This window comes from Lactuca virosa, chromosome 8 (genome assembly GCF_052849685.1).
Source record: "Lactuca virosa cultivar CGN04683 chromosome 8, Lactuca_virosa_CGN04683_v6, whole genome shotgun sequence".
Taxonomy (NCBI): Eukaryota; Viridiplantae; Streptophyta; class Magnoliopsida; order Asterales; family Asteraceae; genus Lactuca; species Lactuca virosa.
The window spans coordinates 50,618,836-50,690,924 of NC_136433.1; the positions used below are offsets into that span (position 1 = coordinate 50,618,836).

Genomic DNA, 72,089 nt, shown 5'->3' on the forward strand with positions numbered 1-72,089 from the left:
TATGACTCATCTCTTGATTGAACTATTTTTCAATAAAATCTGATTCCTCTTCTTAGTCATACAATTGTACTAAGATGTTTTTCGAGGATCAATTGTGACATAAATCCACAATGACTAAGATTATCATAAAACATGATACTAAAGTATTCTCCCTTCTTCTCAGATTAGAGAATCTTTTATCTTTCTGCCTAATAGATTTTTGTTATTCATTCTGCTACTCTTTGAATCTTTTCAAAGTATCAGAATTATGCTTAATCTTATAAACACAACCATATTTACTAAAACATCAGTAAATCATGACAAATATAGTTACTATCCTTTGTGGTGGATATGAATAGTCATGTCAATATGTACTATATCCAGTAGTCATTCACTTGACTCACATAAACATGTGATCAATGAATTATTCATAATTTTCCAATAACTGAGATTCTCATGCATCACACAATTCGAATTGCATGACTCCAAGTTTATGTCCAATTTGAAACTTGGTGATAAGAATTCTTTTCACTTGGTTAATTATGACAATACCACAAGCAATATCATAAGAATCAAATCCACAATTAGTATTTCTAATATTATAAATGTAACCAACACTTTCAAAAATGCCATTGCAAGGAAATATAAAATAAGACAACCAGATAAACCAAAATTTCACTTTTATTGAAAATAAACGAAAAACTGGAACTTGTCCTTACAATGCATAAAATGAAAACTATCTTTTTAGACATATCCGAAGTGTAATAGCAATCTATTAAATAATCCCAAATCCTTAGTAGTAGCTCCAAATTCTGATATTCGAACCATGTGACCAAAGTCCATTTCTCATGATCAGATTTAGCTCACCTTGCTCAAGCTTCCTTCTTTCTCTTAGTTCCTTTAATACTATCAAAATGTGATCATCACATCATGTATTATGAGACTACGAATAGGAACCTGTAAAACAATGGAGTCAGATAATGGATGTACCTGAAGTAGAGTCATACGACTTAACTTTACTATCTCTAAGATCTTTCAGGTATTTTGGGCAGCTTTGTTTCCAATGTCCGTTCAATTGGTAGTAAAATAAATGGACTATTTGGGGTCAACACATGGAATGATCCCATAACTAGCCATTTCTCTTTACCATATGATTAAACAGTTTTATCTTGGACAACCCCTTTCCATTGGGAAGAGAAATCTTTTATGGACCATCATTGTCACCATTGTTAATGTCCATGGAAACCTTGGAATTAGACCCAATAAGCATCTCTGCTTTAGATATGCTCTTAAGCATTTCTGCTTTAACAACAATCAACATTTAGGTCAGATCAATTAGGTTCACGTCGATATTTCTCATATAAAAAATCTTAATGAACTGATCATATAACTTTGGACGCGAAAGAAGAACCAAATAAATGGCTTGTTCCCTTGGGAAAACGACACCCATTCTATCCAACTTGTCAATGTACGATTTCATGCGCACACACATAATTTCCATCTTGATGTCTACATGCCAATAGGGATTGAGTAGTCTCATATATTTCAACTTGAGGAAAATATGATGTTGGGAGAGTCACAGGAGGAGGAGGTGGAAGAGTTGAAGAGAGATGATGTCCAATTCCATCATTTCCTAGGGAAGGGAAAACAATTTCACATTGACTTGAAATTGGAAGACCATATCCAGAAGATTGAGGAAAACCTTTTCTATAAGAATGAGGAATACCATTTCTATCTTCATAAGACATCTAAAACTAGGAGAAAAGAGAATTCAAGTTATTTGATTTTAATCCTTAATTATTAACCCATACATTTAAATTAAGGCTATCATCTATATTTTCGATCCGAACTTTAAAGAGAGATGTCGTAATCAAATTCGAATCTATTTTAGGTAGGTAAGGCTTTTACCAATTCCAATCTTATGAAATTCCTAGATCTTTTGAGATTCATTGATTCTTATCAATGACATGTTTAATCTCAGATTATGATCTCACTTTTGTGACTGGGATGACGAGGATCACAAACGAGATGTGAATAACCATGCAAACCCGCTTGACAACCTTGATGTCATTTATCATCTCACATTGATGTGCAGATAAACCACACATACTCCATCAACAATGATAATTTTCAAGAGGTCCATCATATCTCTTTATAGTCTCTATTAGTGTGTCGGTTAACCACACCCGCTCCACTAACGACATATAAAGCATGATGTGTGTTTTCATGGATTAGCATACTTTTTCACATTTTCCTAAAGTAACTAGAGTTGGATTTTATAAATGAGTTCTAGTACTTAAATAACATTATACTTTTAACGAATTTAATGTCCTATCAGATCCGTTATGCTAACGACCCTCCACCAAACAAGGAAGCGGTGGGTGAGAGTGGACACCCATTCGACTACCATTTTATAGGTAGTTTCTTTATACCCCTTTAGAGTCTGACTTCGTTAATGAGGCATACTAGCGATCTGATTGACTTGTCTTATACATATATTATATTAATATTTTAATTATATATAGTATAAAGCGTATTTTAAAACTTTTCTAAAATACTAGGTTTAAGTTTAAATTTTCGAAATTAATATAAAATTAATTTAACTTAAAAATAAACCAATTTTGATTTAATCTTTATCTTTTAATTAAACAAATAATTAATTTTAATTAAATCAATATGGATCAAATAATTATTTACAATTAAACAATTAATAATTCAAATTTAATCATAATCCAAAACCCCCTAATTTTAAAAAATAGGGTTTGGGTTTATCAGGTTTTCATTATTCTATTTTAAGGCTTTTAAAACAACAATTAAGGAAACTAGATAAACCCTAAAAGGGTTCCCTAATTTTTGAAAATGGGCTAAGGAGGCTAGGGTTTCTAAAACCCTGGCAAATTTCGAAAATTCTAAGGGTGGAGGCTAGGGTTTCAAGAACCCTAGTAATTTTCGAAAAATGCCTCCATTAGGGTTTAGTTTCTCTAAACCCTAATTTTAATCTTATTCAACTTTGTGCAAGATCAATGAGAACAATGGCTATGATACCACTGATGGGTTTTATATGTTACAAAATTTATTTCGTAGCGGAAAAACATAAACCCTAAGTCCACATGCACCCTAAAGGATCTGTGTTCTCGCTATGATTTGCAAATAACTATTGAATATCAAGAACCTTAGAACTACATTACTATTTTCAAAAATCACTAAAGTGCTATTAGAAAATATATGCCTTAGTTTATTATTAGTTTATTACAAATAAACTAGTAATCCTTCCTTTATTGGTCTTTAGAAAGCAAGCATCATAAGTCTTGTGCCTCTAATGGCTCACACCCAAACCCTAGAAAGTTAGAGGCTAAAGAGGAGAGAGGATAGGGAATAAGAATTTTCGGTTCTCACTCTTGTAGAAGGGTTGGACAGAATTATGAACCCTTAGGAGGGTTTAGGGTGACTAAGGGAACTAGGATAAGGCAGATTTCCTTAGATAAGTCTTATCCTCTTTCCTTGCTCCGTAAGGACTCCTAGGCTTCCTATTGCCCAAGAAAACCCCTAAAGACCACCTAGAATTCGTCCCCCTCCTAGGGAGGTTCTAGAACTGGTCAATGTTCAACTCTTGAACATTGTCACCTTTAGTCATTCCACTTTTAATTAATCCAACTAATCCTATATTTAATTCCAATTAATTTATGACTAATTATTAATTATATAATACTATTTCTAATTAATATATCATTCTCATAATATATTAATAAATCATTTATTTTGATTTCTAATTAATTTACTAACTGTATAATAAATTAATAAACCAGTCTCTCTTTCCAAAAAACATTCCAGTCAATTACTATGTTTGAGGGCAACCCAAAAGGACTTTGCTAATAATTCAAAATTATACTAATTTAGTTATAGGTTTAGACACGTAATCTAACACCCACGACGTGGCCAAGGGTCATCCATATCGTGGTGGGGGTTGACCGTTGACATTTAACTTTTGACCAGTTTGACTTTGAGTCAAACTTAAAGGAATTGGCTTACTGATTAAGGTTCCACCTTTGTTTGGTGCTAGTCAGTTCGCGAGAGTGATCAGTACAGGGAGTGAGCGTGTTGCTGTGTTTCTTTAGATCTTTGATTCAAGTGAGTTTCCTTATTATATTATGTGTTACAATGTATATCCTTGTGTGTCAGGATATAGAAGTATTGGTATGCTGGTTAGAGTACCAGTAGGTTGGTGATCGTCTAGTGGAGTGCCCTAAGGGTTGTATGTAGTCACATATGATAGCATGAGAACTCTTGATCTAGGATTTCTTGCATGTTCTTTGTTTGGTTATGGTTCTAGAGTGGGATCACCTATTCGAATGTATTTCTCACCCCTGGTTACATATAGCTATTCATTCCTTGGAGATCTCCCGGTAGTGACGTAGTGTACTATATAAGTCCTGGTATGCAGTAGTGAGTTGTTAGACAGGTAGACTAGTGTAGATAATTGCATGTGTTTACATGTTTACTTGATTGCTTGTTTGTTACATATGTCTACATATTGAGTGGTGGGTTGAGGCGATCCTACTTTGTGGTGTCGGCCAAGATACTTGGGCGGGCCAGCGGTGTGTTGTAGGCCAGGTGTGGATCAGTTGTATGTTGAGAGAGAGTGGTCCAAGTGTACTATAGGTCTTGAAAGGCAGGCCAGTCAGACTGTAGGGTCAGGAACAGTCCTAGCATGTTGTAGGCCTTGCGAAGCGGGCCAAACAGATTGAAGGATCATATATGCATGCATTGTATGTATATTGTGGTGTGTGGTATGTTAGGGAAACTCGCTAAGTTTTGGCTTACAGTTGTGGATTTCATGTTTTTCAGGTACCACCGGTGATCGTGGGAAGGCGAAGGCGTGGCTGTACACACTCATCAGCAGCTATGGAGATTTTACATTATTTATATTACTCTGATTTTCAAACAACTATAACTTCGAACAAATGGGTTTTCATAACATGAGTTTTATGTAAATGATGATTTTACCTTATTTAAAAATGAAAAACTTGCTTTTGAAAATGGGACGTTTCATGGACTTTGATCACCAAACTTACATCCAAATCATATCATTAAAATAATTCAATGATTAAAATCAAAATCAAATTCAAATGCATCCATGGTTGAATTCATGTAACTAGGATTTCAAAATCACCATAAAAAGTTCACAACTCAATGTCTGACCATAGAGACGAATATGAATGATTATATTAGTGTTATGTAGCTTAGAATTCAACGCTAAGCATGAACTAGTCATGAAGTTTATAAATGGATTCATATTTGATAATGAATTTATAATATTAGAAGCTTAATATATATACTAAGAATTGATGAATCAGCTACCTTACAAGCTTCAACCGATGGATTTACTATAATTCATCATTAAAACATCAATCTCTATTTCCGATCTTCATTTTCCCTCCTCCAATTCAAATTGCACATCTCTCAAATCTCTCAAAACATATGAAATGAAATGAGGAATAAGATTTAGGGTTTTAGATATAACTTTTTTTTTATAGTTGACATAATTAAGCTCTCAACTTTCGAATTTTAGACTTGGCTCCGATACAACCCCAATTGACATTTTTAACTTAGTAACTCTCATTTAAACACTAGAAAGTTATACATTTTCAATTTAGGTCTAAAAGCTAATTAGATTGGCTAAGTTAAAAATCATATATTAACTTTTATGATTGAAAAGTCAAACTACCAATGTCAAAGATTTTGGGTTATATTATCTCTTAGAGTAAATTACATGAATGGTACCTATGGTTTGAGGTAATTTGCACGTTTGGTCCCTAAAAAGATCTTAGTCCCTATCTTACCTAAAAAGACTATTTTGCCTAAAAAGACTATTTTGTTTTTGTTGCGCTCTTAGTCCCTATCTTACCTAAAAAGACTATTTTGCCTAAAAAGACTATTTTGTTTTTGTTGCGCTCTTAGTCCCTATCTTACCTAAAAAGACTATTTTGCCCTTGATTTTTTAATTTATTTAAATAAACACACGCCCAATCTCACTTCCATCTCATCTTACCTTACCTACCCCACCTTATTTAAATAAATTAAAAAATCAAGGGCAAAATAGTCTTTTTAGGTAAGACGATGACCAAGCGTGCAGTAAAAACAAACTGTAGGGACCTTCCGAGTTAAAAAAATAATTTAGGGACCAAACGTGCAAATTACCCCAAACCATATGGACCGTTCGTGTAATTTACTCTATCTCTTAAAAAATAACTAAAATTTTAATTTAATTATTCTATATTAACTAAATATGAGTTTTTAAATCTATTGTTTTTATTTAAATTAATTTTAAAAGTTATTCATATTACAAAGAATTCCATTTAAGAATTAAAAAAATTTATGTTAAATTACGGATGTAACAATATAAATGCCGACTATTATTATTAGGCAGAGACAAAAGATTTAATTGATCAAATTCATTAAATTTTGGCAATGTGCAAATGCCATAAAAATGCAAGAAGATATTGAAAGAAAAAACTATTTATAGAGCCATTAACAACATACAACTATACAAGCCCTTTTCAAAAATTTGATGATATATTCAAAGTAATGATAAAATAGGAAATTAATGTAATTTGTATAATCTTTTATCAAATATCCTTTTTAATAAATAAAAATCTTTTTGTCACATGTCACGTTCTTATTTATTTTGTCACATGTAAATTTGTGGTTATTTTAAATTAATTTTTATTACACATGTCATTTTATGGGTCTTTCATTTTATTAAATTTTTGATAGTGTTTAAATTCAATAATAAATTCATATCAATTTCATTAATAAACTTTCTTTCTAATTTCAAAATTACTAAATTAAATATTCATTAAATTTCTTTATTTATTTATTTAAATTACTTGTTTAAATTTAAAAGAGAAAAAAAAAACACTTTAATTTTTATAATTCAATATTTTCTCATTTTTCTTATAAATTCATACTTCTCAAATGCTTACAATTTTGTATTTAGTTTTTTTCTTTTAAATAAAGTCATGTAATACATGAGTCTCACACCTAATATTATAACAAATGATTAAAGATAAGATAAGATATTACGTATAAACAACAAATATGCTTTAAATATACAAACATGTTTTTTTTTTTTTTTTTTATTTTTATTGTTTTACTTATATAGATAGTTTTTACCAAACACCTTAGAAAATAACTTAACTATCAATTAATAAACTAAGTCAAACAGATTTATCATTTTATCATTTTTTTTTTGACAACTCAATACGAAGACCCTAACTTTGAACAAGTACAACAGCAACTGAACTATTTTCGATCTTCATACGACGGAAAAGGGCAAGAGTAGTGTGGATACGCCGCGCAATTAAGTACGCCCGTGCTCCAAAATAGACAACATACTAATAACAGCTTAGAGCGTCTTGTCGGGGAAGAGTTAAGAGGAAATTGATTTGGTTTGAAAGCAAGGGCTAGGGCTTTTCATAGTAGTCGGATGTCGAAGAACTACAACCATACTAAACCCTGCTTTTCTTGAATCTTGATGTCAGCGAGAATTACGAGGTGAGCGGCAAAAAGTTCGCATTTTTTTTCTTCCCCTTCTTCTCCAGTCTCTCCTTCACACATAACTGTAAATGTATGTATGCATGGTTGAAAAATTAAACATTTCTGTTGTTAATCGTTAGAGTTGATCGGTTTTACCAGAAATCGACACTGATTCTCTGTTGTTTTGGTGAAATTGTGTCAAGTTTTTTACCCAATTCAAGAAATTTCGGTTACATTCTTGAAAATTTCTGTTCTCGCTACTTAACTTTGTGAATCGCAAGGTACCCTTTACGAATACATGTCTGATCACGCTAACCCTCTTTATGGGATTTCTGGAAACTCAATTCTTGCTATTTAAATCCAGGTTGGGTCAGAATTTGGGACTTGTCACGTGTTGATATTAGAAAGGAAAACTTATCATTCAACTGTAGTGTCTCAAATGGAACCTATAGCTATCAGTTCAACAGACAGCGAGTCTAGTGATTGGGATCTAGATCTGTATAAAGCAATTAATGCATCACAATTAGAGGATTCAGCTTCTTCATTGCCCAGTTCTAGGGGTGATCGTTTTCTTTCATTGCCATCTTCATCCGGGATAAATAATACAGGTAAAGAAAATACATCATCTTGATTAGGAGACCTATATACAGTTATTTAGCTTATTAAGTCTTTATCTATATTCTAGGTCTGCAAGGATCAACTCAACCTAAAAGAAAACCTGTTCTGAATGGACACTCATCTCATTCTAATCATGATATGGAGGATGACCAGCTTCAGATTCTATCCAGTGTTGGGGGTGATATACTGATATATCTCTTTAACATCATCTTGATTTCTTAAACCACTTCCATTTTTTGGTGCAAGATTTGATAAACAGTTATTTGTAACAGATTCCAAAAGAACACTTCCACCATCCTTTCAGCATTCTTCATCAAGTTCCAGGCAAAGTGTTCCTGGAAGAGGTGTAAGCAGCAGTCAAACTCATGAAACATATGGAAAGACTTATCCACATCAATGGCCAAATCATGTAAAGGCTCACATGGAAGAAACTTTCAATAGGGCTAGTAATGATATGATGAAAGACAACCATGTGAGTAGGGTTCTACCTTCATACATGAATCCTATCTCTGTTCCAACTTCACAATATGGAGGTCAATCTGATCTTTATCGCCCTGGTGTGGTTGATGAACAAGCAGCTGTTGATGAAAGGCTTATATATCAATTAGCATTACAGGTATGCGTTTCTCATTTTATCAATATATAATACAAGTCATTATCTTACACCATATCCATCTTTGATTGTAAGCAGATTTTGTGATACCTAGGCAATCAATGTAGAGTCAATATATTGCTTAAAACTGAAAAAGATATGTTTTCTTTTATTTTTTATTTCAGGATCTTAATCAAAAATTGCCTGAAGCAAATTTACCTGAAGGTCTTCTGTCTGTCTCTCTTTTAAGGCACCAGGTTTTCTACTCACTCGATCACAAAAAAAAAAAAAATTCTTTACTTTATTGTGTGTGTATATATATTTAGTTATTTATGGCTCTATATATGTTTTGATTATCTGCTTCTAGAAAATTGCATTGGCATGGATGATTCAAAAGGAAAAGAGTGTGGCTTGTTCTGGTGGAATTTTAGCTGATGATCAGGTCTTACTATTTGCTTCCTGCTTTGTTGTTGTTGTTGATTGATTGATTAAAAATTTAGAATCACACATTGACATACTTTTTTTTGTATCTTTCTCCATAGGGTCTTGGTAAGACCATTTCGATGATTGCACTCATACAGAATCAGAAATCTTTATCAAAACCAAAATCAGATGAATCTTTAAAAGCTGAAGCTTTGAATTTAGATGATGATGATGGAAAAGATACAGTAGTTGTTGATGAAGAGAATCATGAAGTAAAGTTAATAACCGAAGCCAGTACCTCAACACAAAAATTTCACAACCGAAAACCTGCAGCAGGATCACTGGTTGTGTGTCCTGCAAGTGTTCTAAGACAGTGGGCCCGTGAACTTGATGAAAAAGTTCCAGATGAAGCTAAGCTTGATGTTCTAATCTACCATGGTGGAAATAGAACCAAAGATCCTGTTGAACTAGCAAAGTATGATGTGGTTCTTACTACATATGCCATTGTAGCAAAAGAAGTCCCAGCTAAAGTGACTGATGAAGAAGATGATGATGATCAAAGAACCGGGGACAGATTTGGGATATCTTCATCTTTTGCTAATAGGAAAAGAAAAGGGGTTAATGGTGGTAAGAAAAAGAAGGGTAGAAAAGGAATTGATGGTTCTATTATTGATTGTAGTGGAACTCTTGCTAAAGTGAATTGGTTTAGAGTGATATTGGATGAAGCTCAAACCATAAAGAATGCTAGAACACAAATGTCTAAATCTTGTTGTGGACTTAGGGCTAAAAAAAGATGGTGTTTATCAGGGACACCTATACAGAACTCCATTGATGAAATTTTTAGTTATTTTAGGTTTCTGAAATGTGATCCGTATGCAAATTATAAATCTTTTTGCAATCAGATTAAGGTCCCAATATCCAGAAGCTCTGAAACAGGTTATAGGAAACTTCGAGCTGTTTTCAAGGCAATAATGCTTCGTCGAACAAAAGGTAAAGTTTTTTTGAATTTTGGTTATCTTTTATTATCATTAATTCTTATTTATAAGTGTCTGAATACATTAAGTCATGTTTTTTTGGCTTGACTCAGGCACTTTGATCGATGGTCAACCTATTATCAACTTACCTCCGAAAACAATAAACTTGAAAACAGTTGACTTTTCAACTGAAGAACGAGCTTTCTATCAAAAACTTGAAGCAGAATCACGTTCAAGATTCAAGGTATTTTTGCTTTTTCTCTTAACATCTAAAAAATTGAGTTAAACAAATCCATTTCAAATCTTTTTTTTTTTTTTTTTTTTTTTTTTTTCAGGCATATGCAGCTGCAGGAACTGTAAATCAAAATTACGCAAATATCCTTCTGATGCTTCTACGCCTTCGACAAGCATGCGATCACCCCTTACTTGTGAAAGGATTCAGCTCAGAATCTGTTAGCAGAGTCTCCACAAGAATGGCAAAAAATCTCCCAAAAGACATGCAATCCAATTTGTTAAATCTCCTAGAAACCCTAACCATATGTCACTTATGTAAAGTAAGTTAAAGTTAACTACCCTTATCATTATCATTCTTCCAAAAGTAGAATACCATTTTCCCATTCTTGACATTTTTACCCTACAGGATCCACCTGAGGATGCTGTGGTTACCCTGTGTGGACACGTGTTTTGTTATCAATGTGTGTCAGAATACTTAACAGGAGATGACAACACGTGTCCAGCTCCAAAATGCAAAAGCCAAATTGGTGCAGATGTTGTTTTTAATAAAGCTACTTTAAGGAATTCAGTCCATGATGATGATGATAATCATGGTGCGAGTTCATCAAGAATTGATGCGAAATCGATTGTTTTACAACAAGATTATAGTTCTTCAAAAATCAGAGCTGTTTTGGAGATTATCCAGTCATTTACAGGAGCATCTTCTAGTTCTAGTTCTAATGTTGGTGAAGGACCAATTAAAGCTATTATTTTTTCACAATGGACACGAATGTTGGACCTTGTTGAAATGTCACTTAATCAGTATTGTATAGTGCACAGAAGACTTGATGGATCAATGTCTTTGGCTTCTAGAGATAAGGCTGTTAAAGAATTCAACACTGATCCTGAGGTTCACTTTTTCACATCCTTCTTCATACTTTATGGTTTATACTTGGAGTAAATTACAGTTTTGGTCCCTGAGTTTAGTTTATTTTTGCACTTTTTGTCTTAATTTGAGGTTTTTGGAACATTTTTGGTCCCTGAGTATAGCTGATTTTTGCAATTTCGGTCCTTATTTGAGGTTTTTGTAATGTTTTTGGTGCACACTCTAAGTAAATTGACTTTTTTTGGTCCCTTAGTATAGCTGATTTTGTCAGAGATTTGGTCCCAAAAATGTTAGAGATCCTCAAGTAAGAACCAAAATTGTAAGAGAACCTTTTTGGACCAAAATTGCAAAAATCACCTTTTCTCAGGGCCTAAAACGTTATAAAAAAATCACATAAGGATCAAATCTGCCTAGAAAAAACTTTTTTGGACCAAAATTCAGCTATACTGAAGGACGAAAAACCTCAAATAAGGAACAAAATTGCAAGAGAACTTGTTTGGACCAAATTTAGAAAAATCATCGGGGACCAAAAATGTTACATAAACCTCACATAAGGAGTAAAGTTGCAAGAGAAGTATTTTGGAGGAAAATTGCAAAAATCATCTATACTTAGGGACCAAAAGTATAATGTAGTGTTATATTTATTAAATTGAGAAATGTTGCATTTGCATGCAGGTGATTATTATGTTGATGTCACTGAAAGCAGGGAATCTTGGTTTAAACATGGTGGCAGCATCACATGTTATTCTTTTGGATCTTTGGTGGAATCCAACTACTGAAGATCAAGCCGTTGACCGAGCTCATAGGATCGGTCAAACCCGTCCTGTGACAGTTTCAAGACTCACTATTAAAGATACGGTCGAGGACAGAATTCTTGCTCTTCAGGTTCGTTTCCATGGAATCAACCATTCCATTCCATCGACTCTGTGTGTGTGTGTGAGTTGAATTGAATTGATGAAAATTTGGTGAATGTAGGAGGAGAAGAGGAAAATGGTGGCTTTGGCTTTTGGTGAAGATCAAAGTGGAAGTTCGGGCCCTCGTTTGACTGCAGAAGATCTGAGATATTTGTTCATGGGGGCCAATCGTTGAGATTTTTTGTTTAGATTTAAGTGGTGGAAACTTATTTATGTAAATAGTAGTAGTAGTAGTAGTAGTAGTAGTAATTGGTATTGATGTAGAGAAGGAAAGGTTATATGTTTCTATACCTAAGTTTGAATGTGCTTTTATTCGGATGGTTAACTTTATCTTTCGGATTTATTGATGAGGCACATTGGGCGGTTAATTTGGTCCAATTTTGGTTACAAAAATATAAAGTTATATAGTTGTAAAACGTAAATATATAATTGAAATACATAAACATATCATCCAAGTTGTTTCTAACCTAATATAACTTTTGTAAAACCTAAATATATCATTGAAACAACATAGGGAAATTCCAATAATTGTATATCTTGCATAATTTGTATTTCCTTCTTGAATGTTGGTAATAAAGTTTTAGCCAGTTTCTTCAATGTTGATATTAGTATATGACAAAACTTTCGCTGATTTTTTTTCCTTCTGTCTTCCAAAATCTCGGGTTCCAATTCGGTTAACCCTTCTTCAAGTTCCACATAGTTACACCTTCTTTTAATATCCTGTCACTAAAACAAAGACAACGTTTTAAAGTTACGATAGTAGTTTGGACCCATAGTACATTCCTAGCCATTATGGCTAAGAATTTATATCGACTAACTTATGTTCTTTCTTGCCACTATTTTAATGATGAATTTCAGACTTGATATTAAACAATCCGATAATTAGTATTATGAACCAATCACAAATTATTTAGAATGGATAATTAAAAAAAAACGAATGGATGAATAATATTTATGATTAAATATACAAACGTTTTCACAAACAACCAACAATTAATATAGATGATTAAATGTTGATATGTCACATATAAATCCAATTATATTATTATTTTTACCAAGTTTCGTCAAGGAGTAGAAGGCGAAAATAATAAATCCAGTTATATTATTATTGGTATCAAGTTTCGTCCAAAAATCAGATTGATCATTCGCAACCATATCTAATTATAAAAAAAGAGCAGAAGCAGACTGTCAAGATCGTAGAAGACTGCATGGATCGGACTACTGTCCTTAAAGGGTTTTTACTTCGCTTCTAGGCTCAGAAACCAAACCTGATATTTAATGTAGATTTATCGGAACGCAAAGCGAAAAACTAGGTAGAAATCGCAAAGAGAGAGAGAGAGAGAGAGAGAGTTTCGTTCATCCCTTAATCCACTAAAGCCTTTGTAGGCCTATAAACCCACTAAATATTTCTTCCTCCACCTATATGGGATAATAAAAACTTACTTATTCCATTAAAATTTCCAACAATTAAAATATCAAAGCTTATGAATTATTTGATAGTTATATTAAAATATCATTGTCACTAAGATAAAAACAACATTCCAAAGTTCCTCCCAAAAAACGATTAGGGTGCGTTTGGTTGTGGAAAATTTTCCAGTTTTCTAGAAAAATTTTCCAAGAAAAACGGAAATTTTGAAAACGCGTTTGGTTCGTTCAGTTTTCCAAAATTTTCCAAGAAAATGAAAATTTTCAGTTTTCCAAATTGTATGTAAATTAGAAAAATGATTTTTACAGTTTTCCAAATTTCTAAGATGGAAAATGAAAACTCCACCGGTTTCAACCAAACGTGTTTTCTAAAATTTTCATTGAAATTTGAAAGCGAAAACTCAACTCTATTTTCTGAAAACATTTTCTTAGAAAATGAAAACAGTTTTCCATAACCAAACACACCCTTAAATTCTTGAAAGTTTTGATTGAGAAACTTTAGTAGCCATGACGTGCCGATACTCATTAAATTCTCTTGAAAGTAGACAGCATATAATAAAACTCTACATATCCAATACAATCTTATAGTGAAACATTAATCAATCGTCCAGGAAAGATACATAGTAATTGAAAATGACATTACTGTAATTGTACATAACAACCTATATAAACATAACAACTTCCATTTGATAAAATACCAAGTAAACATTAACCATATCCATCTGATTGATTCCATTTTGTATGCGGCCCAAGTCCAACGAGAAAAAGAGTAAGGGTTGTTGCACTTTCGGTTTTAGTTATTTGGAACCGGTTTACCGATGACCGAATAAAAGCAAAATGTATAACCGATAGTAGGACCAGTGTATCTTGGTTAGTGATCTTATAAAACAGTTATTGATGAATTTTGGAAATAAATTTTTCAAAATTTGTTCGAGTTGATAACAAATACATTTTATATTTTAAAAGGGTAACCAGCTCATGAAAAAACTAATGTTTTCAGTATGTTTACATGTTATCTAAAGTTGAACAAGTTATATTTTTTAATTTTACACTTTTGGGCTATATTTTAAAATTTCTTACAAATTTATCTGAAAATTAAATTTTATTAAAAATTCATCCCTAATTTAATTTAATTTACAAAATTGGTTTTTCTACAATTGTTTTAATAATTTTTACAACTTTTTTTCTTAGTTATTTATTGGTTTTTTAAATACAACGTCTTAAATTTGGGTTATAGCATTTTAAACTTTTTCTACACTTCCATATGATTTTCATACAACTTCTTCTCAACCAAGTATCTTATAAAGATTTTAAACTTTTTAAATATTTTTAAGTTTACATTAAACTTTTTTTATTACTTTCATGAAATCCTTTCCTTTTTTTTACAACTTTTTTTAAAATGATTTATAAAATTTTATACTTTTTATAAGATTTAAAAAAAATTGTAAAAAAAATTAAAAATATAATACAAGCTTAAAATGTTGTATTAAAAATGTAATTTTTTATAAACTTTTAATTAAAACGTAAAAAAGTTGTATTTTTCAAAAATATTTTTGTTTAAATGCAGGTGTATTAAATTTGTACGAAAAGGTAGAAAAAATTAAAAACTTATAACCCAAGTTTAAGATATTATATTAAAAAATATGAAATAAGTAGGAATATGTGGATTAATTATAAATGTCTTAAAAAAGAAAAAGAAAAAAAAAAGCAAAAAGTAAAAACTAAGTATACAATAATACAAAATTGTGATATGTGATTTTTTTGTATTTGTATTTATTAATTATTTGTATTGATAGATAATATGATTTAAATGATTTTTTTTTAATTAATTAGCAAAGATTGGGCCTACCATTCACCTTGATGCAGTCAATTCTCACATCACTCCGTCTTTTGGGACTTCATAGTTGAATCCCCATTGTAAATCCCTCTCCTACCATTCAACTTGCTAGGGGTTGCTTTTTCTTTTTAATATATTCTTCTCGTTCGCCCGTTCAAAACAAAATCTACAGTTGAAAATCGTTGTTATTAATTTAATCTTTAATTAAATCAGATAAAAACTTACCAAATATTAAAAGCAAACCTTAACCATACGCTAGAAAAAGTTGAACCGCAACTATTCGAAGTTTACTGAATTATGAACACCATTCAATTAATAAACTCCACCAAGTTGTCTATATTAGTCTACTTCCGTAGATGCCAAAACAATGGTCAACATTTTATTTAAATGGACATTATTCAATTTGCATTGGCAAAAAAAAAAAAAAAAAAAAAAATCAAAAAATAAACAATGAACTACGGTTTGGACTATCCGCACGATGCTGTGGAAGCCCCAGTATGTTTAAAAATGCAACTCGACACTATATCTACCACGGAGACGATTAAACCATATAAAGTGGAGCACAAAAATATCAAAATAAGTTTTGGATATAAAAAATTATGTACGGAGGAGTCAAACGAAAATAAGACTTGAAAGTGTATCCTAAAGAAATTAATAAATGACTATTAAAAAATTATGTAAGGGGCCAAAATATAACTTTAAAATATAGTAAGAGATCAAATATTTAAAATTATGAAAGGTGAAAACAGTTAAATAAAACTTAATTGAGGGGAAAAAAATAAAAATATGAAAATCTTCGACCAGAATCTAAATGATTATTTTCAGAAAAACTATTGTTTTACATTTTATACCACATGCTTGACAATATATAACATGATTTGGTTTTAATAAATTTGGATTTGGAAATAGAAAGACCAAATGAATAGTGAAACCACCTCACAAACCATATTTGGTATTTAATATACATAAGTATTTTGTCACTTCGTGCATTGCGGCGGAGAACTCAATTACAATGTAAATCATGAAAACATAAAATAAGGTTTTGAACCAAACAATTATTTGTGGAGAAGTCACACAAAATAAAGTTTGAAAGTGAATATTGAACATATTGATTAACGTTTAAATAACAAAGTAATATTAGTAAAAATAAAAACTATAAAAACAATTATGTAAATGACTAAAAACGTAACTCTAAAATATAACATAAGTTAAATAACTTAAGTTTAAAATTATGAAGCTTATTTAATCAAAATTATTTTAGGTTAGAAAATGTAAATATGAGAATCTTTGATTATCATAATCAAATTTGCTATTTTGAGAGAAAAAGCTTACTTCAGAACTGATATTATATTCTATAAAACTTGTACTTTGATATTGAGTTGGTCTGTTTTTTATCTGGCATTGGTTTAAAAGCATATGAACAGCCTACGAAAAGTAAACTCCCTCACAAACCACATTATTTGCAAATTAATATATATTAAATATGATTTGGTCTATTCTTATTTTTTTCTTATGCAGTATTCATTTTAGCTTTTTATATTTTTGTTTTCTGTGTTGCTTTTTGTTATTAATAAAATGAATTTGCTTAAAAAGAAAAAAAGTAGTAGATAATACAATTTGGTACGTATAATAAATATTTGATTAAGGGATTTCCCTAACGTTTTCGTTACAATGACGTTACAAAACCACTATCAACACACGGCACTCCAATTTCACACCTACCATGTACCCTTCCTCACGCCGTCTAATACACCGTTACGCGTTTTCAACACACTGCTAAACAAATCGTTAATTCCGTTAGTCAACACATTTACAACGTCGGAGAATTTCGCCGCAGCGTTTCCCATCTCTTTAACGTCATTCTCCAATTGATCACGGTGTTTCTCGCCGCCGTCGGAGACGACTTCGTCGAGGACATCGCATACAGCTACCACTTGCTTTGCTGTATCTTCAAGATCCAACAACCATCCTTTTCTCTCTGCTCCATCGGAGACTTGCTTTGGCTTTATCAGCTCGTAGATTTGTGTCTGCACGCCGTTGACCAATTCCGCCCATAGGAACTCTGCCGGAACTCGGACTTCAACCGCATCGGACTCTCCGTACAGAACGGAAACCAAAACGCCGGCTATAAAGACGGTTAAGACTCCAAGTCCGTGTAACGTTCGCCGGATCAGATCTTTTGCGCTACTTGTCTTCCCAAGCGGCAAGCTGTTAATGGCGAAAGTCAGTTCTTCTATCAAGGTCTTCGCGCGTTGGCCTTTCTCCTTTGAAATTTCTTGTGTGTGGCTAACGGATCTGATCAGAGCATCCTTCGCCTTTTTCAGTTTTTCAGGGGACGGGATCTGACCCGATGAGTTTATCATCCTAAGACCGAGATTCATCAGAAGTCGTCGCTCAGTTAATTGCTGAATCGCTGATGAAATCAAATTACACAGATCCAGTACCTTTAGACTGTAATCCATATACAAAGCTTGATAATAATCCGATTCAGATCTCAAATTCGAAATCTGATCTTGCGCTTCGAAATGAACAATCGACAGAAATGAAACGGCCTTCGACATCCAAGATAAGCTGATAATGGATGAATCAGAGGCCGGGGATAGTGTTTTCAGATGGAAAATTACCTTTTCATCGAAGGATCGAGCAGCTAGTTGGTAGCTTTTGTGGTTAGTCGAGGATTTCTTGGTGAATGATTTAAAATGGGAAGTTAAATGAGTTTTCTCGACGAGAAACATGGCTGACAGATAGGAAACGATCGGATAGAGTCGCCGGAGACGAGAAGTTTTATTCACCGGAATTTAGCAGCCTGTTTTTGATTTTCGGGTTTTTAATGTGAATTCAATTTCGATCTCAATATATATAATTCAGAAGGGACGTGTGAATAAATATACGGCAAAGAATCTTCTAGGAAAACCCTGAATTGCCCTCCCACTGACCATTTGATGTATATTAGAAGTCGTAGGGACCACCGGGTATACGTACATTTGACGGGGAGAAATCAAATATATTTTTTTTTATTAATATTATAAAAGCCCTAAATTTTTAACGTCTAATTCGAAAAAATCCTAATATTTTTTTTATTATTGCTCTGGACACAACTTTCTCGCAGAATTATCACTCTAGCCCACTTAACAAGTTTCATGGTTAATTTTTTTGCAAAATCAGTCCTAAAAAGTTCAAATTTGGTCCCTGATGTTTGCAAAAAATTACACCACATGGTTTTTTAAATTTATTTTTCGTTTTTTGTAAACTTTATTTATTTTCGGTTTTATTATAAATATATATACAATTTTTATTTTTTTTATATACTTTATTTATTTTCATTTTTTAACTTTATTTTTCAACAATTTGTTTGTTTGTTTGTTTGCTTTTTTTTACCTTTTGTTTTCTATTTTAGTTATTTATGGTTTTTCTAATGTTTTTATTTATTTTGATTCAAGTAAACGAACTTGAATTTAATTTAAATTACTATAACAAGTTTTTTTTTTTTTTATAGAGATCGACTATTATTATATTTTTTGTTCTTTCTTTTAGTCTATTATCAAATTGAAAAATATTATCTTGAATTTAAACTATTGATATCATATATAGAAATATGATTTAATTTGCAAGTTATACATCACATTGAAACACTAATTCTCAATAAACAAGCTAATTTTTTTTAATTTTCATTTTTTCGTAACATAAATATAATAACACTAAAGAAAAAAAGAATAAAAAGAAAATAAGTTGGACCGAAATTACAAATATAAACATAACTATTTTATTTACTTGAAAAAAATAAAAAAAATTACAAAAACTATAAATTATCAAAATTGTAATATACTCTAATATATTAATACATTTTATATTTTTCGAAAAAGGTCAATAAAAAAGTTAAAAATACAAAAAAAACAAATAATTGGAAAACAAATAAGAAAAAAAAATAAATAAAAAAGATGAAAAAAATTAAAAATATAATACGAAAAGAAAAATGAAAAAAAAAAGAAAAGAAAGAAAGAAAAACTCTAATATACTCTATATATACACTAAAAAAATAGAAAACAAAAGGTAAAAAAAAAAATCAAACTGTTGAAAAGTTAAAAAAAAAAGAAAATAAATAAAGTATATATAAAAAAAGAAAATAAAAAATGTATATATATTTATAAAAAAAACCCGAAAATAAATAAAGTATACAAAAAACGAAAAATAAAGTTAGAAAATCATATGGTGTAATTTTTTGCAAACATCAGGGACCAAATTTGAACATTTTAGGACTGATTTTGCAAAAAAGTTAACCAAGTTAACCATGAAACTTGTTAAGTGGGCTAGAGTGATAATTATGCGAGAAAGTTGTGGCCAGAACAATAATAAAAAAAATATCAAGGCTTTTTCCAATTACGCGTTAAAAATTTAGGGCTTTTATAATATTAGTCTTTTTTTTTATTGAAAAGTGTCAAAATTAAAACTAAAAATAAAAGAAAGAAATAATAATTAAGGATATTTAATTTTTCTGGGATTCTAGAATTCAAAACTATTTTAACTTTTATAACCAGAACCCCTAGCCTTCATCTTTTAAGATTTGAGTTTCTCTCCTATATTCCTTTCTCTTTTGGATGATTTTTTATATTATTTGGATGAAGTTTAAAGATCAAGAAGGTTCTTTAGGTTGCAAGGAATGATATTTCAAATTTGGATTCATCAAAGACACTACATTTTTGAACTATTGTAAGTATAAAGTTCCAATCTTGCTATCTAGTTCTTTAGATCTTGTCATTTGGGGTTTTTGATACATTTGGTCCATTTTATGGGTGATCTTGGAGTTGAGTGAACTCCAACATCTTTTGATCAGTTTGGAATGTTTATTGGACCTCATGGACTAGGAAAGTTGTGATCTTTTGCCTTCCATTTTTGTTATGCAAGTTATCTTGGTCCATTAGGCCATTTTGGTGTATTAAAGTTTAGATATTGGAAGCTTGAGACTTGGTGGATCTGAAGGTTGGAGACTTGGACTTAGTGGATTAAGTTAAGAAAAATGTATTTTAAAATCCCTTTGAGACTTAAAGTCCACATCTTGATGGTTTGGACCTTCCTAACGGATAAAGTTAGAAACTTATCCATTAAGACCTTGGAAAGGATTAGATCTGAGTTTTGGAGCTCCTAGAATCAGAAGAGAACGGATTAAGCTCGTTTGAGCTGTTCAGACCAGTCCCCACAACGTGGCGACTGGGGAATCATCGACTGTTTTGGCATTTTGTGCCCACGACGTGGCCAAGGAAGGCCACGTCGTGAAGGGCTACTATTGGCAATTTTGACCTTAGCCTTGACCGTTGACTTTTTGACTAGTTTGATACATTTGGTCAAACTAGGGTAGAATTGAGTATCGACAAAGGATTGTTTTCGGTTTGGCTTTAGGAAGCTTGGGTTGGTTGTTTTGTTGCTGAGATAATTGTTAAGCTTTTGATGAGTAGTTCAGGTGAGTTCTTCCTTGCTATACTCGAGGGTCGAAGGCGCCAATGTCGGCCCTCTGGACTTTGTATGTATCTTGGTATATAGAATACGATATATTGTAGTGATTGGATAGTCGGTAGATCTGTAGGATTACCTGTTTTGCTGGTTATTATTGTTATTCGATCATGTGTATATGTCGACATATTGTAAAGGGTTGGGTTAAGGCGGTCCTGCTTAGTACTGAAGGCCAAGATACTCGGGGCGGTACGGATAGACTGTAGGCCTTACGAGGTGGTCTAGTCAGGTCGTATGCCTGCAGAGTCGTCCAAATAGACCGTAGGCCTTGTGAGGTGGTCCAGTTAGGTTGTAGGCTCGCAGAGCGGTCTAGACATATTGTAGGCCTTGTAAGGTGGTCCAGGAAGGCTGAAGGCTCGTATATGCATGTTGTTATCTGTTTGGTTGTGTGTTGTATATTGGGGGAAACTCACTAAGTGTCACACCCCCAAACCGAAACGGCGGAAACGTTCGGGGTGGATGACGTCATGTATAGTATCACAACAATTGTCTCATAGCAATCATAGTAAACACAACCAAACATTGAATAGATATATGAAAAAGGTTTACATCTGTTTAATTCTTGTTTGTATACATCAAAAGTATGAGGAAAATATAAAGATGTGACTCTACTTTGCTTCGTCTTCTCAAAACTCCAGGTGGTACCTGTCTATTGATTTCCTGAGAATACAAGCAGTTTTGAAAGAGTATCAGCATAAAGTTGGTGAGTTCATAAGCATGTTTTTGTAATAAAAACCTATCATTGAATATGAAAAATGTTTGTATGCTTCCCAAGAAAATCAAATATTTTCTAACATATATGTTTCACTACTGTATTCCGAAGTAGTGTATAACGTATCAGTTTGTATGCCTGGTTACTACCAATATGTATATCATATTCTGTTTGGAAAACCCTGGCTATCACCAGTATGTATAGTAGTTTCTTTACTTAAAATAAAACTAATGAATAATGAAATCCCGTAAACAAAAGTTAATTAATACTGTTGTGGGTCGTATAACCATGCTTTATATGACTGATGACCTCTACGACGTTCTTCAGGCGTCGTACGGTATGATATTTGTCACCCCAGGCATGCCTTCCTAACTGTATCTAGCAGTTTAGGTGTGGGATTGTCAGTCCCGAATAGATCTATTCACAAATCTCACGCTCTCCCTCTAGGAGACTCTGGTTACACTAAACGTTGAGGGTTTAACCGGTACCAGAAGGGTACAAATGAAGAGTTGTCTCACAATCCTGTATTAACTAGTTTACATGCGGTTCTGTATTGTTCTCTTGTATCTGAATCCGTTGTATACTATATAAGGTAATAATTATACTTAAATAATTATTAAATGTTGTACCCTTGAAATATGTATATCATAAACTAAATTTGTCGTAGTTTATATGTTTTCCTGTGTATGCAATCTGAATCAGTAAAAGCTATGTACTGAATTCCCCAAACTATACCTATTATAGTTTGCTTGAAATGTTATGTAATTGATTTGTATCTCGTTCTGGATATTATGCAATTAAATTTCGAAAAAGTGTCCCTTATGCTCAACACAGTACAAAAGGGATAAAGTATGGAAATATTTTATAAAACGTGGAAATAATTTGACTGTATCAATTCCATAAATTTAAAACTTGTGAAAATCATTTGTGTTTGGCTTGTATTCCCCCCTGAAAACATTAAAAATCATAAAAGCGTAGGGGTATGAACTCACTGTTGTTGTGTGGAAACGTCGACTGGAAACGAAGATCCTCGGTTTGTTGTACGTGGCACCTAACGGAATCCTAAGATCAATAAATACATATATGTATCTAAATTAGCGATTTCGTTAGATAAAGTGTTAGAAAAACACTTGCTTTCGGTTAAGGAATGTTACCGGGACTTGATCGAATCGAGGAAAGTGGGTTTTCGGCCAAGAAGCACCACTTAAGAAGTGTGTACGGCCGTGAACGGAGTTTATGGTCACAAGGAGAGTTTACGGTCGACAGGCTGTTAACGGCCGTGAACAAGGGTTTACGGTCTTTGAAGATTGGCCGTAAACATGTTTATGGCCTTTGAAGATTGGCCGTAAACTCAAGAACAAGGGCGTTTGTTTTCGCGTAAAACGTGCTCCAGATGCTTCCAATCGACCCCAAGTGATGATTTTGGGTGTTTTTCGGAAGAAAATGGGCGTTTTAGGAGTTTACGGTCAGAGGTTCTAGAGAGAGAATGAGAGAGTTTTCGGTCAAAAGTGTTCAAATGAGGGTGGGGGTCTGATATTTATAGGGATTTTGTGGTCGGTGGGTGGGGTCCACCCGACGCTGGCCGCAAACGAGTTTACGGCCGTAAACAGGTTTACGGCCGTGAACTCCAGTCAGGCCATGAACATGTTGTTTTTCGAGAATAATTTGAGTTTCGCGCGGTTTTGGTTTTGACTCGCATATATAAATTTAATTATATAAAACCAGATGATTTCCTAGATCAAAAGTTCGACGGAAGGTTAATAAAACCCAAATTTTATTAACGGAAATCAAATAACAGAAACGGAAAAAGTTTCGGGTTGTCACACTAAGCTTTGGCTTACAGTTTGATTTCATGGTTTCAGGTACATCATATGACCGGGGCAATGCGAATGCGTGATTGTGCACATCATCCTTGGATATTTTATTGATAAATGATTTTGGGATACTCTGATTTATGAATATGGTGATTTGGAAACAATGTTTTGCACGACTTTTAGGTTATTAAATTGTTTTGAAAATGAAAATTTTTATCATGATTTTTGGAATGTTACAACAAGATAGTACTCAAATTTGTATTTCATTCCTCGGAGTACAAATGACGAATCTGGGGCATAACCATTATACACCTTGTTGAATATTGGTGAATTATTGAGAATATTAACATCATTAAGGTACTGTTTTGCAGAAGAACCAGGTGGAACAGAACTGGACATGACTGGACAAAACAAATAATTTGTATAGCGTTTGGTAAGACTGAACATAATAGAACAAGTTGTCTGAAACTGTTTGGTAACAATAGAACTGGACAAAACAAGATGTAAAAATGACCATACTACCTTTTTGCAAAAAATTATTCATAATAGCTCTATTTAACATACATAACTTCAAAATATACATTTTTATTAAAAAATATTTAAAATTCTCACATTAAAACAAGTTCTAATAACAAATAATCAAAATTGTTTCAAAATTAACAAAGTTCTAAACCAAAATGTTTTCCAAAATCCTTAATTTTAAATAAAAAAATAACAAACTTCAATTATCATCTTCCAATATAATCTTCGCAAAAAATAGTTTGGTAGCTGCGTCCAAACTATTCCACATCGGTGACAAATTCAGGTTTTTTGTAAACTTCAAACAAACTCGCATGATTTCTGAAGAAGACAACTCCATGGTCTTCAACTCTTCACGTATGATTTTTAACTCTATGAGGTCATTAGTAGAGGACGTAATAGCCCTAGTCATTTTCTGGATTTCCTCGGATACAGTAGCTAACCCTATTTGAATTACATGTGTTACTTCTTCACATGCCGCTTTTTTTTTTAATTTCGCGCCGAGTCTTTGGGATTTGGATTGAAGGAAGTTGCGGTGTTTTGAGGATTAGAGTTAGACGACGGAAACCTTTCTCCTTCTTCGTTATAAATATTTTGATTTTCTATCACATCAGCTGCCGATTCAGCCATACCACTTATAGCTCGATCTTTACCAAAAACATTTACTAGTCATTCGTATGCAGGGAATGGTTTATTCGCGACATTGTTTTTGTTTGGATTTTTCTAGTAAAACAAACAAAGTTACAACTAAAACCATATATATATATATATATATATATATATATATATATATATATATATATATATATATATATATATATATATATAATCACTAACCTTTAGATATTCCTCTAATATCTCAAGAGAATCAACTACTACACATTTGCGAGCATCATCCCAACCAAACCCACTTGTATTTTGCATATCATATGCACCAGGAAATTTATCCTTTAAACGTTTGATTTTGTTTTGGACATGCTTTGTTGTTATATTAATACCCACGACTTTTCCCGCAACTTGATAACGACTTGATCATAGGTTCCTGGCCAAAAGCTTCCATTATCATCTCTACCGCCGATGACAACAATGTCTTGAAGGATGGTAATCAACGCATCCTCTTCTTCTTGAGTCCATTGACGCTTATCTGCCATGATTTGTTACATGCTTTTGACATATTATACATAACAAATGTAAATAGAAAAAAAAATGAAAAATATTAATATAATTCGTCCACTTAGTTAAAATTAATAAAAAAACATACACAAAATTCAAAGTTGTTGACGTCCATAATAATTACAAATAACAAACTTAAAAATAAAAGTTCTAACATTAAAAAACAATCTACTAGGATCTGGTTGACATCCAAGAATCAAACATTTCTTGGGCCGAATCATCCCTCCATTGATATAGTCAACTAACAGGTACTAACAATTTAGTGGTAGCTACAAAGATTCAGGGGCATTTTCGTCCAAAATTTAGTATCTAAAATATGAATTGGCAGGAGATTTGAAATTAATCCTCTGCATGAGTTAATCAAGTCTGAATATGACAATCTTGTCTTCTAATGAGGTAAAATTCCCAATATCTTCAGGGATTAGAAGTATTGTCTTTAAATGAAGTCTGACTATCTATAAAGGTCTTCAACTTCTAAATATTGACAGAAAAATAAAGTAGGAATGAGGATGTAAGGTTTATAGTTGTTACCTTGTGATCATTGGTACAGATTATACCATTCCAGTTACAAGGAAATTACTAGGATTGATAACACGAGTAACAACAGAGGAAAATATATTTTTTTTTAAATCAAAACTCCTCATATTTAATTATAAGGGAATGAGAAAAGAAAAAATGGTATAATCATTTGTCAAGAAATCAAAAAATCAAGAAACTATACATCTTAAGCAGGAAGTCGTATGTATATTAATTGAGAACTCAGTTAATTGATTATCAAGAAATCAACTGATAACTAAAGAGCAGATCAAGATGAAGGTGATTATCAAGAAATCAAGAAATATAGACGGAAAAACGAAATCAATCAGGTAAGTAAAGAGCTGAAGTTAAAAAAAAAAAAGTACCTGGGATGATGAAGTCGACTGCGCTGATGAGAAATCCTGGAAGACAGAGATGAGATCGTTGATGGCTTCAAAATTCGTATGCTACTAAAATCGGTAATCAGTAATATGAAAAAAATCAATTTCTGTGTGCAATTGATATAGGAAGACGATGATATTGAAAAAGAGGATAATTTCATAACAATGGTAGATAACGAGAAAGTCGGTGACGCAAGGTGAGACCCGTTCCAGGGTTATTTTCGTCAGATTGAGAAAAGAGGAATACGTGTTCTGTTGAGTTCCACCTTTCTGGGTGAGACTATTTTTTCAGTGAATCGTCTCATTGGACTTGGTCAAACTTTTACTTTGTTCCAGTTCTAGGTATGCCAAACACCCTCTCAAAAGTTGTAGTTTTGTTATGTTCCATCGTGTTCTCCTCACCAAACGGGCCCTAAGCGAACCGACACTACCGAAAAAGGCATGTCAGAACCACAAATCTAGTAAGGCTACAAATTCAAGAACGACCGTAGGATAATGATAATTGTCGTTTGTGTATTGTCTGTGATATGCGTTAGGACACAAATTCTATATCTAATGCATGCAATCTAAACTTCCTAACATCTCAAGTAAACCATGCACATTCGCATGATGAACATACAACTTGTGTATGTCACTAGATAGAAGTAGGATGACAGAAATATTGTGGGCCATACAAAGACATTATAGATTTGCAAAATTCGTGAAGACTTTCTCGTGCGGTACGTGCATACATCCTAAAACTCCCGTCTAGTGCATCAGGGGGTGTGCCATATGCTAACATACGAAATACAACAGTACATTTTTGAATTGGATCAAAGTTCAACGAACCTCTTGCGTCCGGGCGTTGCCGCATATACTCAGACACTAGACACTGAACTCACACCTTCGACAATATGCATAAACAAATATTTATGCATCCGAAACCGTCGGCGGAAAATATATCCTTGAAAGAGCGCATGCTCGTCAAAATAATCATGCATGAGACGTTGGTGGGCTTCTGCACGTTGTCTGTGGATATATCTTCTTTGTTTACGTTGCGCATTGTTCGATCCATGGTTGTTAAGATGTTGTTCTAGCCTATTACGTATGGAGATGACCGACTATATTATGCTATCAAAAACATCGTCCGATGAAGATGACGAAGATGATGAAGACGACATTTTTTTTATAAATGAAAGACCCAATTTGTGAGAGAAAGAATGATAGTTTGTGTGTGTAAAATGTTGAGAGGGTAGTGTCAATTTATAAGAATTGGATTGAAATTTGAAATTTTGAAATTGAGTAAAAAAAAGATTTTTTTTAATAAAAAAATATGAAATTTTGTTTGGAAAATGATGGATCCGATCAAAGTTCTTGCAACCAATCAGTTTCAAGCAATTCTCTCCTTCTCATCTCACCAAGCCCGTAGTGAGCCTTTCATAACCACCCCCTAGCGAAAGCTAGAGGGCAGTGTTCCAAACGCCTAGCGAGTTTTAGGGTATAATCATGATTTTTGTTTTGTAGTTGTATACTTGTACGAACCACTTGTTATACGGTCCCGTATCTTTTGTTTGATTTGACACGTTTTATGCTCTTTTTTGTATTTTTTGCTTTGACACTAGTTCTTTGTCTTTATGGGTCAACGTCAAACATAAAACATTGCAAATTGCAATGCTTGCTTTCACGCCTCCATTTATCTTTTCAATATTCATGCACCACCCCCGTCATTTCTTATAACTTATAACTTTTACCTTCGTATTTTCAAGAAAAATAATAGAAAATATATTGCATATATACATGACAAAAATATTAAAACTGTTAACAACATACTTCTGAAAGAGTTTATGTTATTTTAGGCAATAAACCATGAGCAATTTGCTCTCTAGGTCATGTCATACAAGTTCTAATTGTAAACGTATCCTCAAACTATAATTTATTTTATCACTTAACTTCACCGTTGTTACATAGTATTCCATGAACGGTTAACTGTCCTATGTGGCATCCATATGGGCAATTGAACATATCACATCCACATGCTGACATGCCCCATCACAATTCACAACTGCAATTTAAGTGTACATCATTGTATATATGATATGATACTTAATCATTTGATCATTATATGGTCACTTATCCCATGCATGATCAAAGAAGCAAATTAATTATTAATGCATAAATTCTGAAAATTTCACATCATATCTAGTTATTAGCACAAAAACATCTCATAAGCTACTAATCTTTTTTTGTTTTACATGGCTTGTGAGCTCCTACAGTGCCAAAAACTAACATGCTACAATTTTATGATAACACTAGCATAAAAGCAAAATCAATATTTGAAAAAGGTGTAAACCTTTATAATCAACCAAGAACTAATTGCATACCCTTTAGTTTCCCATAATAAACTATGAAATTTGTCTTTCTTCCTGAAAACAACATGAGTTTGTTTATATAGGAAGGGTAGCTTCAATCTTTCCCCATGATTGTAAAGCAGGCCCATTGAGCTTATTCTTGAACTTCATCACAATTTCCTTTGCCTCATCAGCTTTTGAATTCTTGACTAATCCATTGACCAAAAGCCCAGTGGCTTCAAATGGAGGAACCCATTTCTTCTGTATGATATCTTTGCATATTTCCAATCCCCCATCAAATTCTCCCTCTTCAACCATATGCTTCATTAATGTGTAATAACCAAACGATGGTGCCTTTACATATCCATCACTAACCATTTTTTCAAGAAGCTTTTTAGCAGATTCCAAATCTCCTACCTTACAAAACCCAAAGATAATAGTATTATAGCTACAAGAATTAGGTTCAACTCCTTTTGATATCATTTCATCCAACAGCTTCTTAGCCCTAACACACTCTTTGTTCTTGCAATACCTCAAGATTCTGTGATTGTAAGTGGTCAAATTATGTTCCAAACCTTTCTCATTGACCTGCTTCACCACCATATCAAACGCACTCTTTTTCTTGCTATCCAAGTAACCTCCCAGCAATATATTGTAGGAATCAATGTTTGGATGCACATTGTTTTCGGTTTCCATCTTCTCAATCAATGCCTGAGCCTCATCCACATGACCTCCTTTACAATGGGCTTTTAAAATCAAATTATAGGATTTTACACCAGGGGAAATACCTGTTTTGGTTACAAAAGCCTCGAACGTCTGAAGCAACTGATCATCGTAAATTTTGTTATCTATCATCACAGACAGAATCCCACAAAGTGATTTTTCAGTGAGGGTGCAGTTCTGTTGTTGAAGCATTTTGTCGAACAGTTGGAGTGCATTGTCAACCATTCCTACTTGGGAGTATAACATCGCAATCCGGAGCCAGTAGCCTTCGGAAGCAAGCTGAGGAGGAGGGGAACTGGTGATGGAGTTGGTGAGTATGCGGTCGATAAGGTCGAAGCGTTTGGATCGAGAGAGCTTGTGAACGGATAGGGTGAAGAGAGGCCGAAAGCGTCTAAATGTGGGTATCGAAATCGATAATTCGAAGAGTTTGGCGATCTTAAGTGGGTCTTCTTCTGTTTTGATAGCAGATTTCAAAGCGCGAAATGATGAAAAAGGGGTGATGGATGAGGAGAAGGTTCGTACTGGGTTTTGATGGGAGGCAGAGAGCCTAGCGATCCTAGAGAGGTATGCTGCCATTGCCATTTCCTGAATAGTGTGAGACTGAAGAGGAGGATACAGATGGAAGTTCTCTGTTCTAGAGCTTTTCAACGTTCGGAACCCTAATGCCGGCGGTGTTGTACTTAGGGGTGACGATTTGATTTTGATTTTTTCCGAGTCAAAATAGAAAAAGATAAAATTAACACAATAATCTCCAAAAACACATTATTTATTGTTAATTTTGATCTAACTAACTTTTCAAAAAATAACCATATGAACTCATTTTTTTCACAAATAACCAACAAGTATGTAGTAGTGGTGTTATGCGGACTTAAAAATAACCAACAAGTCCTGATGTGCTTATGTGGACTCGATATTAACTCAAATATAAAGATATTTTGGTAATTTTTATAAGTTTGTAGTACCACCTTTAGTGACTAAGGTAACAAATGATATGAAGGAACATCATCAAGGTGGTCTAGTGTATGGTGAGTTAGTGAGTAAGACTATCGAAAATTTTGACCCAAACTAATACCGACACCACAATGTTGATGTTAATATATACCGGTAATTAGTACTCTAAAATCATGAAACTCGGGATTTGGTACCGTAGTATCGGTGCTAGTACTGAAAATCGGTACCATACCGATACCAATAATGTTAGTTTGGTTCGATGCTCGGTAAGTTGGTATCACTTTTTCATCCATTTTGGTATTCGATATTCTCGGGTTGGTACCATACTCCTCCTTAATGTAGTGCTAAGAATCCTCTCCTTACGGAGGTCGTGAGTTCGAGCCTGCTAGAGTTTTTTTTTCCTTTCCTCCTCAAACTCAATTTCATTACAAAACCATTATATGAAAAAGTATAGGTAATGAAGGACGCAGAAGGGGTTTCGAACCCACAACATATGGTGTAACACCTGGGTCTTGGAGGTACTTATTTATTGATTTTCTAGCTTTTGGGACGAGGGTCACAATGTGAGACATGGTTGTCACGTCGTGAGTGTCATTGACTTTTTGACCCGAGTTTTTTTAGTCTCACGACGTGAGCCTTTGGGTGCTCACGACATGAGAATGGTCTGATGGCCAAACCCTAATAATTTGGGTATTTAATGGAATGAGAGGGCTAGGGTTACCCATCCTTAGCCTCCCTCGCTCTCTTGCCTCCTGAAAACCCTAATCTCGACCTACTTGAAGCCCTTAGCCATTTTTGTGACATTGAAGCATTCTTTGGTGGTTTTTAGACTCATTGAAGTGGAAGAAGACCTTGGTCGATCAACCTCTTGGCAATCCAACTTCTACATCACCTTCTTGCAGAGCTTTTGGACCATTGTAAGTCATAAAGCTCTGGCCTTTTACCTCTTGCATGCTAGATCTAAGTTTTATGCTCCTTTTTGCATGGTTGATTGGTTGTGAAGGACTGCATGCATGAGATCCATAAAGTTGGCAACTTTATGGATCATTGAGTCATTCTCTATAATATAATCTTTAGATTCGAGTTTTGGAGTAGTTTTAGACTCCAAGCATGAGTCTTGATCCCATTTCCACTCTTTTGACCTAATGAATGTTTGAGCCATGCATTGGACATGCATGAATAAAAAGCTACGATTTTTATCATCCTTTGGGTGAGGGAAGACCTTCTGGAAAGTCCCAAGTAATGACTGAAAGGAATAAGAGCTTAATACTGCTGGCCAATGGAGCGTTCATGACGTGAGGAATAAGCCTGTCACGTTGTGAGAAGGGTTGCCATCCCGACTGTTTTGCCCGGATTAGGTCACGACGTGACTCATGAAGTGGTCACGACGTGAGATGGTTGGAATCAAGAGTAGGCGAGTTGATTGGCTGAGTTGGGCCCAGGGTCAAGTTGATGCTTACGGCGTGACCACGAGCTGGTCATGACGTGAGGGTCGGTTGACTTGGACCGTTGACATGAGGCCATTTTGGAGCATTTGGGCCTTAGGATTATCTAGATGGGTTGGGCCATTAGTGGGCCTAGTTTGGACTTGGGCCATCATTGGGCCTCATGATTATGGGCTTAACCTTAGAAAGTAACTAGGATTGGTATTGATTGTGTTCAACGTGAGGAGTCGTTGGGCAACAAACTTAGGTGTGAGATTTGCTATCTTCTGATTGAGGTGAGTTTACTCATTGTTCTTGCTATCAGGGTTTTAGGGTTTATTATTTATTGATTTATTAATTAATTAATTTTATTTTATTTAAATGGGATGTTGCAATTATAACAAATAATCCTTTTTACTACGATAATACACTCTTATATGAATAAAAATACATGATTGGGTCATTTAAGTGGAAAGATAATAAATTGATCTGATTTGAAAATATTATATTAAAAAATAATATATATATATATATATATATATATATATATATATATATATATATATATATATAAACAATCATTTAATTTTAGAATAAGATATTACAATCTGTAGAATTATCAAAGCCATAACAAAATTATAATAATAAACTCAAAAATTTGTATGCAAAGGATGCTTGAGGTGTCCTATTATGATGTTGTGGTGAATTGCAGTGACTTGTGGTGGTTGCACTTAAGGTGTTTTTGGTGAGGTTGTGGACTAGAGATGACTCGAGTTGGGGGTTTTAAAAATATATGCATAACATATTTGAATTATTGACTTGCCATTGCATTTTGTGTTGATATTATATTAAGTTACTTCTTCTTACGCTTGGTAATTTTTATGAACATATTGAAATCTTGATTTCCCTTGGAAATGATTCTACCCTAAAATGGGAAATGTTAGTTTTGAAATGTGTTTGGAACTTGGATTCTTGACCTATATCCTTTTTCCTCGAAGAGTTGACTCTAGGGTTAACTTACCAAACTTTCCAAACCTAACTTACTGTTTTTACATGTATCTAGATTTAAGTAAGATACGAAGATTAAAGTCTTAGAGCTTGCACTTTAAAGATACTTTTCGTTGTATGTATTGCTTAAACCTCACATATTTTAAAATCTTATTATTTATTACTTTGGAGCATTTTTCCGCAACTAAAAATGTTTTGAACTTAAAATTTAGATTTTATAAGCTATTTTCAAATACTAGTGCGAACGGTGTTTCCGAATATAGCTTCACAATAATTTTCAGACCAATGTTAGGTATGAAGAAACACACATTTGTGCTAAAGTATTGGATTAGTAAACCAAGTTAATATAAGTTCATCATGTTCCAGACTAACGCTTAGCGTTTTGGATAAATTCATCATGTTCCATACTAACACTTAGCATTTTGGACATACTATCATACCAAACTAATACTTAATAAAACACATTATAATGCATAACCTAACTAATAAGGCACACTACGTAAATAAAACAAAAATGTTTTATTTACTACGTACGTAAATAAAAGGGATAATGACTTAAAAGGGTAACATATTATTCGATTTGTACACATTTGGTCACTGAGTTTTTTTTCGTCCACATTTACCCCTTAAACTTGTTAAACTGTACACATTCAATCCTTATGACCTGTTACTCCAGGTTAGCCGGGAAAAATGACTTGATAGGGTAATATATTTTTCATTTTGTACACATTTACTCCTTAATATTTTTGTAGATATTTAGTCCTTAACATTTTTTTTGTTTCAAAATAAGTCCTTTTTTTGTACTCATTCAGTACTTATGAATGATTTCTTTAGGTTTTTTTCACGACATCTTACGTGAGACAATCATTGATGAGGTGCTTGGGGTTGTTGATGCTTATGTCCAATGCGATCTCGACTGCTTGGTTGCGTAAGTCTTGTGGTTTGGCTTAGGTCTTGTATTTTGAACATCGTAACTTCTTCATACGATATCAGATTTTAAGGATCTTTATCCACGTGCTCATTTTTTGAGTCTACTACAACTTTCATTAAGATTACTCCCGTTAAAATATAATATATTTTTACTAACGATTTTATAAAAAAAAACATACATACATGCATTCATAAAAAACGTATGGACATGGGAAGACGCAGTAATACATAGTAGGTGTTGCCGAGATGAAATAGGTGTTGCCGATACATGGAAAATAGGTATAAACGAAAAAAAAGCGAAAATTTTTCCACTGCAAACAGAAAAAACAGGTGTTGTCGGTGCAACACCGGGACCATACTAAATCCGCCACCGCGTATGGATATAAAAATCGTAAGTAAAAAAATATATTATTTTTTAATGGGAGTAATATAAATGAAAGTTGTAGTAGACTAAAATACGAACGCATGGATATAAAGATCGTTAAAATCTGAGATCATATGAAGAAGTTATGACGTTCAGAACACATGACCTAAGCAACCAAATAGTCAAGATCGGATGGATATAAGCATCAAAAGCCCCATACACCTCATTAATGAATGTCCCACGTAAGATTTCGTGAGAAAAAACTAAAAAATCATTCATAAGTACTGAATGAGTACAAAAAAATGACTTATTTTGCAAAAAAAAAAAAGGACTAAATGTGTATAAAAATATTAAGGACTAAATGTGTACAAAGTGAGAAATATATTACCCTATTAAGTCACTTTTACCGGGTAACCTGGAATAGCCGGTCATAAGGACTGAATGTATACAGTTTAACAAGTTGAAGGGGTAAATGTGGACGAAAAAAAAAATTCAATGACCAAATGTGTACAAATCGAAAAATATATTACCCTTTTAAGTCTTTATCCCTAAATAAAACAAAAAATACATGTTTTGAATTAGCTCATCATATTCCAGAAGACAAGGGCTTCCTTCTTTCCGGAAGATTTTTTTTTATTTTTTATATTATAATAATAACCAGAAAATGTAAATAAAATGTTAAAACAAAGCACAACATACTCGGTAAATCTGAATCCCTCTCCCCCCAATCAAATTCCATGTTTGTATTTGGAAAGCATCTTAAACGTTATATCGTGATGTAATGTGTACCACATTTCAGATTTCTTTTAGATAGAGTTACCCTTACACAAATAAATAAGACATAAAATATGAAATAATCGGTTTTAGAATTACTGGCCATTCTGTAAAGGGATAATGACTTAAAAGGGTAATGTATTTTTCGATTTGTACACATTTGGTCACTGAGTTTTTTTTCGTCCACATTTACCCATTCAACTTGTTAAACTGTACACATTCAGTCATTATGACCGACTACTTCAAGTTAGCCGGTAAAAATGACTTAATAGGGTAATATATTTTTCATTTTGTACACATTTAGTCCTTAATATTTTTATACACATTTAGTCCTTAATATATATTTTTTTGCAAAATAAGTCATTTTTGTTTTTGTACTCATTCTGTACTTATGAATGATTTCTTTAGGTTTTTTTCACGAAATATTATGTGGGGCATTCATTAATGCGGTGTTTGGGCTTTTTGATGCTTATGTCCATCGCGATCTCGACTACTTGGTTGCTTAGGTCATGTATTCTGAACGTCATAACTTCTTCATACAGTCTCGAATTTTAACGATCTTTATATCCATGCGAACGATCTTTATATTCATGCGTTCATATTTTAGTCTACTACAACTTTCATTTAGATTACTCTCATTAAAAATAATATATTTTTTACTTACGTTTTTTATATACGCAGGGGCGGATTTAGCCCGGTCCCGGTGTTGCACCGACAACACTTATTTTTTTCTGTCCGCAGTGGAAAAATTTTCAATTTTTTTTCGTTTATACCTATTTTTCATGTATCAACAACACCTATTTCATTTCGGCAACACCTACTATGTATTCCTGCGTCCGCCTATGTCCATACGTTTTTTATGAATAAATGTATGAATGTTTTTTTTTTAATTTTTTTTTAATTTTTATAAAATCGTAAGTAAAATTATATTACATTTTAATGAGAGTAATCTTAATGAAAAAATGAACACGTGGATATAAAGATCGTTAAAATTTGATATCGTATGAAGAAGTTACAACGTTCAGAATACAAGACTTAAGCTAAACCAAAAGACCTACGCAACCAAGCAGTCGAGATCGCGTTGGACATAAGCATCAACAGCCTCAAACACCTCATCAATGATTGTTCCACGTAAGATATCGTGAGAAAAATCTAAATAAATCATTCATAAGTACTGAATGAGTACAAAAAAAAGACTTATTTTGAAACAAAAAAAATGTTAAGGACTAAATATATACAAAAATATTAATGACCAAATGTGTACATAATGAAAAATATATTACCCTATTAAGTCATTTTTCCGGCTAACCTGGAGTAACCGGTCATAAGAACTGAATGTGTACAGTTTAACAAGTTGAAGGGGTAAATGTGGACGAAAAAAAAACTCAGTGACCAAATATATACAAATCGAAAAATATATTACATTTTTAAGTCATTATGCACAAATATAAGTTATTTTCTTTGATTCTCAATAAAAAATAATATTTTTGTAAATATCCAACGTAGAGCTATCGGTAAGTCACATAGGGTTTAAGAAAATAAACGGTAGTTTTAGTTTTGACTCGGTGCCGACGCGACCAAAACATCCCCATCGTCATCGAAGTCTCTCTTCCCTCTCCCTCCCATGTCAGCGCCCCTCTCTTTGTAACATCCCGCAGAAATTGATATTCAAAACTGAATATCACAGAGACTATGCCAGTTAACCCTTACTCCAGTTCCATGGTGGATTGAGACGCAGTGGAGGTTTGTACTGAAAGAGTCTATGGAGGTTTAGAGTATATAAGATCCTAGAGTAATTCATTCTGTTTTCTTCCCACAAAAGGACGCTTCCATTGAACTAGAATCCAGAAAAAAGAACATAATAGCAAGTTTGCTATTAGGAAGCCGAAGGAAGGCGTATGGTTGTTCTGCAAACGCTTAAAGAACGGCCATTTCCATGTTCTTCTCAGATACTTAACCTTAAATCTTATGTTGCCTCCTCTTATCAGGTTAGCTTCTTGCCGTAATTTGGTAAGAAATTCCATGACTCTCCGCTTTAAATTCGTTTCATCGCTTGCCCAATTAAGTAGTTCCGACGTGTCAGACTCATCTTCTGACGAAAACAATACCAATTTGGTCCGTCGACCGCTTGATAAACTCGATAAGTTTGAAGTTATTGAAACCTTGCACAAGTTAAACAGAGAACCCAATATTGGGTTGTCATTTATAACTCAACTGAAAGCATTTGGTTTTAAGCATGATGTAGTAAGTTATATGGCAATTGTTCGATTCTTGTGTCATTGGGGTATGGATATTAGGTTATATTCTTTGTTTATGGATGTTATTGATAATAACAATGGGGAACTTCTTAGTTTTGAAATTTCGGATCTGTGTGATGCATTGATAGAAGAGATTGAGATGGAGGGGCTGGAAAAGCTGATAAAAGCCATATATGTGTTGGTTAAGGTGTATGCAAGTGTTGGAAGGTTTGAGGACGCCATAGATACCTTGTACAAGATAAAAAGGGGTCGACTTGTGCTTTCAACAAGAACATGTAATTATCTAATGAACCAGTTGATTGAGTGGGACAAACTGGATATGGTAGAATCAGTTTACAGACAATTGAAGATGAAAGGGTTAGTTCCAAATGTGTATACTTATGGGATTCTGATTAAAGGACTTTGCAGAAAGGGTTGTTTGGAAGAAGCCAATGATGTGCTTAGACAAATGGAAGAGGCTGGAGTGGAGCCTAATGCTTTCACTTTTGGTACCTATATTGATGGACTTTGCTCAAAAGGAAAAACTGATCACGCCTTTCAAAAACTAAAAAGTTTTAGGGAGTCAAATCTGCCAGTTAATCTTTTTGCTTATACTTCTGTCATTCGAGGTTTTATAAAAGAGTCAAAGCTAGAAGATGTAGAAAATGTCTTGCTTGACATGTTACATACAGAAGTTTTCCCTGATGCAGATTGTTATTGTGTGTTAATTCAAGGGTATTGTCAGAAAGGCGACATTCATAGGGCATTGGATCTTTATGAAGAAATGGAATCAAGAGGTATTAAAACCAATTGTGTGATTGTGAGCTCGATAATGCAATGCTTGTGTGGTTTGGGCAAACTGGTTGAATCTGTAGCATGGTTCTTTGATATTATGAAATCAGGAGTTTTCCTTGATGAAATCTCGTTTAATATCACAATTGATGCTTTATGTAAACTTAAGAAAATGGATGAAGCCATGAAGTTGTTTAATGACATGAAAGGTAAGAACATGAAACCAGATGTTGTGCATTACACCACTTTGATCAAAGGGTACTACCTCAATGAAGAACCTTGGAATGCATATGAAATCTTTGAGGAGATGAAGTTGAATGGATTGAAACCAGATTTTATCACTTTCGATGTTCTTGCTAGTGGGTTATCAAGATTCGGCAGTTTTGAAGACACAATTGATCTTTTACATGATATGCAAACACAAGGTTTAGAACCTACCAGTATTACACATAATGTGATCATTGAGGGGTTATGTAAAGGAGAAAAGACAAAAGAAGCTGAAGTTTATTTCAATAGTTTACACCCCAAAAACCTGGATAACTATGCTGCAATGATGAATGGGTACTGTGAAGCAAACAATACTACAGATGCCTTTGAGCTTTTATTCTCTGAGAAACGACTTTTTGCAAAAAGGGCTTCTTGTTTGAAGCTTCTAAGTTGTCTTTGTGCAGAAGGTGAAACTAAAAAAGCTATGAAACTATATAAAGAATTTGAAGCTTCAGATAATGGTCCATGTAAGACAATGTATAGTGAAATTATATATTTGTTATGTCGTGTTGAAGATATGCGAACAGCTAGGGTGATTTTTGACAAAATGATTCAGAAAGGATTTACACCAGATGTTGTTACATACACTATGATGTTATATGGTTACTGCAGGGTGAAATGGTTAAATGAAGCCCATAATCTTTTTCTTGACATGAAAAACAGGGGAATCAAACCTGATATATACACATATACAGTTTTGCTTCATGGAGCTAGAACAAAAGAGGATGTAAAGGATCTTACAGATGAGTTGAAGGAGAATGGTTTATCTTTTGATGTTAATTGCTACACTGTTGTGATCAACAAGTATTGTCAGTTGAACAACCTACATGAAGCTGTTTTGCTGTTTAAAGAAATGAAAGATAAAGGTGTTGAACCAAATACTGTGACATACACTGTGTTTGCACGTGGTTTATGTCATCAGGGGTATAGGAATCATGCTGTAGCACTTGTTGATGAGATGATATCAAAGGGTATCCAGCTGAATAAAAGTACAATTAGAGCACTTGAAGTGGTGATCAAAAAGTGTAATTTTGATCATTAGAGAATTGCTGGTTTTGAATCTATATCATAATACGATCAAATCTGCATTTTAAAGAAGAGGTTCAAATCCAAACATCAAAGGGAAGCTCTGGTTTTCTTAATAGAGCCATAGAGGGATTATCTCAATGGGCACTAATGTCTCAAGCTCAAAATTTTTCCTAAGATCTGACTATGTATATTTATATATAATAGAGCTATAGATGACTTGTTCAGTGAATACTCCCAATGCATGTGATGTAGGCATCTGAGGTTTTTTTTAGTGAAGTTGCTTCTAAAGAAGGTTGATGCCATGAAAAGGTTATCTATTGTAAGTTGTAACTATAACATCTCCTAGGCATTTCTTCATATATCTCCAAGAGTGTTGTTATATATTCTTTTCAGTTTCTTAATTCATTTAAATTGTAACTTACAATGTATAACATTTAACCTCATTGAAACTTGTAATTACTTGTGACATTAACTTTTACCAAAATTGTCTAATGACCAAATAACATGAAGAACATCAAGTTCCTTGAGATGCAAATGTAGGTTATTCGTATCTAATTCTAAACCAAACCAAATAAATCAAACTAATTAAACGGAAAACCGATTAAACAAAACTTTATTTTACCAAACTAGTTACAATAATGTAAAGTATTGGTAAATATGAGTTACTTTTAATTCTCAATAAACAAATATTTTTTTGTAAATATCCCGCATAGAACTTTTGTTAAATCGTAGGGTTTAAGAAAATAAATGGTACTTTCAGTTTTGACTCGGTGACGACACTACCAAAACACTCCATCGTCATCGAAGTCTCTCTTCCCTCTCCCTCCCATGTCAGCGCCCCTCTCCTTGTAAAATACCGCAGAAATTGATATTCAAAACTTAATATAGCAGATTCCATGGTGGATTTGAGATCCTTGAGGAGATGAAAGGAAACAGATTGAAACCAGATAGCATCTTTTATGATGTTATTGCTAATGGGTTATCAAGATGCGACCTTTTTAATAACCCAATTGGTCTTTTACATGATATGAAATCACAAGGTTTGAAACCTACCAGTATTACACATAATCTGGTCATTGAGGGTTTATGTAAAGAAGGAAAGATGAAAGAAGCTGAAGATATTTTTAATAGTTTACAAGAGAAAAACTTGGATAGTTATGCTGCAATGATGAATGGGTATTGTGAAGGAAACAATACTCGAGATGCATTTAAGCTTTTTTTGTCTGAGAAAGGACTTATTACAAAAAGAGCTTCTTGTTTGAAACTTGTACGTTTACTTTGTGCAGAAGTTGAAACTAAAAAAGCTATGCATATATTTCACAAGTTTGAAGCTTTAGATAATGGTCCATGTAAGATGATGTATAATGAAATTATATACTGTATTTATTATGTCGTATTGAAGACATGCAAATGGCTACATGGGTTTTTGATAAATTGATTCAGAAAGGATTTATACCTGATGTTGTTACATACACGATGATGTTAAATGGTTATTGTAGGGTGAACAGGTTAAATGAAGCCTATAATCTTTTTGATGACATGAACAAGAAGGGTTTTAAACCTGATATATACACATATACAGTTTTGCTTCATGGGGCGAGAAGAAGGGAGGATGTGATGAGTATCATACAAGAAATGAAGAAGAGTGGTTTATCTTTTAATGTTAATTGCTACAATGTAATGATAGATAAGCATTGTCATTTGAACAACTTACATGAAGCTGTTTGTTTGTTTAAAGAAATGAAAGATAAAGGTGTTGAAAGGAATACTGTGACATACACTGTTATTATACGTGGTTTATGTCATCATGGGTTTAAGGAGAAGGCTGTAGAGCTTTTTCATGAGATGATATCAAATGGTATTCAGCCGAATAGAAGTACAATGAAAGCACTAAAATGAAATTTTAAATAGGTAAAAAGGCCATCCGCCATCAACATGAAATGTTATTTTGTTCGGATTGTCTTCTTGCAGATAAAGCAAATAATGTTATTCTGATCCACTAATGAAAGGTATTTTTTTTTTTTTGGAAGAGACCGAAGCCTCGGCAAACTATCCACTAATGAAAGGTAAAGGCCTCTTCTTTGTTACTTTTTGGGTAGCCATATTATGTATTATTTCACCACACATAAAGAAAAGCCTTTCACACATTTCAGGTTCTTAAACTGTTTAGATCCAAGAACTCGGCTCCCTCTGTTTAAACTGAAAGTTGAAAATGATAGTGATCTCAAGTAGCTGAAAGGTTCACATGTTGAGTTATTACATTTCAAAGTATGGTTCAAAGTATAACAAAAAGAGAAAACATATGTAACGTTTTTATATCTGAAAATCAATGTTTAAGATTAACATTTCAAAGTATGAACCCTGTAGAAATTAATAATCTCCACCCTTGAATGGGATAGAGGAATATCCTTTATTATATAGATGATTACAAGCAAAAGTAAAGGAGAAAATATCTACTGCTGCCAAGAAAAGAGATAAATAAGAATCTTGTGAAATATTATCCTCTAATATTATTAATATTTTCCCTTAATAAACCCGAATAATATTTTCGGAATGCTGTATTTTAAAATCTAAAATGTTACTCAACCAAAATCTCTTGTAAGATTTAAAGAACCTTACCACGACCGAAGCATATTCAAGGGAACAAAAAATGCAACTTAGTTGAAAAACCAATGATTCTAAATATTTTGGTGGTAGAGGTCGAAAGAATTTTTTTTCCCGAATGTTGGACACAAATGAAAAAAGATTATTTCGGATCTATACTGAAAATTTCGATTTATAATTTTATTTATTTATTTCCAATAATCATCCTGATTACTTTTGTCTAATACTTAAAAATTCGATTATTTCTGTACAAATATTCCCCAAAATCCACGATTTGAAACGCAAATACTCTAACAAGAATATGGGGCGGAAGAACCACCATGGAATCGGGTCAAACTTCGGTACCAAATGTAGCCCGCGTCGTTTCGCACCACGTGTATATTGTGCACCTCCTTCTCACTTTCTCCCACATCTTCCTATTTTGCCACGATTTTCTTGAGTGGTTCATGGTTTGTGAAAGTAAATCACACAATTTGTCAACTTCTTGAATACCTGTGGACCGACTTCGCACTTTCTCTTTCTTTCCTCCAACTTTCTTGGCAACAAAATCAGATCAATTTACAATGGAAATTGCGACTGCGCACAAGTTCAATTCCATTCGTTTGCTTTCACAACTATCCAATCCAGGTTATGTGTTCCTCAACTTTCTGCAATACCCACACCGGAATTCGAAACTTGATTGACCAAATCAACTCTTGTTCTTTACTTAGGGTTCCTAAATCCGTTTTCCCCATTTGGTTTTATCGATTCTATTTCGATTTCGATTTCTATGTGTGTCAAGTTTCTATCACATTCAAATGATTTCTCAATCATCATCTGCAAGCTTTGATTTTTCCAAGATTTTATGGATGTCATCATCACCCATTTGCCCATGTCAGAATACAATCCAATTGAGTTCGAGTACGAGAACAAGAACAAAAATCAAAACCTCCATTTGTAGAACAAAAGTTTCAAGGAGAAGAAAAACGGGACTGGTTTGGGCTTGTATGGTTCCCATCGATGGAAAGAATCAAAATTTGAAAAGTTTCGCAGAAAATCAAATTTCAAATGAATTAGATAAAGCTGGTGAATCTTCGTCTCACGATTCCGTTCAATCGAGTTATTCCAACGACTTCACTGGATTTACAGAAGACCCCATTGTAGGTAAACTAAGATCTCAACTTGGGCTCATACACCCTCTCCCTTTTCCTCCTCTCAATCGAAACATCGGTGGACTGTTTCTCTTCTTTTTTGTTTTTGGGATTCTCTTCGATAAGCTTTGGACATCAAGAAAACGAAAGAACAACGATGAGGTCGGGAATCCGGCAACATGGCCACAAGTTCCCACAAGTTTTTCACTGTTTCTCGAGAAGGATTTACAGAGGAAGGAATCAGTCGAGTGGGTAAACATGGTGTTAAGCAAGCTATGGAAGGTTTACAGAGGTGGACTCGAAAATTGGGTCATCGGTTTACTTCAACCCGTTATTGACGACCTAAAAAAACCCGATTATGTGAAAAGAGTTGAAATCAAGCAGTTTTCTCTTGGGAACGAGCCTTTTGTAGTTAGAAACGTTGAACGCAGAACTTCACGCAGCAACAATGATTTACAGTTAGTTATTCTATTCCCACTTTCATGGATGCCACTAATAAAGCTAAAGTTTTTATGTTCAAAATTTTGTTTTACTTTTTGAAGGTATCAAATAGGTCTTCGTTACACTGGTGGTGCTCGAATGCTTCTAATGTTGACACTAAAATTTGGGATTATTCCAATTAAAGTTCCTGTTGGCATTAGAGATTTTGATATTGATGGTGAACTTTGGGTTAAATTGCGATTAATTCCATCTGAGCCTTGGGTTGGAGCTGTTTCATGGGCTTTTGTGTCACTTCCCAAAATAAAGTTTGAATTGTCACCATTTCGGTTGTTTAATCTTATGGGTATGCCATTTTTATTACTTCTTAATCACCCCTATGTTTGTTTTAAGATATATTACTAACATATTTTTGTACTTTTTTCTATTCTTGCATGTATTGTTATGTAACACCAGCTATCCCTGTACTTTCAATGTAAGTGGCCTTCTGCTTACAATCATTATTTTGTATAACATTTTATAATAGGGCTATGTCTATATCTAATTTGGATGTATCTTGGAAAAATTTTTAGGTTTTTGAAAAAGCTATTAACAGAAGATTTGCCTCTACTATTTGTGCGACCTAAGAAGATTGTGTTAGACTTTCAAAAGGGGAAAGCAGTGGGCCCATTACAAAACGATTTCAAGTCGGGTGAAATGCAAGAAGGAAACAAGGATTTTTCTGGTGAACTTTCAGTCACTCTTGTTGATGCCCGGAAGCTCTCTTATGTCTTTTATGGTGAGTAATCTATGTTATACAAATTTCCAACTTTACCCTTTATTATAATTTTACATTCTGACCCATACTTTCTTATTTAGGAAAAACGGATCCGTATGTTGAATTAAGACTAGGAGATCAAGTGATACACAGTAAAAAGAATAGTAGGACAACTGTGATTGGGCCCCCTGGCCAGCCTATATGGAACCAGGTGAGCTTGACATGACATGACAGAACAAGTTGTACTGACCAAGACAAAGACAGATGTCAGTGAGACAAAAGTTAATTCTTTCTTTTTTATGACAGGATTTCAGTATGCTAGTTACAAATCCAAGAAAAGAGAAACTAACAATTCAAGTGAAGGATTCTTTTGGATTTATACATTTGACAGTTGGTTCAGGCGAGGTAAATCTTTAAATCTTTTACTCAAACAATCACATGTTTCTTTTATTTTTACCTAAAAATGGAATCATTTTTTCAGGTTGACTTGGGATTGTTAAAAGATACAGTTCCAACAGACAGAATTGTGACTCTCCAAGGAGGCTGGGGGATGTTGAACAAGGGATCTGCTGGTGAGATCCTACTGAGACTCACATATAAAGCCTATGTTGAAGATGAAGAAGATGAAAAGATCAATGGATTAGATGATGAGTTCCAGGAATTAAAGTCAACTGGCACTACATACAATCCTTCCCCACGTGGGACAGAAAGAGAATCACTCATTGATGTTTTAGCAGCCTTGATTGCGAGTGAAGAGTTTCAAGGAATCGTGGCTTCCGAAACAGCAATGAGTAAATCTTCCATTGATACGTCGGATTCGGTGATTCCTGACTTAGTTTCTTCACCCAATTCTGAGACTGATTCCGGAGGTATTGGTTACATTTCAATTGCTCTAATTTATTGCCACGTGTTCGGTTTTGACTAACTATAGAATTGCTTGCAGGATCAGCCTTATTATGGCTTGGTGTGATCACGATCATGACAATAGTAACAGCTATTAACATGGGTGGCTCAAATATCTTCAATCCTTGATGTAATCAAGTAATCCTTGGGGGGAATGGAATCTCATTGAGCAAAGAAATGTTCATTCAGTGAATGGAATGTGTTTGGACTTTGGACATGATGAGTTTTTTTTATAAGGAACAACCATAGAAGATTGTTTTGTAGAAAGTAGAGAGGGAAGGAGGAGTAGATAAACCGGTGGATGGTGCTTATGTATGTGAGGTCATCTTCAACCAAACACCAAAACTCAATTTTTATACCTTTTTGGTGTTGGATCATTTCCAATAAAACACTAAATTCAGTGTTTTACTATTCATTTACATTGTATTGATGTTTAATTTTTCTTTATAATTTGGTTTTGTAAGTTTAAATGTTTATTTAATTGTATATGATATTCAAAGTAGCCCTCCTCTAATTTTTCAAGACACACTGTTATAGTAGAATGCTAGTTTGTACTTTGTAGATGTAATTGACCTCAAAGTTTGATGGGAATGGGACATTATTTGCGGTTGTTGAATCTGGCTCATCAAGAGCATCTTTTGGGTGCTGCTTTTGCCCACAACTCCTAGGCCCAACTTCCAGCCCACCTCATGGTCCGCTTCAGTCTAAACGTTTTTCCAGCCCATGATCTTCTGGACAAAATACTCAAGCCCACATTGCTGGGCAACCCACTTATGTTCTGCCTTGGAGACCTGCATATTTGCGATCCCTGACCGGTCTCGAAACAGTCCAATAATTTTAGAACCGCTTTGCAATGTCCAGTCTTTTTTCGGAGCAGTCTCGGAACGGGCTTTTCTCGGTCCGCTCTTTTTTCCGGTCTTAGTTTGGTCTGGTCTTTTTGGGATCGATCTCAGTCTTTTTCGGTTCGGTCCCGCAGCCTTTGAGTGCATATTTTTTGGTTCGGAATTGAGCTTTTTCGGTTTGTTTGTTTGTTTTGTTTTTTTTTTTTTTTCTAAATCAATAACTTACTTCAAATTTTCTATTACCGGATTTATTCTGTAGATAACATCTTTTATTGATCATTAAATTACAAAAGATTTTATTTATGCATTTGATATTTAAATTACTAAGCGTAATATTACAGACAATAAACACGTATAAATATAAAATAGAAACAGAAGACATAAAAATTTAGTAAGAAAAAAAGGGAGGTGCGTTTATATTGCTTCCTCATCACACATCGATGGTTTGAATGACACTATCGTCTCCTGTCCCGCAAGCTCTTGTCTCCTCCTCCCAAATTGCCTCCTCATCCCACATCGATTGTTACTCATGACAAGACCATCCTCCCATTTGTTCAATGACACCAAATTAATGCCCCTCTTATCATTTTCTTGAAACCGAAAGAACCTCTCCCAAACTATACTCTTCCATATACCTTTAGTCAACTCCTTACACTACTCGCGTGGCTTCTGCTACTCGTTTCATTCCTCCCTCTCATGCTTCCCAACACCGCCGACAGATTCCATGTTAGTTTTCTCCATCTCGCCGTTGCTTCCCACCTTCATCCTGGCAGCCCTGCCTCACCCTCTTCCGCCACAACGCCGTCTTCACCAACTACATCTACCTCTCAAAATTAGCCTCATGTTACCATATCTACTCATCCTATACCGACTAGATCTCTTTATGGAATGTCAATCCAAAGGCTAATCTTCACATATATTCCTCCTCTCCGGTTCCTCATTCTTAGACTTAAGCTTTCCATGACCCATACTGGCTCAATGCTATGCGAGAAGAATACTAAGCACTTATTTCTAATGGTTTTTTTAACAACTATATATTTACATATTCACAAGTTCTAACAATTTGTTAGAACTAAACATCAAATCAATTACAATGGGCACATAAGCAAGACCTTCCAAACTACACTAGAGTTAGCACGATTATTCAACCAAGAAAAAGATTGTAAAACAATATTATCAAAAAGAGTATTCTTTCTAATTTGTGCACCATCAAACACCAATGAATTCCAGTTATCAAAATAAACCACAAGGAGGTCATGACTATAATTTCCAATCTTAAATTCTTTGTATAACATACATGGCTATTGTCAATCCATGATAGCCATTCCTTAGTCGTAAACGTCGAAGGCAACCACACGTCACACCACCGAGAAACCAAATCCCATACTTCAACTGCCACTTTACACCGAAATAAAAGATGTTGATTCGATTCAAGACCTTTTCCACACAATGGACACAAAATCAAATTTAACTCCATACCCTTGTTTGACAAGTTGAATCTAGTAGGTAATCCATCTAAATACAACCACTAGCCAAGGATAGGTGACACTTTGCACCGACTTGTGGCTTGGTCCCCTCCTGTGAACGAAACCTCATCAATGTGTGATGTATAGTAACATTCATCGAAAACTACCCTCCGGATCAAGAGCCCAACAATAATGATTAGGTGATTCTGATAACACCAGATCTTTAACTTCTTCCATTAGTAATGGCAATTGTTCCTCTTTACAACCTCCACATATATGTATTCTCCAACTTCAAACCCAAGAGCCTTTGGCCAATCTATGACTAAATAAGCATTCAAGATCAAAATCTAGCTGAAAGCCTAGGAAACTGGAACTGAAATGCCTGCTTACCCCACCAAATATCTTGCCAAAATCTAATGGAATCTCCTCTCCCTAATCTCTTCTTCAATGTAGATAGTGGAACAACACTAGATTCATCCATATTTTTAATAGCTCTCACAATTTTTGACCACACACCCTGATTACCACCACCACAGACCACCCTATCAATACCAACATCAACCCCATGTATAACTTTGATAAGATAGAACCAATATGATTCTCCTTCTGACATGACCCTCCATCTCCATTTCTGCAACACAACATTGTTAAAGGCTGCTAAAGTACCCACCCCAATACCTCCATTCTCAAAGCTAGCTATCACCCGACCCAATGTAACCTAAGCTAGCTTACGGTATCCAATCTCACCACCCCAAAAATTACTTTGCAAGGAATCCAATTACTTTAGAATCCTACCAGGAACCTTGAAAATCAACATAAAATATATGCCAATGCGAACACTACATCATCTGCGTAAAGGAGATGCGACGAACGAAGCACTGTCTCCATAATGTAACCCCGCGAATAAAACCATTCTCCATTGCTTCTTGAACCATCACATGAAGTCCATCCATTGCTAGAATAAACTAAAATGGAGAGATTAGATCTCCTTTCTGAAGACCTCGGTATATCGAAAACTCTGAAGAAGGATTCTCGTTTACTAAAACCGACGCTCTAGCAGAAGATAAACATGCATGAATCCAGCCTCTCCATTTATCAACAAAACCTAAATCATCCATAACATGATTAAGGTATTCCCAGTTTAAGGAATCATATGCGTTCTCGAAGTCTATCTTGAAAATTTTCAATTCTTTTTTTACTAATCGACAATGTCACTAAGTATAAGTGGACCATCAAGGATTTGCCTTCCTTTGATAAAAGCTGTCAGTTCCTCCGAAACTAGGTTCCCAACAACTCTATCAAGCCATATAGCAAAAATCTCCACGATTATAATATACTGTACCCCTATCAGAGAGATTGGTCTAAAAGCTTTCACAAAAATTGAGTTCTTTACCTTGGGGATTAATGTTATGAAAGAAGCGTTACACCTATTCGATATATTCCCTGTTTGAAAAAACTCCTGAACATAGGCTATGATATCATCTTTCAAAATCGACCAATACTTCTTGACAAATTTGAAAGAGAAACCATATGGTCTTGGAGCTTTATCACCGCCACAACTCCAAAATTCATCTCTAATTTCATCCTCCAACACCCTACCCTTCAACATCACTCGATCTTCCTCACATAGAGAAGCAAACCCAAAACTGGTAACTTCCAAAATAGCCAAAAAAACAGAAGCATACTTATGTTTGAATTTTTTTAGGAATACATCTTTAACCTTCTCTATATCCTTACACCATACACCGTCCTCCATCACCCCTTAAATTGCTTGTTTCTTTTTTCGCTGCTTCAACGTACCGTGAAAAAGGTGTTCAAGCGGTTAAAAGTTCTAACTAAATGTTAAAATCCTTTTTGGTTGCCCTCATACTCAAGAATAATCAAGAAATTGCTTGGATTGATTAAGAGGGAGATAAATGATTTATTAATATATTATATGATTAATATATTAGTTAGAAAGAGTAATAATTAATTAAGAATTAATCCGAATTAATTTTGAATTAATTATGGGTTAATTAGAATTAATTAGAGGTATAAGTTTTGGATTGCAATTGTTCAATAGTCGAGCAAAAAAGATAATCCAGAACGTTTCATGAGGTGAACGGTTTTGGAGCCCCACTTTAGGTGTAAGGTCTCATTTTCACAACAAAAAATTTTCATTTATAATTAAGGGAAAACTTCACAATTATAGAATTCAAGTTAAGAAAACCATTGGTTCAAAAAAAAAAAATACATTTGTTTAAAAATCAGAGTAATATAATAAACGCGGAGTCTTCATTGCTGCTGATGAATGTGTATAATCACGCCTTCACCTTACCACGATCATCATTGGTACCTAAAAAACATTTAATCCACAAATGTAAGTCAAAGCTTAGTGAGTTCCCCAAAAATACCACACACCACAATACATATACAATGCATGCACACCGGGCCCACAATCATAAAGACGGATGCATCCCGACTATGAGAGTGATGCCTCTTATATATAAATGATCCTCTCGATTAATTGTTGGTTGGGGATTTGTGGACGAGGTAAGTGGTAATCCATTTTTTTCTAGATAAAGTGTCGATACTATGAATGGACTCTAAAAATTATTGCTTGTGCATCTACATGGGATTCTGGATGTTAGAGGCGGGTTTGATTGGAAGTTTTTGAGGTCTCCATCTGAGATTTGGAATCTCTTTGATTTTTCTTGGTCTTTACCTGGGAGATCATCACACGTTGTGTTATACATTCCAACAGTCAGAGATGGTATGTACTGGTTGAGCCGGTTTGAGATATAGTTTGTTGCAACGCCAGTTGGTGGTAGTTCGAACCCTAAGTGAGGGAGAACTAGGTATTCTGCTTGGGGGATCATTGATCCGTTTGAGTATATGTTTTCTGAAGAATGGTTCATAGAGATCTATGGTTCGGGTATGCAAGAGTTTAGTTCAAGATTGGGTCAAGTCGGGAGTGTAGAGCAGGTTGTTATCAAATGTATGTGCTCAGGAAATGCATGAGTCATCTCGCAGCAGGAAGTTGTTGGTCAAGGAGCTTATTGTAGCCATTTGGTTCCTTTTGGGATGCCGATGAGTAGATCACGAGGCGCTAGGGTCGCTCTGGTTGAGTATCAGTTGTTGAGGGATTTTTCAGCTCGTTGTATAGATTGCTATCTATAGTCTAGGATGGGCATTTGTTGATCGGTAAATCAGCTTTAGAATTGGGCGTGTTTAACTCCATGTGGGTTTTGGTTTAGTAATGTATTGGATCATTGGATTAGTTGTCAATGCATCCTCGATCGTTGGTTATTTCGTTCATCATCAATGGCGGAGATTCTTCAGAAGTTTCGAGTTGTATCAGTTGAAGTTCAATGAATGCATCAACCTATCGTCAAGTTCGGTTCGAGTATGGCAGATGTCCTTGGCTATTTGAAGTTTAGAATTTGGGGTAGCGTTGTTTAATATTCCAAACGTGACTTTAGATCTGCGAAGGATCCAATTTTGGCATGTAGTGCCGACATTGTTGGTATTTGGATGGATCCGACCAGAGTTTTAGTAGCATTTCTGGATAACTTTAAAAGTCTTATCGAGTTAGTTACATATTGATGGGATCTGTTCATTCTCAATCAAGGTATGGGATCTTGTTTCGGTCGTATATGAGGATGATTCTGTTGATGATTGAGGTTTTTCATTTCGTGAGATCTACTGGTACTTTACCCTTTGGGTAAGGCTGTGAGGAAAAAGGAACGCAGTAGATCCAAGACTAGATGTGGGTTCCCTTAAAGGTTTGGATTGTGTTAAGTTCATTAGATATTGTCATGAGGGGTGTTTGTGGACTGGACAAGGTATCAATGAAGCACTTCGTTCAAATTATATGTATGGTTCTTATTTAGGTTATAGCCTCTGACTGGAAAAAGAGTGTGACCGCCTACCCCATTCTCTGGTTGTGTGCAACCATGTTTTCGTCTGATTTTACATTAATAGCAGCATGTGTTGTGAAAGGAATCATGCGTTCTTATTTGGGTTATAGCCTCTGAATTGTAAAAAGAGTGTGACCGCCTACCGCATTTTAACGCCTGGTTTCTGGTACGCATTTATTTATAATATATTCATTTTGGTAGAGCTACTCGACGAGTTGGGAGCCCCAGACTCGTCGAGTAGAAACGAGATTTGGACGCGGGGTTTTAAGCTATCTACTCGGCGAGTAGAGAGCCCTCGACTCGACAAGTAGGTCTGCCAGAGTGAAACCCTAATTTCGGGGTTTTGCACCATATTTAAGCATCTTAATCCCCACCTTTTGGCCTCATTTCCAGCCTCCAAGTCCCAAACCCTAATCCACGAAACGCTAGATCATTATGTGAGTGTGTGAGCCATTTTTGAGTGATCTTGTGTGATTTGAAGCTTATAGAAGAAGAAGGAGCTAGAGGACTCCAAGAGAAGATTGTAGATCCAGAAGCAACATCTCATTCCCTTCACTTTCTGGTAATTAAGTCTCTAACTTGTCTATTAGTTCATTAGATCTCCTTATTTCCACTTTTTGAGGGTTTTGGTTCAAGAAGCTTGACCCTTGGGATATGGATGTCCCAAGCAAGGATCCTTTCAGATCTAGAATCATTAAGGGTTGTTATGGCATAAAGGTGCAAACTTTATGCCATTGGAACCCCCATGCAAGCTCTAAGGTGTCATTTTGGCCTTTTAAAGCCCCAAAAGGCCATGCATGGAAGGAAAGTTAGGAACTTTACGTGTCCAACTGATGTCTAAGGCCGAGATCTATGTTAGTATGCTTTAGTTTGGAGGATTACGGATTTTGGACCAAGATCTATGTTCTAGAGAGCTAGGGTTTGAGCTAAACCCTTTAAGAAGGACTAATAGCGGGTAAAGTTGGAAACTTTACCCTTAAAAGTGTATTTACAGTATGTAGATGAAGTATGGAGTTTAGATCTTAAGGATAGGAGCTTAATCCAGAGAGATGGCTCAATCAGATAGAGGAACTCGGCGAGTCCATGGAGGGACTCGACGAGTTGAGTTGGTTTGTCCCGATTCTGTACAAGGTGGAACTCGACGAGTCTGTGAAGGAACTCGACGAGTTAGTTTGTGTTTTCACGACTAAGAATAGCAAAGGAACTCGGCGAGTCAAGGGATTGACTCGACGAGTTGAGTCAACTTAAATTGTTGACTTTGACTTGGACTAAGCGTTGACTTGACTGGGACATTGACTTGACCAAGGTTGACCCGTGAAGGGGTCTTGACATAATAAATGGTCATTTTACCCTTAGAAAGATTATCAGTTTTTGACTAAGTGATTATTGTGCTAATGATAGCCGGGGAGTCGTTGGAGCAACCATTAGAGATTCCTCACACGAGATTTTAGCAGCCAGTTTGAGAGGTGAGTTTTCTCCTGTAGGAACAGGTCTAAGGCACCAAGGCTGTCCCGTTTAGATAGTAGTAGTTCCGGACTACGACCCAATGCCGGGCGGGGACCGATGTAGGTTTATATGCTTTTCCGGATTTCGATCCGATGTCGGGGCGGTCCCGAGGAATGTTTGTATGGTTGATGTCTTTGTGATTCTTGCATGTGTTTGTACTTGTATGTTTCCGGACTTCGGTCCGATGCTGGGGCGGTTCCCGAGGAATGTTAGTATGTTTCTGGACCTCGGTTCGATGCCGGGCGGGGCCCGAGGAATGTTTACATGTTAATGTTATATGCTTAGGTTTATGTATTATTTGATTATGCTCAAATGTATGCCGAGATGTGCTCGATACCGGGCGGGGCCCGATGCCGAATAGGGTTCGATGTCGGGCGGGGCCCGATGCAGGGCAATGACCCGATGTAGCAGGGGCGGGGCCCAAGATATGTTTATGTGATATGTTTATGGTATGTGGTAGTTGGGGAGACTCACTAAGCTTCGTGCTTACAATTTTCAGTTTTGGTTTCAGGTACTTCCGCTAGTAAGGGGAAGCGCTCGGGATGACTGCATGACACACACCACAGTTGTTAGCCTGGGAGGATTTACTCTGATGTTTGACATATGATATTGATACATTGACAAATATTATGATATTTTTGAGATACACGTCTTATTACTTTTATGTGATGGATGATATTTATGGTTTTTACTAATGAATTAAAACGAAAATTTTGGACTATATTTTGGGGATGTTTCAAGTTGGTATCAGAGCATTGGTTTGAGGGATTCGGGTACACTCTCGGGTGTGTCTGAACTCAAACTGAGGACTTGGTATGAAAATTTTCAAAAGAAAATTATTTTTATAAAAAAATTTTGAAAAGAGAAAAGAACTTTGAAAAAGAGAAAAGGGTGTGGTGCATGCAATCAGCCGAGCTCAAGTAAGTATTTCCAAATTACCCATACAAGTTTATGTTATTGTCACACCCCCAAACCGGAACGGCGGAAACGTTCGGGGGTGGAAGACGTCATGTTTAGTATCACAAGACATGCATCATAGTAATCAAAGTAATAAACAACCATTTCTTTAGAAAGAAAGTATTTACAAAGTATGTAATTCACATAATATAGAATACATAGCAAATAACAGAAAGACATGAAGCTATACTGCTCCATCTTCTGAATCCCAGTGCGCGAACCTGTCTACTGGTCTCCTGAGAATACAAGTTATTTTGAAAGCGTAGATCAGCATTTAAGCTGGTGAGTTCATAAGATTTTAGTGATGTAGTAAGTAGTAAGAAAGTTTGTAGAAAGTTGTAGTAAGTTGTAGTAAGTTCTTGTTTAGAAAAGTTTGCATGTTCCTCCAGAAAATCCTATATTTCCTGCTTTTGATGAAAGATAAGTAAAAATGACTCTACAGTCCATTCTATGAGTATTAAATGAATATAAATTATATAGAATACAGATCAAACAAACAATCGATTGTGTGAATCTGCCCTAAGCCCACAACCAAACAAGGAACAGGAAATGAGGCGGAAGTCACACATCCCATTGTTTGTTAGATCTTCATTGTATATAACTCTGGTACATTCATTTGATACTCACGGAGTTAACTGTAATAGTTCTTTTAGTAAAAATAGTAACCACAATAGTTCCTTCAATAATCACTTAGTTTACACTAGTTATATATGATCTAATATCGAACAGATAGTTAACTGTGTGAATCTGTCCTAAGCCCACAACCAAACAAGGAACAGGAAGTAAGGCGGAAAGCACACATCTAACTATCTGTCGAATATTACATATATATAACCCTGATGTATAAACTAAGGTATTATAGAATTAACCACTTAATGTCCTTTGAGTTGTACTGGTTTAATAAAACGGATTAAACCTTTTAAGTTTCTAGTTTAGTTTACTCAATATTCTATCTGAGAGTATGTTTTTGTACTAGAAAATGATGTATTGAATATATATTCTGTGACCTGACCTATACTTGGTACTCCTTAAGATTAATTGGTGTATACGAAATATATATATATATATATATATATATATATATAGTCATGATCGAATAGATAATAGACTGGGTGCATCTACTCTAACTAAATATTCATATTACGAGTAAGTTATGTGTTTTATTTATTATTGTCCGGTACTTTGTAGATGTACCTTTATAAATAATTTTTGTATCATACTCATGTTTGCTAACCCTGGTACGTTGTATTTGTACCTTTGTTAGTGTAAACCCGGTATGATGTATTACCTCATGTTTGCTAACCCTGGTACGTTGTATTTGTACCTGTGTTAGTATTTCTGTATCATACTTCGTGTTTGCTAACCCTGTGTAACACTCGTGTTTCTAGCCTATGCATTAATATTAAGGTGATAGTCTAGGTTAACCTTTGTAACTCATTTTGAAGAAATGAAAAAGGAATTATGTGAATTCTATGTGTTTTATGTGTTTTATGCTTAATTACTAGGAGTTAATTAATTAAGAATAAAAATGAGCGTCAAAATTAAATTTTAGATAAAGCCGATATCTATTAAGAAAGTTGTAGTGGTCGTGACAAGAATTACAGATATATAAAGAATGCCGAAATCCGAGTTATAACGAAGAAGTTATGACCTGTCGAAGTTTCACGACAAAACCGGCTCAGTGCTGAATGTCGTAAAAAGTGAGTTTTCGATAAACTACTTTTTAGCCTTAGTGATCTAAATGAAACTCGTAGTGTTCGTTAAACCGAGAAGTTCGATAAAAAGAACGCCCAAATCTGACTTTGTATGAGGAAGTTATGATTTTTCGAAGTTTCAGCTTAACAGTAGACAGCTAAAAACTCGAATTTTAGATCGAGTGATTTTTAGCCGACACAACCTAAACGAGAATCGAAGGTCTCGTCATTAGTAGCACAACGGTAAAAAGTCTGACGAAAACGGACGTCGGATGAAGAAGTTATGAATTTTTAATGGATTTCCTGTCCCGGTCTGTTAAAAATAATAATTTAAAAATTAAAGTCAAAATTAGCCAACGAAGTCTAAACGGAAGTTGTAGAGCGTAATTTTACCTACGTGTGCATATAAAGAACGTCAAAAACGGAGCTCGTATGCGAAAGTTATGGATTTTAGAAGTTTTTGCACAAAAACCGAGAAAATTCGCATAGTCACAATTTGCCACGTCACCCTCGCTTAGAGTGTGACACGTGTCCGAAATCAGTGAGTCATGCGAAGCCACGTGGCGAAATCTGCTGAGTCACCCTCGCATGAACAGTACCCGCGGTCCACTAAGAATCCGACGCGTGCCCTTGGTGCGTGTCCGAACCCTCGCCTACATGCCACGATGCTCTACTTCGGACCAGTAGACCTCGGTCCAGTAGGAGGCTGCCAGCAAGCCCTCGCAGGTGCGAGCCATGTGCGAGCCTCGTGCGAGCCACCCCTGCGAGCTTCGGATCTACGACGCGTGGCCTCTTCTCAGCGGTTGGATCAGGAGCTTCGGCCCCTATAAATAGGGGGGTGCGAGACCTCCCGGGGGTATTTTGAAAACTTGTCATTTTTAGCCCCTTTCTCCATATTTCTTTCATATTATCATCCCCCGAAGCCCCGGTATCAATTATAAGCCCCGGAATACGCCACGAAGTGCCCGTGAAGCCCGAAAAATTTATCTTTTCGGTTTCGAAGCCCGACTTTTGCAGAGCCCGGTTTCTCAATAAAACTCCCGGTTTTATTAGAAACGAACGTTTTAGGAAACGAATTGCTGCCCGATTATCATCAAAACATGTGAGTGTGTAGTTACTTTCAATTTACACATAGATATGAAGTATTTACCTTAAAATACGTGTTATGTGTAAATATTTTAATTGTTTATTTGAGGTGACTGTTGAATTGATGTTTTATACAAGTTTTAAACTGTATATGTATTTTATCTACAAATATGTTCGGTAGAACATGGGTAGACAAAATAGTCGGTGGGTGTTAAAATGATGAGAGGCCTCGATGTCGGTGTTGTTGTTGGTGTTGTTTTAGTCGTCTAGCGGAGTATAGATGACGATCACGGATCTTTCTAGACAGTCCAGTGGTACACTAGCAAGTTCGCAACTTGTAGGTGTTGATGAACTAAATGTTCATTGGTGTACTCCAATCCCCCTCATGGTTGCCTTTAGGACATGTATGGCTAAGGAGTCCCCTTAGCAGTAGTGTCCAACCCGATGATATTCCTTAGGCTAAGTCCCTTGTGTTAGATGTTTAGGGACGTAAAGTGAGGACAATAGGAATGGGAATCAGGGTTATTGTTGATTGGCGAACTTAATAAATTATTATTATTGTGGGTTGAAAACCCTATATGCTCACCAGACTCCCAAGCCTGACCCACTCAGCTTTTTATGATTACAGGTAGTGGACCCCGAGCATAGTCGGAGGACGATGAGAGATTTTTGATTATAGGCCAGTAGTTGTAAATAACTGTTGAAAGGCTTATAATGTCTTGTTTATGCTTTTGATCTGTATCGGAACATGACATCCCAAGTTTTGATATATATATGGGAAATATATACCTTCTTAAAGAAGGGTTTTGATAAACTTTTATCATATGTTGTTTGGGGACCAATTCCGCAACATCTTTTGAAAAGATTTCTCTGATTTTATTTTAAAAAGCATAAATTAAATCGGTCTTTTCTGGCCGAGAAATTAGGGGATGTCACAGTTGGTATCAGAGCATTAGTTTAAGCGAACTAAGAAATTGTAGGATTTCTAGACTTAAACTTAGAATGCTAAGTGATGATTGTGAGGTGAGTGTCTACCATATTTTAGACATGAGCACTAGTTTATTTTAGAAAAGGTGCCTAAAATGCCTTTATGTGCTAAATGCTATATGTTGCCATATATGCCATTATTTGTTCGGATCTATGGTCTGTTGCCGACCGGATCTGGAAACCTTATGTGTGTAGGATTCTAAGCGTATGATTATGAGATTAGAACTAACATGTAAACGTTTCGGAGTGATAAGGGAATTGACATGTCTAACAAGGATAAAGACCTAAATTCGCCTTATTCGGTTTATAGATTTTAATGGCAAGAACTCGAAGTGGAGCGGGAAACGCGAACAGAAACCAACAACCTCAACCCCAAGTGGTGGAACAGGTGCCTATAGTAGGAGCTGCACCAGAACCCATCACTATGGCTGGAGTACGAACTATGATTCAGACCATGTTGGCTGATCAGAGGGAGGAGTTGAGGCAAATGTTGCTGAACAACAGGGATGAACCTTCAGTTCCTGTTGAACAACGTGAACTAAATGACGATCGATCTGAAGAAGGGAACAACAGCAGATCGATTGGTCATATTGAACCGCTTGTGTTTGGGAGGAATAACCACGAGGGTAGAGTGGAGAGAAATGGGTGCAAGTATAAGGACTTTATGACTTGCAAGCCATCGACCTTCACTGGAAAAGAAGATCCTGTCGGAGTTATGGACTGGATCTCGGAAATGGAGTTGGCTTTCATGACTTGTGATTGCCAAGGCAAGTTACAAACTACCTTTGCAGTACGTCAGTTCAGGGGTAGTGCTGCTCGTTGGTGGAACACATTGGGGAAAACCTTAAGCCCTAATGAGCCATTGTAAATGACTTGGGCAGAGTTCTTGGTGCACTTTAAGCGCAAGTACTACTCGGCCCAAAACGTACTTGAGTTAGAAAACCAATTTCTAACGTTGCAGAAGGGGAGTATGACCGTTGACGAGTATACGAATAACTTCACAGACAAAATGGAGTTTTCTTTGCGTATTGTCCCAGATGAGCTGGCGAAAATTGACAGGTACGCAAAGGGACTTCCATGGGAGTATGCGGTGCCAGTACGTCAGACACTTACTTTGGAGGCAGCTATCTGGGCTGCCAAGTCTGTTGAAGATATGATCAAGGGGAGAGCCGCCAACAAGGTTGAAGTTGGCGAAAAGAGAAAGTTTGAAGGAACGTCAGGTTCCAATAAAAAGAACAAATTCTCGAAGTCTGGTTCGAGAAAATTCGGAGGAGGAGCCGAAGCCAAGTGGTGTGACAAGTGCAAGAAGAAACATGCTGGGAAGTGCAGCATGGAAATCACTTGTTACAAGTGTGGAAAGCCAGGGCATTATGCCAATAATTTCACATTCACTAATAACGTTTGTCATGGGTGCCATGAAGAAGGGCATATTTTGAGGGATTTCCCGAAGCAGAAAGACGCAGCGAAACCCAATCTGCCACCAAAGCCGAAGGCGAGAGCCTTTCAGATGACACTCGAAGCTGCGAAAGAAGAAGCCGATGTCGCTTCAGGTACCTTTCTCGTAAACGAATTGCCTGCCCAAATTTTGTTTGATTCTGGAGCCAATTACTCCTTTATATCGCATGAATTTGGTAGAAAACTAGCATTGCCTGTTGATAGACTAGTTAATGCTTTATTAGTCGAAATTGCTAGTGGCAAGTTTGTACCTGTTAGCCATCGTATGAAAAACATCATCATTGACTTGGATGGGAATAAGTTCCACGAGGAATTATTGCCTATCGAGTTAAATGGTTTCGACATAGTTTTAGGAATGGATTGGCTTAGCGCCAATGATGCCGAAATAATGTGTAGGAAGAAGATAGTTAAAGTAAACCCGCCAGGGAAAGAGTCGTTTATGGTGTATGGAGACAAACGCAGAGTAAATTCTGGAATCATTTCCCTAATGAAAGCCAGAAAGTGTTTGGCCAAGGGGTGTACATCATATTTAGCGTTCGTGATTGATGCTCAGAAGGAAAAGAAGGAGGTGCAGGATATTCCGGTGGTGTGTGATTATCCGAAAGTCTTTCCCGAAGATCTTCCCGGATTGCCCCCTGATCGACAAGTGGAGTTTCGTATCGACTTGTTACCAAGAACGACGCCAATAGCCAAAGCACCTTATCGATTAGCACCAACTGAAATGAAAGAACTTATGACACAACTTCAGGAGTTATTGGAAAAAGGTTTCATTCGACCTAGTTCATCACCCTGTGGAGCCCCTGTGTTATTTGTAAAGAAGAAAGACGGGAGCATGAGAATGTGCATCGATTAGAGAGAGCTGAATAAAGCGACGATAAAGAACAAGTATCCATTGCCGAGGATCGATGACCTGTTCGACCAGTTGCAAGGTTCGAGCTACTTTTCGAATATCGATCTTAGGTCAGGATACCATCAACTAAAGGTGAGGGAGCAGGATATCGAGAAGACCGCGTTCAGAACAAGACATAGACACTATGAATTTTTGGTTATGTCGTTCGGATTAACCAATGCCCCAACAGCTTTCATGGATTTGATGAACAGGGTTTGTAAACCATACCTTGATAAATCCGTGATAGTATTCATAGAAGATATCTTGATCTATTCGAAAAGCAAGCAGGAGCATGAGAAGCATCTGCGCGAAGTGCTAGAAGTCCTGAAAGAGGAGAAGCTGTATGCAAAGTTCTCCAAATGTGAATTTTGGATTCAAGAAGTCCAATTTTTAGGCCATGTGGTGAACCAAGATGGAATAATGGTTGACCCAGCAAAGATTGAAGCTGTAATGAAGTGGGAACAACCAAAAAGTCCCACGGAGATTCGAAGCTTTTTAGGATTAGCCGGATATTATCGCCGATTTATCCAAGGCTTTTCTTCGATCGCTACTCCATTAACAGCTTTGACCCACAAAGGAGCTACTTATGCTTGGAATGAAAAGCATAAGGAGGCCTTTGAAAAGTTGAAGAAGAGACTATGTGAAGCACCGATTCTTTCGTTACCTGAAGGAGTTGATGACTTCGCAGTTTATAGTGATGCCTCTGGAATTGGGTTAGGATGTGTTCTGACACAAAGGGATAAAGTGATAGCGTATGCATCGAGGCAGTTGAAAGAACATGAAAAGAACTACCCCACTCATGATCTGGAGTTGGCAGCGGTAGTATTCGCCTTAAAGATATGGAGGCATTATCTTTATGGTACTAAGTGTAAAATTTTCACTGATCATAAGAGTCTTCAATATCTCTTTAATCAGAAGGAATTGAACATGAGGCAGCGGCGCTGGCTGGAACTACTCAAGGACTACGACTGTGAGATACTTTACCACCCTGGTAAAGCAAATGTTGTTGCTGATGCTCTCAGTCGGAAGGTAAATCTTGAAAAGAGAAGGCCAAGAGCGCTGAAAATTGAAGTCCTCTCGACAATTGTGGAAAGTATAAAGAAAGCTCAGGAGGAAGCTTTGGAGAAAAATGACCGGAAGGAGGAATGTTTGGGAAAAACGTTGGTGTTTGATACAAACGGTCAAGGATTGAAGGTATTCAAAGATATGATTTGGGTACCTAAGAAGGGAGGAGTAAGAGGTCTTCTGATGGAAGAAGCTCACAAAACCATGTACTCGATTCATCCCGGCAGTACGAAAATGTATAGGGATCTAAAACCCTATTACTGGTGGCCGACGATGAAGCTCGACGTTGCTAAGTATGTGGCTGAGTGTGTAACTTGTGTTAGGGTTAAGGTACAACATTAGAAACCGTATGGGAGTTTAGAACCTTTACCTGTACCCATGGGTAAATGGGAGGACATTACCATGGATTTTGTGACTAAACTGCCCAGAACAAGGAACGGTCACGACATGATTTGGGTGGTCGTTGATCGCTTCACTAAGAGTGCGCATTTCATAGCCGCTAACGAGAAATGGTCTATGGATAAACTTGCGAATTCTTATGTGAAGAAAATTGTGAGGCTACACGGTGTTCCGTTAACGATTATATCCGATCGTGACATCCGTTTTACCTCAAGGTTTTGGAGGAGTCTACAAGAGGAATTGGGTACCAAGTTGTGTTTGAGTACAGCTTACCATCCTCAAACCGATGGTCAAAGCGAACGAACAATTCAAACATTGGAGGATATGCTGAGAGCATGTACCCTAGAATTCCAAGGTAACTGGGATGAACACTTACCTTTAGTAGAATTCTCCTATAATAATAGTTTCCAATCAAGCATTAAGATGGTACCTTATCATGCCTTGTATGGAGAAAAGTGTCGAACGCCATCATGTTGGCTGGAAGCTGGGGAAAAGCAGTTTATGGGACCTAAAATAGTCCATCAGACTGCTGAAAAGTTGAAAGTGATAAGGGAGAGGATGTTAGCTGCTCAAGATCGACAAAAGAGCTATGCTGACAAAAAAAGACAACCGATATCCTTCGATGTTGGAGATTCGGTTTTACTTAAAGTCTCGCCGTGGAAGGGACTTATAAGATTTGGTAAAAGGGGAAAGTTGAGTCCAAGGTTTATTGGACCATTTAAAGTTCTTCAGAGGATCGGGAATCAAGCTTACAAGCTAGAATTACCGGAAGAACTGGAGGGTATTCATAACACATTTCATGTGTGTTATTTGAGGAAGTTCACGGGAGATGTGCCCGACATAATTCCGAACTCTGAGTTAAGGTTGGATGAAAACAAGAGGTTAATCGAAGAACCTGAGGCGATCGTTGACCGTAAGACTATGAAGTTGCGGCGCAAGATGGTTGATTTAGTGCTTGTGCGCTGGAAACATACGAATGGACCAAATCTCACCTGGGAAACGGAGAGTGACATGATGAGTCGCTACCCGCAGTTGTTTGGTGATATGTGATTCCGGGGACGGAATCATCCTAAGGGGGAGAGAATTATAACACTCGTGTTTCTAGCCTAGGCATTAATATTAAGGTGATAGTCTAGGTTAACCTTTGTAACTCATTTTGAAGAAATGAAAAAGGAATTATGTGAATTCTATGTGTTTTATGCTTAATTACTAGGAGTTAATTAATTAAGAATAAAAATGAGCGTCAAAATTAAATTTTAGATAAAGCCGATATCTATTACGAAAGTTGTAGTGGTCGTGACAAGGATTACGGATATATAAAGAATGCCGAAATCCGAGTTATAACGAAGAAGTTATGACCTGTCGAAGTTTCACGACAAAACTGGCTCGGTGCTGAATGTCGTAAAAAGTGAGTTTTCGATAAAATACTTTTTAGCCTTAGTGATCTAAACGAAACTTGTAGTGTTCGTTAAACCGAGAAGTTCGATAAAAAGAACGCCCAAATCTGACTTCGTATGAGGAAGTTATCATTTTTCGAAGTTTCAGCTTAGCAGTAGACAGCTAAAAACTCGAATTTTAGATCGAGTGATTTTTAGCCGACACAACCTAAACGAGAATCGAAGGTCTTGTCAATAGTAGCACAACGGTAAAAAGTCTGACGAAAACGGACGTCGGATGAAGAAATTATGAATTTTTAACGGATTTCCTGTCCCGGTCTGTTAAAAATAATAATTTAAAAATTAAAGTCAAAATTAGCCGACGAAGTCTAAACGGAAGTTGTAGTGCGTAATTTTACCTACGCGTGCATATAAAGAACGTCAAAAACGGAGCTCGTATGCGAAAGTTATGGATTTTAGAAGTTTTTGCACAAAAACCGAGAAAATTCGCATAGTCACAATTTGCCACGTCACCCTCGCTTAGAGTGTGACACGTGTCCGAAATCAGTGAGTCATACGAAATCTGCTGAGTCACCCTCGCATGAACAGTACCCGCGGTCCACTAAGAATCCGACGCGTGCCCTTGGTGCGTGTCCGAACCCTCGCCTGCATGCCACGATGCTCTACTTCGAACTAGTAGACCTCGGTCCAGTAGGAGCCTGCCAGCAAGCCCTCGCAGGTGCGAGCCATGTGCGAGCCTCGTGCGAGCCACCCCTGCGAGCTTCGGATCTGCGACGCGTGACCTCTTCTCAACGGTTGGATCAGGAGCTTCGGCCCCTAGAAATAGGGGGGTGCGAGACCTCCCGGGGGTATTTTGAAAACTTGTCATTTTTAGCCCCTTTCTCCATATTTCTTTCATATTATCATCCCCCGAAGCCCCGGTATCAATTATAAGCCCCGGAATACGCCACGAAGTGCCCGTGAAGCCCGGAAAATTTATCTTTTCGGTTTCGAAGCCCGACTTTTGCAGAGCCCGATTTCTCAATAAAACTCCCGGTTTTATTAGAAACGAACGTTTTAGGAAACGAATTGCTGCCCGATTATCATCAAAACATGTGAGTGTGTAGTTACTTTCAATTTACACATAGATATGAAGTATTTACCTTAAAATACGTGTTATGTGTAAATATGTTAATTGTTTATTTGAGGTGACTGTTGAATTGATGTTTTATACAAGTTTTAAACTGTATATGTATTTTATCTACAAATATGTTGGGTAGAACATGGGTAGACAAAATAGTCGGTGGGTGTTAAAATGATGAGAGGCCTCGGTGTCGGTGTTGTTGTTGGTGTTGTTGTAGTCGTCTAGCGGAGTATAGATGACGATCACGGACCTTTCTAGACAGTCCAATGGTACACTAGCAAGTTCGCAACTTGTAGGTGTTAATGAACTAAATGTTCATTGGTGTACTCCAATCCCCCTCATGGTTGCCTTTAGGACATGTATGGCTAAGGAGTCCCCTTAGCAGTAGTGTCCAACCCGATGATATTCCTTAGGCTAAGTCCCTTGTGTTAGATGTTTAGGGACGTAAAGTGAGGACAATGGGAATGGGTAATCAGGGTTATTGTTGATTGGTGAACTTAATAAATTATTATTATTGTGGGTTGAAAACCCTATATGCTCACCAGACTCCCAAGCCTGACCCACTCAGCTTTTTATGATTACAGGTAGTGGACCCCGAGCATAGTCGGAGGACGATGAGAGATTTTTGATTATAGGCCAGTAGTTGTAAATAACTGTTGAAAGGCTTATAATGTCTTGTTTATGCTTTTGATCTGTATCGGAACATGACATCCCAAGTTTTGATATATATATGGGAAATATATACCTTCTTAAAGAAGGGTTTTGATAAACTTTTATCATATGTTGTTTGGGGACCAATTCCGCAACATCTTTTGAAAAGATTTCTCTGATTTTATTTTAAAAAGCATAAATTAAATCGGTCTTTTCTGGCCGAGAAATTAGGGGATGTCACACCCTGGTACGTTGTATTTGGACCTTTGTTAGTATAAACCCGGTATGATGTATTACCTCGTGTTTGCTAACCCTGGTACGTTGTATTTGTACCTTTGTATTACCTTAATTTGTTAAAAGTAATGAGTTAAAGATACAATCTCTTTCTAGTATAAGTGTGTAATTCATGATTTGTTCTTCTGTTATAGCTATAGTATGTTCCTCCCTGTACTAGTTATAGTATGTTCCTCCCTGTTATAGTTATAGTTATAGTATCTCTTTCTCCCTGTACTGGTTATAGTATGTTCCTCCCTGTTATAGTTATAGTTATAGTATCTCTTTCTAGTATAAGTAATGAGTGAAAGGAAGTGCCAATTGTACTTGTTATAGAATGGACTCTCTGTACTTGTTATAGAATGAACTCTCTATACTTGTTATAGAATGAACTGAATCCCTAAACTATACCTATTATAGTTTACTAGTATGTTTATTTGAATTGTTATTACCTTGAAATAAGACTTGTTTATCTACCAAGTTATGATTATTCTTTAAAAGAAAGTTTTATAAATCAATAAGTAACATAACTTTAATAGAGTTTTTGAAATGGTTTGATTACTTATAAAGGACATAAGCAATCTTTTGAAAATTATTTATAACAAATAATTACACAATTATCATCGTGTTCAACTTGTATTCCCCCCCCCTAAAAGCATTTAAAATGAATTAAAAGATTGATTACAGGGGTATGAACTCACCTTAAGTGGGTGATTCAAACGAATATGCGCGTAAGGATAAGAAGTTCCAAAAATGAAGTCCCGAGACACAACAAGTCCTAAATGACATATATTGGCATGAATATAGTGTTTAGAAGCAACCAAATGCAAGGAAACACCTTACGGGACTAGGAAACACTTGGAACGAAGTGTTGAATCACATGTGATTGATCAAAGGAGTGTTCACGGCCACCATTAGGTGTTTACGGCCATGGAGCTTATGGCCGTAAACTCATGGTAAAAGATGTAAAAGAGGGTATTTGAAGGCTTGGGAAGCTTGAGGGACCATTGCTCTACACAAGGATGAGAAAAACCAAATTTATGGAAGGTGTTGAGGTGTTTACGGCCACACCATAAAGTGTATGGCCGTAAACTCACCAAATGGTCTTATTTTGGGTCTTAAAGCATTGAGGAATGGTTCTAGGTTCATGTCCAAGCCTTAGGAAGTGTTTAAGGTCCAATTGCACTTCAAACTAGGGTTTACGGCCAAGGGAGATGCTCTTGGCCGTAAACACCTCATGTTCTTGGGAAAAGCTTGATTTCAAGGCTAGAATTAAGAGCTTATAGCATACAACATGTTAAGGAAGGAGTACTCACGATATTGAAGCTTGAAAGGGTTGATTTCGGCCCAAAAACACTAGGGTGTTCTTGGTGTTCTTGAGGATCTTGAAGATCTAGACCCAAAAGATTGAATTCATGGGTGAATTCAAAGGAGATTCAAGAATAAGAGATGTATTAACACATAGATGGAAGGAATCACTTACATATGTGAAAACCTAGATGAAGAAATCGATGATACTTGAGAGAATTTGAAGAGTTTTCGGCCAAGGAAGGAAAAGAATGAGAAAAATGGCTAAGCGTTACTTATATAGGGATGAGTTTACGGCCACCTTGAGTTTACAGCCGTAAACTCTTGGTGTCTTGGCCGTAAACTCCTCTTGAATGAGTTTATGGCTTGATCTTTGTACAGTGGCTCTAACAGATACTTCCTAACACTCATTCCTTGAATGTATTGGGCTCAGAACACTCAAACAGACTCTAAACAGTGCTAAATGATAGTAGGAGTGAGTCTGACTTAAGGTTGATTGACTTGACTTTACAAGGCAAAAATTTTCGGGTTGTCACATCATCCCCCCGTTAGATGGAATTTCGTCCCGAAATTAGCTTTCTTAGCAGCACTACTGGGGTTGCACTCCTGTGATTTACAGAATACCCACTCGTAGACTTGGCACTTTGCCCTACTGTTCATGATAGGATTGATACTCGGTCCATCTATCATTACCTCGTGTATACCAGTCGTATATAATTAAGATTAGTTAGACGGTCGGATGTGCGACTCTGCCCCAGGTCCACAACCAGACAAGGAACATGAGATAGGGCGGAAACACACATACTAATTCTGCATAATCTTAATTATATACCACCTTCGCATATACACTTATTAGTGATAGGTGGGCTGTATTCGTCCTTAGCCTCTACGCTTGAACTTGGTCTGCTGGATGAGTGGTATCTCGGAAAGGTCTGCGGATATATGACGGAAAGGTGTAACGACCCGAAAATCCTACCGTAAACGACGTTAGCTTCCGTTACTCGAATAATAATTATTGTAAATGATTTTTCGTTTTAATGATAATAAGTTAAAATAAAATGAGTAAAAATGATGTTAATTAATATCTAATAGAATTAGTTAATATTTAAAAAAAAGTATATAAATAAATTATTTTATATAAGCCAAATGTTTAATATAATTCAGGGTTAAAACTAATTCAATCAAAAATAGTTGGTTGGATATGAACAAAGGAGCATACATAGAGGGTTAATGTTGTAACTTGAGAATTAAAACAATTTCAATGCTACGTAAATGTTTTGTCCGTTTCTTTCTTGGGTTAAGCCTTTACGTTCATTAATTAGGGTAACATTAAGAAAAACCAATCGTGCGTTCTTTTCCCTTCTCCTTATACGAACACAAAAAGAAAAAAAACCGAACCTCCCTTTGTGTGTTTGTGCGACATCGACAGCAAGAAGAAGAAGAAGAAAAAAACAAATCGAACGAATTGTGGAGGAAGGAAGGATTGGTGAGCAAAGGGGAAGGAGGGAGGAAGAAGAGGTCTTGTTTGATCGATCCTAGAGGGGAGGAAGAGGGCTGTGTTTTTGGCCAAGAATTGGTAAAAATCATATTCTAATCTCTTTGTGGTGTTAATTTATCAATTCCTTGTTAATTGATAATTGTTGTGGTCAATTCTTTTTCTAATTGGTGGTTTCAATCTCATCTTCTTCTTCTTCCTAGAAACCTTGAAGGTTCATATGGTTCAATTTCACTTTTATTGGGTGTTTATGATGGCTCAATTGCTGTCAAAATTTCTTATCAACACCTTCATTAAGTTTATTGCTCAAGTTTATGTTTTGATCAAAGTTTTGGAGTCACAATTCTTCTTGTTGATTTCTAAAACTTATGTTAAATTCCACCATGAATCAAATGGATATGTTTCTGTGATTAAATCATGCTATTTCTGTTAAGAAGTTAATTTTTACCCTTATAGGTGTTTTTAGTGATGGCTTAATGTGTTAAGTGGTCAAAAAGCCTTGAAACCCAAAGCTGGAAAATTCAGCAAGAATTACCAATCTGTCCCTGTGTTGGAAAAATTATAGAAAAATAATTAGGAATCGAATTAATGATTTGTAAACTCTCAAAGTTTCCATTTTGAGTCTAGTTTATCCATGAATTTTTCCAGAACCTGTTGTTGCTTATAACTTAGGTGAAAATCGGCTTTTTCACCAGCTGGTCAGAATTTAGCTGCATTGATAGGCAGATTTGTAAAAATCATATAAAATTGTAGAAAAATCGTTTGGACCTTCAAAAGTACATTCTGAAAAGCTAAAAGTCTTAACTTCTGTAATATGAAATAAAAACGAAAGTTATACAGGTTCTAAGTTTGCTAAACTAGCTCTAAACAGGTGGCTGTTTTGGGTTCAAAACTGGGAATTTTACTTGCTAGTTGATTTATGTGTTTGGCTTATAAACTTGTCATCTTTGGCATTGTAGAACTCCAATAACCTTGTTATTTGAAATGTAATAGGGTCAAGGGTGATACTTCAACCAATACAATATTTGAAGTGAGAGTTGGTCATATTTTTGGCAAAGGTGAGTCAACTTGTGGTTTTAAAAGTACATTGTTAGGAGTATCGCATATCTTAGATGGATTGGGATGAACCTAGTTATCTAGGATGCATGTGCCCTTTTGATGATTGATTGTTATGCCATTATTGTTGAAATGTTTTATGTGTAATGATATCTAGGGTGTTGCATGCTGGACTCTTCCTTGTTTGGTGTGAGATGTGAGTTAGGGTCATGCTAGATTGAGTGAAGTGTATGAACATTATGTGATGTGAGCATGTTAATTCTTGTTTGAAAATATTTGTTTAAAATGTTTTAGGACATGCATGCTAGTGTTGTATCAACTTCATTGATGTGTTGTGTATGGAAGTAGTGTGTGATGTAAAATGTAATAACTTCATGAAATTACATGTTTGCATGAATATAACCCTTAAAGAGGTAATATGTTAATAAAAGAATAATCAAAATAATTACATGATTACTTGAAAGGGTAAAAGTGTAACTCCTTATTTAATTAATCATTATTAAATTAAAAAGGGGAACACACTAGCGGGGCGAAGGGTAGAAACCTAGACATAGGTATATACCCAATCCGGATATTATGATGGCCTAGTGGGTTGAAAGATACCTATAGGAAAACAGCTTAAGCCAACTTTGACGCCGACTGGTTTTTCTAGACAACCACTCGGGACATGGTCTTGGTACACCTTGGTATACCGGGACTGGAGTGATGTTGGTCAAGCGGTGGGACCAGCGCAAACATCACGTGGGATTTGGGAGGTGTATCTGTTGGAATTGGCACCGTTCGTACCAATCCTGAACGACAACGCATGTATACGTATGTGCACAGTCGGAGTAGCGAACGCAGCGCGCCGGGGGCAATGATTACGGGTGAGGGTCGCGCCTCACTTAGTGCATTGGGTCATGCCGGTCACGTTAGTAGCGAACGGGGTCTAGCTTTGGGGAGGTTTTTGCGGTGAATAAACAGACCCTAACTAGGAGGTAATACTTTAATAATTACAGCGATGAGCGGTGAGTGATTATTAATGTAAAGCGGAGAAACAAAATATTATATATTAATATTTAAGCGGTGAGATTAAATTAGTTACAACGGCGTTGAGGAGAGTAACTAATAAAACAAGCTCTAACTGAAGAACTAAAATAAATTGAGCTGTGGTTGTTATGTGGTGTGATGTTGCATGTCTTGCTAGTGAGTCTTTGACTGTGTGTGGATGTTTTGTGTGGATCTATCTATGATATGTGTGTTCTCTTAACACTGTACTATATTGACTCACTTAGCTTATGCTAACACTTGTTCTTTGCTTGTTGGTTTCTGTGGAATGGAACAGGTAGCTTGACATGATGCCTTGGTGAGGATGGGAATCTTTGGGTAGTATAATTTAGTATCTTTAGTTATGATACCATTTGGACATGTTGGGTTTTCATCGTTGTGTTTTGTGAACTTTAACTTTTGATGGATCTGTTTTGTCATGAAAGTAACATTGGTGATGTTTTTGAAATAAACGTAATAAGTCTTCCGCAACGTATTATGTTAAATAAATGTTTTAAAAATAAAAAAAAATGGGTGAAAAATCGCGATGTTACAAGTTGGTATCAGAGCCATGCTGTGAGTGAACTGAATACAGAGGCCGGTGTTCAGACTCACAGTGTAGACTGGCTCAATTAGGTGATCTAGGATTCTAAAGGGGGGAGGGTGTGTGCTGGGAGTTATAGGATAGTTATATGTAACTTTCTGAATTGTCCTTTCATGTGATTGTTTTGTGTGCTTAAAGTTCTTTATTATTTAGGAACATGTCGCACGTCGAAGGGAATGTCAATGTTGGAGGAGCTGGTGTGGGGTGGGACAACCGTACACCCGAGACACCACCGTTTGTTTTTCAGACCCCACCGGCTGGTCGTCAGCCACCGGCTCAGCCAACCCGTAGCGAGCGCAGCACTGCGAGTGCTGCTATCATTGCTGACTTACAGCAGCAATTGGAGGCACGAGAAGCTGAGTTGCAGAGACGCGATCGAGACATGGAGCGGATGCAGCAGGCTATGCGAGATGCGGGGATTTTACCACCCGAGGACGAAGAAGAGGAGAATGACGAGCCACGAGAGGTGGTAGCTGAGAGTCGCTCAATCATTCGGGGACGGAGTAGGGAGCCCATTAGAGAACGTGTTGAGGGGCAGGGTAGTTCCTACAAAGAATTCACTGCCCGCAAACCCCCTGTCTTCAAAGGAGGAGAAGACCCAACATCTTGCGTTCAATGGTTGCGCAAGATGAGGCAGATTTTCCGTTCAGGAGACTTCACGGAATTATAGAAAGTCAGTTATGTAGCACTGAAATTGGATGGTGATGCACTACAATGGTGGGAGGCATTGGAATCTGTTGTACCTGAGGCTACACTTCAAACCATGACCTGGGAGGCTTTCAACCAAAAGCTTCAGGAACGTTTCTGTCCTCTGGGGCAGATAAGGAAAGCCGAGCGGGAGTTCCTTTCATTGGAGAAAGGTACAATGTCGATAGCGAAATACAATTCAGTGTTCTCTGAGAAACTACAATTCGGTAAAAGTTATTGTCCCACCGATGCAAAACAGGTGGAACATTATGCTGAGGGGTTACCACTAGAGTATCGAGCTATTGTGAGGCAGCGCAACACTTTGGCGGCTGCCATGGATGAGGCTATTCGAATCGAGGTTGATTTGGCCACACCCGGGCGCACTGTGATTAAGGGTGGGGAGAAGAGGAAATGGGAGGGTTCGTCTGAATCCTCGAGGAAGAAAAAGAATGATCACCAGGATACGAGGGGTGACAAGTCGGATTACTGTACGAAGTGTCGCTCCTCACATAAGGGGTCATGCAGTAACGACACCATGAGATGCAGACGATGTGGAAAATTAGGCCACAAGCAAGAAGAGTGCAAGAATGAGCCGCTCTGCTATAATTGTAGGCAGACGGGTCATATGAGTGGTCAGTGCCCAAATCCAAAGGTTCAGGCGGGTGGTAGTGGTAAGAAGAATGATGCACCAAAAGTGCATGCGCGAGCATTTCAGATGACTGCTGAGGAGGTCAGACGCGATAATGAGGTATTCTCAGAACTTTTTTTATCTAAGTGTTTTGTTGCTATTTATAATTGTGTTGATGTTAGTGTGGGTAGACAATTCGTATTTGTTGAATTACGTGTTTGTTGTATGTTAGTATAGAGTATTTCTGAATTTTTGTGTGTTAGACATGGTAAAAGCGGTAGGGAATCCTGTTTTCATTTTTGGGAAATATACGAGGGGTGTTCTAATATGATGGTTGGACACATTTTTCCTTTTTAACGGGGGTTGTAATGGCAGATGAAGTACCAGATGTTGTGACCACAGGGGTAGTCAGAAGATGTCGTCTCTTGTTAGAACCTCAAGTCGACTTTTTCTCCTTTTTCTTTTGTTTCTTGTTCTTAGGTTTATGGTCTGGAGTGTCCTTGTCAACATACACTCGTTGGTTCCTGTGATTGTTACTACGATTAGCATAACCGGCACCACTTCCGCTTCCTCTGGCGTTAATAGCATCTAAATGTGCCATGACGGCTGTCACAGTAGCTGTGACTGCAGCCTGAAAAGTAGCGGAGTCTATCTGTAGAATTGGTGCCTCGCTTGTTGGTTGATTTCCTTCTTGTGAAGACATGATTCTGTTGCATAGCGAAGAATGATTTCGTGAATAATGATGGTCATCACTAGATGTATTCCATCAATTTAAATGTACTAAACAATTTCACGCTTTACTGGACTACTCTCAATGTTTCTGCCAACATTTCCGAGATATGTCCATACTAGTAAGTAGAAGTGGGTTTTGTACTAGTGATATTTGAACTAAGTTATCCTT

The 72,089-nt window shown here is 35.9% G+C and overlaps 5 protein-coding genes across 6 annotated transcripts; 3 read left to right on the plus strand and 2 right to left on the minus strand.

Annotated features, from left to right (window-relative positions):
* Positions 1-7,252: 7,252 nt before the first annotated feature.
* Positions 7,253-12,503, plus strand: LOC145129492 (helicase-like transcription factor CHR28). Of its 2 annotated transcripts, XM_079064242.1 has the most exons (13): positions 7,253-7,533; positions 7,719-7,796; positions 7,880-8,123; positions 8,201-8,311; positions 8,406-8,749; positions 8,911-8,982; positions 9,093-9,167; positions 9,268-10,138; positions 10,236-10,366; positions 10,458-10,676; positions 10,763-11,245; positions 11,897-12,106; positions 12,197-12,503. In XM_079064242.1, the coding sequence occupies exons 3-13, from the start codon at positions 7,955-7,957 to the stop codon at positions 12,308-12,310; spliced, it is 2,799 nt and encodes a 932-aa protein (XP_078920368.1). In that variant the 5' UTR covers positions 7,253-7,533; positions 7,719-7,796; positions 7,880-7,954; the 3' UTR covers positions 12,311-12,503. The 2 variants fall into 2 exon arrangements, with proteins under 2 accessions (XP_078920368.1, XP_078920367.1); XM_079064241.1 differs by lacking the exon at positions 7,719-7,796.
* A 4,510-nt stretch (positions 12,504-17,013) lies between these two features.
* LOC145132769 (UPF0496 protein 4-like) lies at positions 17,014-18,259 on the minus strand. The gene has a single exon (XM_079067668.1). The coding sequence runs from the start codon at positions 18,130-18,132 to the stop codon at positions 17,116-17,118; it is 1,017 nt and encodes a 338-aa protein (XP_078923794.1). The 5' UTR covers positions 18,133-18,259; the 3' UTR covers positions 17,014-17,115.
* Positions 18,260-28,193: 9,934 nt separating this feature from the next.
* On the minus strand, positions 28,194-29,821 carry LOC145134430 (pentatricopeptide repeat-containing protein At1g11630, mitochondrial-like). The gene has a single exon (XM_079069280.1). It carries the CDS (start codon positions 29,667-29,669, stop codon positions 28,461-28,463), a length of 1,209 nt encoding a protein of 402 aa, XP_078925406.1. The 5' UTR covers positions 29,670-29,821; the 3' UTR covers positions 28,194-28,460.
* Positions 29,822-36,112: 6,291 nt separating this feature from the next.
* Positions 36,113-39,347, plus strand: LOC145134827 (Pentatricopeptide repeat (PPR) superfamily protein). The gene has a single exon (XM_079069648.1). The coding sequence runs from the start codon at positions 36,507-36,509 to the stop codon at positions 38,874-38,876; it is 2,370 nt and encodes a 789-aa protein (XP_078925774.1). The 5' UTR covers positions 36,113-36,506; the 3' UTR covers positions 38,877-39,347.
* Positions 39,348-41,891: 2,544 nt separating this feature from the next.
* Positions 41,892-45,217, plus strand: LOC145132356 (calcium-dependent lipid-binding protein-like). The gene is made up of 8 exons (XM_079067109.1): positions 41,892-43,055; positions 43,140-43,381; positions 43,492-43,510; positions 43,608-43,813; positions 43,894-44,003; positions 44,099-44,197; positions 44,274-44,661; positions 44,736-45,217. The coding sequence occupies exons 1-8, from the start codon at positions 42,265-42,267 to the stop codon at positions 44,822-44,824; spliced, it is 1,944 nt and encodes a 647-aa protein (XP_078923235.1). The 5' UTR covers positions 41,892-42,264; the 3' UTR covers positions 44,825-45,217.
* The last annotated feature ends 26,872 nt before the right edge of the window (positions 45,218-72,089 follow it).

Bases quoted from the DNA above. Each gene is read 5' to 3' on its own strand.
- LOC145132356 (XM_079067109.1), top strand. From the start codon at position 42,265: ATGATTTCTCAATCATCATCTGCAAGCTTTGATTTTTCCAAGATTTTA. The intron at 43,056-43,139 runs GTTAGTTATTCT...TACTTTTTGAAG, and splicing joins CGCAGCAACAATGATTTACA to GTATCAAATAGGTCTTCGTT. The intron at 44,004-44,098 runs GTGAGCTTGACA...TTTTTATGACAG, and splicing joins GCCAGCCTATATGGAACCAG to GATTTCAGTATGCTAGTTAC.
- LOC145134827 (XM_079069648.1), top strand. From the start codon at position 36,507: ATGTTGCCTCCTCTTATCAGGTTAGCTTCTTGCCGTAATTTGGTAAGA.
- LOC145132769 (XM_079067668.1), bottom strand. From the start codon at position 18,132: ATGTTTCTCGTCGAGAAAACTCATTTAACTTCCCATTTTAAATCATTC.
- LOC145134430 (XM_079069280.1), bottom strand. From the start codon at position 29,669: ATGGCAATGGCAGCATACCTCTCTAGGATCGCTAGGCTCTCTGCCTCC.
- LOC145129492 (XM_079064242.1), top strand. From the start codon at position 7,955: ATGGAACCTATAGCTATCAGTTCAACAGACAGCGAGTCTAGTGATTGG. The intron at 8,124-8,200 runs GTAAAGAAAATA...TCTATATTCTAG, and splicing joins ATCCGGGATAAATAATACAG to GTCTGCAAGGATCAACTCAA. The intron at 8,750-8,910 runs GTATGCGTTTCT...TTTTTATTTCAG, and splicing joins TATATCAATTAGCATTACAG to GATCTTAATCAAAAATTGCC.